The sequence below is a fragment of the Bicyclus anynana genome, chromosome 8 (genome assembly GCF_947172395.1).
Source record: "Bicyclus anynana chromosome 8, ilBicAnyn1.1, whole genome shotgun sequence".
Lineage (NCBI taxonomy): Eukaryota > Metazoa > Arthropoda > Insecta > Lepidoptera > Nymphalidae > Bicyclus > Bicyclus anynana.
Genome location: NC_069090.1, coordinates 5568826 through 5640914, shown reverse-complemented (window position 1 = coordinate 5640914; position 72089 = coordinate 5568826). Strand labels below are relative to the sequence as shown.

Here is a 72089-nt window from a genome sequence, read left to right as displayed (position 1 = left end):
GCACAAATAACAAAGATATTAGTAATTTTGTTTGAACGCACATAAAAATCTTACGATCATTACATTACCTACGACGTCATTAGTTCGTGCCATTTTGTATGGGGCGTTTTTCAGGGAGCCGCGGCAGCGTCGCAAATCTGACCCTTTAAATCCCTGTAGCTCCGAAAGTAATGATCGCAGATACCCTGTTCCTTTTACAAATTGCTTTACTATTAGCATACTCTTAATTTATATACAATTTAAAAAAACTGTCATCATCCCTATTAACAAATCAAACTGTACTGGAGGTAGGTGTGTTATCGCCGCGTTGTAACTGTCGTTGCAACGCGGCGATAACACACCTACCTCCTTTACAAAGTCGGTTAAAAAGCCACGCAACAACGGACGCGTGAAACACGCCAAATTTAATATTAATAGTGTAGCATGAAATGAAAGTACGATGATTTGGGAATTTTAATAAGCGTAAAATTGAATGAACTGTAACAATGTAGGCGCCATGTTTGCGTGTCACGTCACGGGTATCGTAGCGTGTTTGTTGTTGACGTGACGTGATAAATTCATCACGCCTGTGAGGACGTAATGTATGCTGTATTCCTCATTATCTCCATTGTAAAAACGTCTCGAGCATTATGTTATTATCTTCGCGCGAGGGTTCTTTTCTCAGAGTTAATTTGGTTGGATATTCCATTTCATAGCCCATTAAGGAGTATAGTAACTTATGTATTAAGAAATATCAATAACTAAATAACGCTAATATTATAAATGTTGTGTAAGTTTGTGTGTAAGTGTGTATGTTTTTTCTTCCTTTGCGCTGCTACTGAAGAGCAAAGGAAGAAAAAGGAAGAAAAAAGGCTGTCGGTCTGTCCTGGATCACGCTCAATAATCCAGTTTACGACAGACCAAACTGGATAAAGTTTTTCACGGCTCTAATCATCGCCAGGAGTTAAAGGACTTATTTATTTATTACTAGCGGACGCCCGCGATTTTGTCTGCGTGAAGTTCAGTTATTTACAAATCCCGTGGGAACCATAGCCTATGTGTAAATCCAGAGTAAAATCTATTTTAATTCCAAATTTCAGCCAAATCTTCAGTAGTTGCGGCGTTAGAGTAACAAACATCCAAACATCCATACAAACTTTCGCGTTTATAATATTAGTGGCATTTAAATTAACACAATAATAGGATTCGAATGAACTTGAGATACGAAATGTAATTCACAAATAAGTTAACTATAAACTAAACTAATAAGGATTTTATCGAAACATTTATCTCTACTCGTACCATATCCATATCCAGTGTTTTCCCAAACTCAAAAACAAATAATAGATTATCATGTTACGATCTTCTAATATCAAACCACATAAATATAATAAAGGAACTGATAAAATATTATTTGTAATTTATCCACTCTGATATATTCAAATTGCGATCGTAATAGCCTTCATATGGCCTCCAGGAATTTATTGATTACAAGATAGTTAGATATTGTACGACCTCTGTGGAGCAGTATGCGCGGTCCTGGGTTCGATCCCCTGCTGGAACGATTGAGGTAGATCTGGCTGGTGATAGGCTTTGGCCGTGGCAGTACCACGCAACCGACAAAGACGTACCGTCAAGCGATTTAGCGTTCCGGTATGATGTCGAGTAGAAACCGAAAGGGTGAGGTTTTTCATCTTCCTCCTAAATAGTCATCCGTCGCTTCTATCTTAGATTTTATCATCACTTACCATCAGGTGAGATTGTACTCAAAGGCTAACTTGCAAAGAATAAAAAAAAGTATATTTAGGTACATACTGACTTTTGAGGTTGCTCAAATCAATCACTGTCTCCAGTGATTGATTTGAGCAACCCATAATCGGCTCACTACTGAGCTCGAGTCTCCTCTCAGAATGAGAGGGGTTATGCCAATAGTCTACCACGCTGGCCCAATGCGGATGGGTAGACTTCACATACGCAGAGAATTATGAAAATTCTTTGGTATGCAGGTTTCATATGCAGGTTTCACGATGTTTTTTTCCTTCACCGTTAGAGACACGTGATATTTAATTTCTTAAAAAGTCCAGTGATAAGCCTATTGTTATCTTTGATTTTTGTCCTGAATAAAACATATTGAGTTTTTTCATATTTTTTCCGAAAATCCTCAGCTGCAATGCGTATAGATGTTAAATGTTCAAAACAAAGAATGGACGGACCAAGATCACCTGGTGGTAAGTGAAGCCTATACACAAAGGATAACTACGCAGGGCGTGTAGCCATGTGGCACATCAATTCTCTTTCTACAAACGCTAACGCTTCGAAAATTAAATAATGTTTTTGAATGACATTTGCTATCGTCAGGTCACGTGATCAAGTCGTCGATCGGTTCTGTCATTCCCATATATTTTTATAGTATTTAAAGCGTTAGCGTCTGCAGAAAAAGAATCGACGTGCCCCATGGCTATACCCAGGCTCAGGACATGCAAGGAACACTCCCTACAAAGTGGCGTTCTATGTTCATCAACTTGAGGCTAAGTGTTAAGCCTTATGAAACATATCTTGAAAATTATGGCTGAAATTACCAGATCAGCTCTACCATAGCTCTACTACATCCAGGAAATAGGGATGATGACAGTTTTTTTAAATTGTATATAAATTAAGGGTATGCTAATAGTAAAGCAATTTTGTAAAAGTAACAGGGTATCTGCAATCATTACTTTCGGAGCTACAGGGATTTAAAGGATCAGATTTGCGGCGCTGCCGCGGATACCTGAAAAACGGCCAATACAAAATGGCACGAACTAATGACGTAGTAGTTACATAATAATCGTTAGATTTGTATGGGCGTTCAAACCAACATTACTAATATCTTTGTAATTTGTGCGTTTATGTTTATAGTTCAAATCTTAGTGATAGAGTTAGAGAGAGTTAGAGAGTAGAGAAGTTCTTATCTCAGTGATAGAACACAAAAGGTATGCATAAATGATTCAAAGTCTCGCGGTTTTTCTAACACAATGGGCGTCCCACAGGGTTCAATTCTGGGTCCTTTTCTATTCCTAGTGTACATAAACGATTTACCACACCATGTTAGCGGCATCTGTGAGATAGTACTGTTTGCTGACGACACATCCCTAATTTTTAAGAGTGACAGAAGTAAAGATAATTCCGACGATGTAAACCGTGCCATATCGCATGTGTCGCATTGGTTCACTGTTAACAACTTACTTTTAAATGCAAAGAAAACTAAATGTATTGAGTTTTCATTACCAAATGTTACAAAATTAGATAAGTCTATAATGATCAATGGTGAAACACTAGAAATAGAGAATTCCACAGTTTTCCTGGGAGTGACCTTGGATTCTAAACTTCAGTGGGGTGCTCATATAGAAAAACTGTCAGGTAAACTCAGCTCAGCTGCTTTTGCAGTGAGAAAAATAAGACAGTTTACTGATGTTGATACAGCTAGACTTGTTTATTTTGCGTACTTTCACAGCGTAATGTCTTACGGTATTTTGTTGTGGGGCAAGGCTGCTGATATACATTCTATATTTGTACTTCAAAAAAGAGCAATTCGAGCAATATATCAACTAAAATCACGCGAGTCCCTTCGTCAAAAGTTTAAAGAAATAGGCATTTTAACAGTAGCCTGTCAGTATATATATAACAGTATAGTTTATGTGAGACAAAATATTAATTTGTACAAACGAAAAGGAGATGTAAACCCACGTCTTACTAGACACGGGCATAAGTTAGTTATTTCTGCATATCGTCTCCAAAGAGTTAAAAAATCTTTTGTGGGTTTGGGTGTACTCTTCTATAACAAGATCCCCAAGACTGTGATGGACTTGCCAATGCACAACTTTAAGCAATGTGTTAAAAAACATTTACTTAATCGAGGTTACTACACTATTGATGAGTTCCTTAACGACAAAGGTGCTTGGAGGCCATTGGATCAGCTTCCACCTTCACACAGGAAATAAAACTATAAGAAATTGTAATTTAATTGTTATCAAATGTAAATTGTAATACTGTATGACTTTTTCAAAAGAGCAACTGTTGAGTTTCTTGCCGGTATCTTCTCAGCAGAACCTGCCTTCCGAACCGGTGGTAGAATCTTTACAAATAGTCAACTGACGTGTCAAAAGTGCTTGTAAACTGAGCCTACTTGAAATAAATGAATTTTGAATTTTTGAATTTTTTGAAATATTAAAAAATGTCACATTTATTGTAAGGAAGCTAAAACTCTATGAACTTTCATCTAATTACGATAAATTTTTTTTAATAAATTTTAAATTTTATAATCTTATTTATTTTGCAAATATCCAGACAATCTTTGGTTTTTATGTATAAATTAGTTAACATTGACCTGACTTACCCGAATGTATTATTTAAATTAATATATGCGAACCTAGTCATCATCCCCATTGTGGAGTAACATTCCTGTACTTCTAATCATCTGATAATGATTTTCAAACACACTCTGCCTCTTGATAGAATTTTGAAATTTCGGATTTTAAAATACCAACTGCTCTAATACGTGTTGACGAGCTATGTTAACACATATTAGAACATTGGGTATTTTCAAATACATTTTCCTATGAACAGGCACTTCAGTGGACCATTAATAATAGGCTGATAATTATGACTATGATTGTTTGAATAATCTAAACAAATATTATAATAGAAGTAAGTTAATAGAAGAGTTAATAGAAGTAAGTTAGTTACTTAGCTGGAAGGCAACACGAGTGGAGAAAGGGAGTATTAGTATACTGTAAAAGGATTCTTTAACCTTGCTACTAGCGGTTACCAGCCCGCGATTTCACTCTTGGCTGCCTTACTGCCGTACACTAGTTTAATCTTGGTTTACATCTGATAGTATCAGCGCTATACTTGATCAAGTGTAATTAAAGGGTAGAACTGTAGTTGTAAGTTAAGTGATCGATTCGGTGATGATTGATAGTGTTACTTTGTGTATCTGCCATCCTTGACACATAAAGCTTAGAACCTGCTCTTAGACTATGGCTCCGCCGATATCAGAAGTAGTATATAGTCGATACCCCGATAAATAGGTATTTGTTTGTTATGAATCTAATCCAACTAATATTATAAATAGGCTCCAAAACAACTGGAGCGATTTTAGATATGCTTTTACCAATATAAAGCTACATTTTCAGCAAGTAACAAAGGCTATATTTTCCCCGTATTTGCACGGGAATGGGAACTAAACGCGCGAATTTCTGATTGTCTAATTATAAAACGTTTGTTTATCAATATAAGCAACTAGCCGACGCCTCGCGGTTTCACCCGCGTAAATTTCATTCCCGTAGGAATATAGGGATACTATATGGTACTCATAAATAACGTGACTTTCTAGTAGTAAAACAATTTTTAAAATCGGTTCAGTACATCCAGAGATCACTACGATACCACAAACTTTGCATCTTTATAATATTAGTATAGAAGTCTAGACTAGAGAATATATTAAGATGGACACGTGTTTTACGACCTATCCAATGCCATATCTCAATAGGAAGATATGATGGCAATCTCTTTAGGTGCTAACAAATGTGTCATCCAGATAAGGGTCGAATTCGAAGGTACATTTATTACATTTCGCTCGTTCAACCTTTTTGTCAGGTGGGGTGTGAATTCCATGATTTATATAGATTGTGTTTTGTTATTAAAAGGGATAAATAAGTACTTTTTAATAAAAAAATAAAGTTTAAAAATTATAACCCAATTATGTAGAAAAGGGTCTAAAAAGGACGGAACAAGAAAATGATTCAGATATCCAGAAATGCTTATGTACTCGTACGAAAATGGACTGAGGACCAGGGCCGGACCGTCCATACGGCGAAAGGAGCGGTCGCTCCAGGCGCCAAATCCTAGGGGGCGCCGAAATGGTAAAGACAAGATCGAAAAGAAATTTATGTGATGAATTAACGTGCGCGAAAGGCGCCATAATTGGATCTCGCTCCATTCTAAAATTTACCTCGGTCCGGCGCTGCTGAGGACCTCCATAGTCCATGAGGAGTGAGAGAACGTAGGGATATTTTGCGTTCTCTGAAGAACCAAGAAACCAAAACGTGGAACTTTTTGTTCTGCGTGGCCTTAAGCTTTCAGATACTTCCATCACCATCTTTTATATAGGTTATTTTTACAATCAAACATAAATTATCATCATTATTCTCAACCCATATTCAGCTCACTACTGAACTCGAGTCTCCTCTCAGAATGAGAGGGGTTACGCCATATAGTCCACCACTCTGGAACAGTGCGGATTGGCAGACTTCACACACGTAGATAATTAAGAAAATTCTCAGGTATGCAGGTTTCTTCACGATGTTTCTCCTTCACCGTTTGAGACACGTGATAATAATTTCTTAAAAGTTATGTGCATAACTGAAAATTTGGACTAATGATTTGCCTAAACAGGTTGCCTAATTGGATTGCCTAAACAGACAAAAACGTGAGGTTGTTGAAAAAAGCGAAAAAAGAAAAAGAAAGAGGGTAGATCGATTCTGCCCCTAACAGCTGATGTCAACTTCGCATCTCGCAAACTTCAGTCCCGTCGTAACCACGATCCATGCAACTGGGTCGAAATATCGACATTAAAAATCTCGTCGTTTTATCACCCGTTTAAATAATATTCGTAATGAAAATTTGGAGGTATTAAACATACATACCAAGCCGTAATTATCTAATGCGTAAGTATGTGCAGTTAAGCTTTAAATCATAGGACGCCTGTTCCAGCGGTTGGACATTAATTAGACGGATGATTAATGTATAAGCGCACACTCGTGTTCTGACTGGTTCTTCATTTCAGTACAATTAGTTCATGTTATTAGTTACCATCATAAGGCCGTGATAGCCCGGTGGATATGACCTCTGCCTCCGATTTCGGAGAGTATGGGTACGGGGCATGCACCTCCAACTTTTCAGTTGTGTGCATTTCATGAAATTAAATATCACGTGTCTCAAACGGTGAAGGAAAAACATCGAGAGGAAACCCGTATACAAGAGAATATCCTTAATTCTCTGGTGGGGGTGGTTCGTGGTGTATTATTGGCCTATCGCCTCTCATTGTGAGAGGAGACTCGAGCTCAGCAGTCTTCTAATTTTAATGTATTAACTGACTGTGACGTCACCCGGGTCTCAGCTGAAAATCAGCGCTGGGCATTGCTTTTCTGCGATGAACGGCTAATGCTGAGCTGCAAAAACTTTCTGTTTGGTGTCACAGACAGTCATATAATGTCTAAGATAGGATGTACTGTTTGTGACACTAAAAAATGAATAAACTTATTTTCTTTCTTTCAGTAAACCGAATATGGGTTGATAATGATGATTAGTATCATTTTCTCTCTATCCAGTCGGTTCCTCATGACTGAGGATCGTGACCACCTTGGCAAGTCATCTTTCGGTGGACAATGCTCCTCCATCGAGTACGGTCGCTGGTCATTTGGAGGGTACTGTAAAAAGTGCAGGCTTTTGTTTCCTTGAGAAGATCCAACCATCGGGTTGAAGTCTACCTCGTGGCCGTTTACCTTCCACATTTCCCACTACAATATTTTTTTCCAAGTTGTCGTTACTATTAGTTTTTTTACTAATCATTTATTCTTTAACATTCAGTTTTTCACAAATCAAAAAACCTCCTCTATCTTCCAGTGAAAGGCCTATTAAAATCTATCCAGCCGTACTAGATTAATGAGGAGAAACAGACATACAAACATGCCATATTTAAAAAAAAGCGTTTGTTCCTTTTTTAATATCGTGTAAACTTGAGAAAAGAGAGTTCTTGTAGAGTTAAACATACCTACATACATAATAGCAGAGTGGTGGTTCCAGCTTCATGTCCATTGTCCATTCATCCGACCATTCATCCAAGGAAGGTCAATAGAACTTCCTCTTTTTATGAAACACGGAAATGGAAGGTATAAAGGTACAATAACACTTGCAGTGACGTCATTAGTTATCACAAGCAAGCTTATGATAAAAGATTCTGACAAAAGTTTGTTATTGAGAATAAATGTACCAGTGTCGTTGTAAAGGTTAAATAAGTTCTTTAGAATAAATTAAAACCATTTCAATTAGCCCGGTACAACGTACCATACCCCGTACACCGATACGCGGTAATAGTTTTTGGCTATAACCGTTAACACTAAAATTTTATTTCTCCCGGGCTTAACGCTTGGTGTATTTTAAAGAAAACGGTTGGTGCCTTTTTTGCCTATTTTTATTAAAATTTAACACTGCTTGAAAGTGAAATTTTTTTTTTAATAAAAGATGTAAATGTACCGTGAATTCTTCTACGCAAAATACATTTACAAGTATCTTAGAGGCTTTCCTAAAAAATTCAATCCGTAATTTTTAAATTTTTTGTATTTTTGTGTACAATAAAGTATTTCTGCCCCTTCTTCTCATTCAGGTAAAATTCTGAGAACTCTTAAAACAGATTATTTTTTATATTTTATCGGTTGTCTATATTATCCTGTCTCGAAAAATATAACTTCAAAAATATGTAGCTGATATATAATTTCAATCTCTTGAAGGTGAATAAAAAAAAATCTTGGATTTATTAAAAGAAATATCTATATACCTAACAAATTTTTTGTTATGGTCTGACTCTAAACCTGGAGCTTATTACATAGCTTATAACAGGACCAATGAGGCAGTCAATTAATGGGATAGTTAGAATCAGTGACGTAGCGTGAATTGGAGGGACCCTGTACCAATTTTAGTTGATGGGGCCCAAATGAAGGCTAAAGATTTATCACCAAAAAAACAAAAATTCTTACTTAAAATAAATATGACAGTGACTTAACCCATGTCGGATATTCCAATTTTTGGGCGCACGCTTAACTAGGTAAAAAGAGATAACTTTTTTTGAAGCACCGAATTAATTGAGATTGTATGATATGTATGATAGGGGCCCCCGTATTTCAGGGGTATCCTATCATTGATACCACTGATATGGCGGTAGTTCCTGCTTAGAATGTAAGCCAAAAAATATTGTGCCCCAAATAATGAAAGGAAGGCAAGTTTAGTTAATCATCAATTTTAATTGTAATTTAACTATTAAAGCCAGTGGATTAACCCGTCGCATTTCGATATTCCACAGAGATTATTTCATCCCCAAGGCTATGTATAACGGGGAGGTTGTTTAATATTAAGTCATCTTACTCAATTATAACTTCAAAGTTATATTACTAATATTATATTTACTAATGAAATGATAATATTAACCTCAACTTTTTGACCTCCATCTAGGAGTCTGTAAATATAATCTACTTACTACGTAAACCCTCCCCAGTTCGAGTATATCCCAATTTTCTAATAGCATTTTGAGAAAACTAAATATTTGAAGTTCAATGTTTAATCTTGATATAACTGGTTTCTATGTTTGAGTTACAAATATACAGAAGTATTTGTCTGTGTTATCTGTTCATATTATGTATAATTAATTTTCCTTAATAAGTGTTTAAGGAATTCTTAATTCTCTAAGTGTGTGAAGTCTGCGTATTCGCATTTGGCCAGCGTGGTGGACTATTGGCCTAACCCCTCTCATTCTGAGAGGAGACTCGAGCTCAACAGTGAGATACAACAAATTTTGTATTCATGACAGTATCGTTTTACAAGTATAACTCTAACTACGCCCGCGACAACGTCTGCGAGGAATATAGTTTTTTCACAAATCCCTCGGGAACAATGGATTTTTCCGGGATAAAAAGTAACTTATGTGATAATCCAAACTATAATCTATCTTTACTTCAAATTTCAGATAATTCGGTTCAGTAGCCGAGAAGTAAAAAGAGTAACAAACATTTATGCCATCAAAACCATCAGGTTTTCGGAAATCCATGGATTTTTTCGGGATAAAAACCATGTGAGCCTATGTTTAATCTATATGTAATAATATGTAAAATCTATGTCCATTCCAAATTTTATCCAAATCGCATCAGTAGTAGCGGCATTAAAGAATAACAAACATCAACACGGGACAATTTTATTCCCGTATTCCCATGGAAAGGGAAAAACTCAATCAGCCCAGCCGGGGATCGAACGCAGGACCTTGCTTTTGTAAATCCATCGCGCATACTACTGCGCCACGGAGGCCGTCAAAAACTACAAATAACTATATCTGTACTAATATATGTATAAAGCTGAAGAGTTTGTTTGTTTGATTGAACGCGCTAATCTCAGGAACTACTGGTCCGATTTGAAAAATTCTTTCTGTGTAAGATAGCCCATTTATCGAGGAAGGCTATAGGCTATATATTATCCATTATCCTATGGGAACGGGAACCACGCACGTAAAACCGCGCGGCGTCAGCTAATAATAAGTTGAAACGCTCTGTTCGATGTTCATCTACACAATAGTGAAATTGCTGCGGTCTAGAATGTTGTCAATGACGAGGGTCCTAGACATAACGGGGACGTCTGTAATTCCTCCGCGGGTTGCCCCAATAAACCCCATTGATTTACAAATTAATTGATAGCCTTCAGCTGATTAAATTAAGTACACGAATTTACTTATCACTTTAGTAGAATTAGATATTACTGTGTAAGTAGCAATAATACCATGTTTATTTTTACCTCCAAAAAGCTTTGCAGCTTTGTGTTTTATTTTGAGGTGTATACTGCATAGTTGGCAGTGTAATTGCAAAGACACAGCGTATTGCACGTGTTCCTTGCCCGATGATGGCCGATTCCGGAGGGTGTGAGTTGTGTGTATTTTAAGAGATTAAATATCACGTGTCTCAAACGGTGAAAGAAAAACATCGTGAGGAAACCTGCATGCCAGAGAAATTTCTTAATTCTCTGCGTGTTCACAGTCTGCCAATCCGCATTGGGCTGGCGTGGTGGACTATTGGCCTAACCCCTTTCATTCTGAGAGGAGACTCGAGCTCAGCAATGAGCCGAATATGGGTTGATAATGATGAAAATGATGATGCAATTTTCTCTCTCCTAAAACTACTTTTATCAAACACAGAAGTGGATTACGAAAATAAAAAAAACCAATGTCGAACAAAGGTTCTCAACATTCGTCAGGACAATTTATTGATTAACATATCAAACTGTAACTAAAATAAGACCCTAGAATGGCAGAGGATGAAATTAATTCTTGAGTACAGTCACTCACTTGTGAACGTTGTGTGTAGGGTTAAAGGCGCCTTTGACAGTAAACTAATACTCTCCTTTTCCACTCCAGTCACTCTCCCCGCCTATCCCATAACAACCCATAAAGGATTACACACCAAGAAATGTTAACGGTTCGGACGCTACGAGAATACTGAAGCCGAGCGCACGACGAGCGCCTTATATCGCAAGTCGTTCCCGTGAACCAATCGGTACCCCTCTCTAACTCCCCACTATTTACGAAAAAAAAGTCGCGCCACCTGACACTACATTTTAATAAACACTATAATATTTCCAGAAAATATGTTTATAATACCTGAAGAAAACTTCGCATCGATTGATGTTACGACCGGTAAAGTTATTCTAAGCTTGAACTATACAAATTCGTCTATTGTTGGAATAAAAACGCCATGTCATATTTAGGAATAGGCAGGCATGGCTGACTTCGGCGTAGGTGTAATGTACCAAATAAATTACTTTTGTATTATCGATCTTATCTACAAGTTCTTAAAGTTTGTTTTCTATTAAAACTTTTAAAAGGTCAGGCGTCCTGTAAGATCCTGTTTATTGTATAGTATTAAAAGGACAATACCAACGTTTAACCCTTTTCACTATAACGGTGTTGTAATGGTTTTTTATTAGGTAATACTTAATATATTTACGTATTTTTTATATTTAACAACTTAGTAGGTATAAATGATATTTAAACGGGTACATACCACGATAAAACGACGAGATTTTTCGACGAGCGAGTGGAACCCGGTGGTAGAATTGTGCAAACCAAGAGGGCGCTGCGATACGCATAATAACAAAAGCGATGTCGTGAGTGTGGTTTGCCTAAACAGCCAAAAACGCGAGGTCGTTGAAAAAAGAAAAAGAACAAGAAAGAGGGTAGATCGATTTTGCCCCTAACAGCTGACTTCACTTCTCATCTCGCAACTTCAGTCCCGTCGTGACCACGATCCATGCAACTGGGTCGAAATATCGACAATAAAAATCTCGTCGTTTTATCGTGGTATGTACCCGTTTAAATATCATTCATAATGAACAACCACGAAATAAGTTTAAAATCATTAACTTATTAGGTATGTATAAATTCTAGAGCTCTGTAGCTTCTGGATTCGGTTCAAATTCAGAATTAATTTATGCTAGTAATTCTAATATTAGAGATAAAGTTGTAGCTCTTTATAATATTAGTATAGATAGGTAATAAACTATATTACTCGTATATATAAATATAATGTTAATTTTGACGGCCTCGTGGGAGGCTTCGGCCGTGGCTAGTTACCACCCAACCGACAAAGACGTACCGCCAAGCGATTTAGCGGCCCGAAACCGAAAGGGGTGTGGATTTTCATCCTCCTCCTATCAAGTTAGCCCGCTTCCATCTTAAACTGCATCATCACTTACCATCAGGTGAGATTGTAGTCAAGGGCTAACTTGTAAATAATAAAAAAAAAATATAATAATTACCAAAAACTCTCTAGTAATAATACCATAGATATGAATTGTTTACAAAATCCATAAAATTTAAGTAGGTATGCTAAAACTTTTTATTAATAATACTGTCAATAAAACATAGAATTAGTTAGCAGTAGAATGTTAGTACACTAACTTGCTTTCACCGTGAAAGCTTATATCGCTCGTAGTCAAGTCATTCATAATTCCCTTTTTTTAGCGATGTAGCAATAGCCTACGGCATGATAGATGACATAGTGAAGTAAATCTGGTTTACGTGGTCTGTTAAATTGAATTTTGTAAACAATTGATATGATTGATATGAGTTTCTTACAAAATTTTCAAAAACCATAAAATTGAAGTAGGTTTGGTAAATCTTTTTATTATTAGTACTCGTAGTCTGTCAATATTACATAGAATTAGTTAGCCGTAGAATGTTAGTACACTAACTTGCTTTCACCGTGAAAGCTTATATCGCTCGTAGTCAAGTCATTCCTAATTCCCTTTCGTAGCGATGTAGCAATAGCCTACGGCATGACAGATAACATAGTGAAGTAAATCTGGTTTCAGTGGATAATCTGGCAGGCAGAAACGAGGCAGTTCACTAGGTCAATGAATACCTTCAATATATGAATATGCAATTTTGAAAAGGGCACATGTCGGATATTCTGTGTTTAAACATCTTACAAATATAAACTATCTAATAACCTATTTAAATTAATGTAAAAATAATTATTTTTAAGGGTAATTAATACCAAAATGTAACACAATAGTTACCTTTAGAAGTTATTCGCTGGTTTGGAAAATAATATTTTAACTCCTAGACACTTTAAATTTTCAGACATGTGCCCTTTTTGAAATTGCATATTCAAATAAATTCTTAGTTTGGTTCCTTGTAACTTTGGACTCTATTCTTCACATGTTAGCCATTGTTAATTACAATAATAATTAGTTAGATCTGTAATTCAAATTATTTAAAACCTTAACCTTCGGGCCGTTTAAAGCGTTTTTATTAGATTTTAATCACTTCAGGTTCAAAATGGCTAGAATCCAGAGCTGCGAAGTCTGATCAAAATGTAAAAATCTCTATATTGAATTTCCCACATAAACGAGATACGTGGGAGAAACCGCGTGACGCACCTAGTATATAAATAAAATTAATTAAACAAAGACATGTCGTAAAACGTTTGTAATAAAAAGGTTCAATGTTGTTCGACATCGCGACGTATTCCAGGATTTACGGAGCGGGCTCGCGTTTATTGCGGCATATACTTGTGCCCAACGTGAATGTAATTAAGTGGGCCGTCTGTCACACTGTATCGTAACAACATATACAATTGGGTAGTTGACTCATATCGAATTTGATATAAATAACATTAATTTCGTGTAAAACATGGAATAAGGGTCCAAAATATATATCGATATGAATTATTAACAGTTAAGGATTTCTTATAGAACTTAATCTAAAAATCATGTATTTTTCGAATTTTCTAAACGTCAAAAAGGCTGCCACGCATTTGGTGACATCATAATGTTACTTGATGTACTAAACGTCATACTAATTGCTAACTAGTATTTTTGTCAAACGCTCCGTTTGTAAGGGATGTTAAAGATTTAGTGACGTCATGAAACAGTTGAAATATGGTGTTAATTGGCCGACATGCGTTTTGGCTCGTATTGTCAAAAAATATTTAGAAATTAAAATTTTCATGTACTAAATATCTAAAAAAATATGATAAATATTCAAGCAACACTGCGCTTTCTAGCAAACTCTCAAAGGTTTGTAACTAATTCACTTCCTTTGGCACAAGATCGTTTTGTTTTTGGATGTAGAAGTAAATCCACTAACACTTATGTGTGTGTAACGTCACGTCAGAAACACGTTGTTAAATTATTTAGAGAGAAAGAACCCGTTTATTAAAAAAACCTTGCTGATGACAGTCTATACTATAGTTCCTCAGAACAATTTAATTGCTAAAGCTGACGCTTAGTTCTACAGTCGAGCGCTGTACGGTGTGACTGAGGCTTAACTACGTGCCGGTAAATTGTACTCATTTGTTTCCATTTTTAGGGTTCGGGCGGTACGTTTGTATAAACACAGATTTACTTTTCCGTAGAGCCACAGCTTTGCTCTAATAATGCCACTAATGCCCACTAAATTGCGTGGCGAAAGTAGTCTTTTCTACCCGCAGTGCATGGCCAGCTTATGAGGTAATTTGTAATATGAAGGCTCGCAGTTAACCGGCACTTTGCGAAGTGCAACTAATTTTGTTGGATGAAGTTTGTAATTAGTCGCCATGTAAAATAGGGCATGTTTAATTAACTTTTGACGGAAACGTACACTTTATGCGGTTTTAATAAAGATTGGACTATAATTTTCTTCCTTTAATTATGTTCTCGTAGTAGTTTTAATTCATGACTCCGAAACAGTAATAGTACAAGACCACAGAATATATGATTAGGACATGTTGTAAGACCACAGAATACCTATATAATTAGGACAACGTCGACAACGTCGACAACGACAACGAGGGCGTTCGCTAGTTCTATATAAAACTGTCTTCCGTCGCCATTTTAGTAGGTATTCGTCTACACAAGCAAAGATGCTACTCTGTAAAAAGTAACTTAAAATGTGGATATTTCTAAAAAACATAATAACAATAATAAAAAATCTCTTCAAAGTTACCGACAGGTTATTTAGAAACAGGTTATTGAAAACGGTTGTAAGTTACAAGAAATAGGCGTGTAAGTTCCAAAGCCGGGACACAAGCAATTGGGCAAAAAGACCCACTATTTCTCTATATTTATGTTGAACATTGCATTAATGGCTGACTTTTATGTGTAGGTCTCCGCTAAACTTCAGAGATCAACACTAAAAGAAGACAGATAAAATAAAACTCTTTTTTACTACACCCGGTTGGCACTTACCAAGAAGAATAATGAATTGCTCCCGCCAACTTTACGGCCAAGTTTAGCTGTAATTCGATTTAGTTTAGTTTACTTCGCGGTTTCTGTAATTTATGCAAGTGTAAGGTACGATAGATAATTTAAGCTTTTTAGTACAATGCTATTTTTAATCCCCGATGTATTTGTCTATAGATAACGAGATGTTAACTATTAAAGTTGCATGTATCTAGACTACAAGCCCTTGAACAAAAATTACATGTGAAATAACCAACCTAAATAACGCTTAGAAGGCTGTTACTATATCAGAAAATAACTCTGAGCACTATGCCGTCATTTCTGAGCGGTACAGGTGAGTACGCGAATGACGAGTAAGGCTTGTATAAAGTAAGTAAGTATAAAGCATAACCTGATTTTAGGAATTGCAAAACACTTTTTATCCACCTTTTATTTATCTGACGTGCTGGTTTATTGTTAATTCCTCAATCAATTTCAATGGGCTAGTTGACACTTTTTTAAAAATTGTCTTAAATAGTTCATATCGTTCTACTAGACTAAATTTTATTTTTTATATTTTTGTGAGAAGTGATTACATGAAAATTTTAGTTTATAAATATGTTTTTGACAACACGAGCCAAAACGCCATGACAGTCTATATGTCAACTGTTTCATGACTATCACTATCACTATAATAAATCCTATATGACATATGGCATTTTTTATAGTGATAGTGATAGTCATGAATCCCTTAAGGCAGCGTTTAACAAAAATATTAGTCAACAATTAGTTCGACGTTTAGTACATCATGTCAAGGGTGTTAGTGACGTCACACAATGGACGTCAGCGTTTTTGACGTTTGAAAAATTTGAAAAAATACGTGATATTTAAATTAAGTTTTACAACGTCTTTGCCGGTAGGGTTGTAACTAGCCAAGGCCAAAGCCACCCCCACCAGCCAGACCTGGGCCAATTAAGATCGGCCCAGCCGGGATCGAAACCAGGGCCTCCGTCTTGTAAATCCACCACGTATACCACTGCGCCACGGAGGCCGTTAAAATGTTCAGAGTTATAAGCTGTTCAAGAAATTGTGTTTTTAAAATTTTATTCACAGTATAGATGTGTTTTACTTTTTGTGATTTCAAAGTTTTAGTTTTGAATTTCATCTTGGGTTACTTTTACCTGGAATTGAGTACATTTGGCAAGGATATCAACTCGAAATTGGATCGCATTTTCCAAACCGAATTTAAATAAATGTGTTACGCAAATGTCGGTTAGAACTAGATCGGCCGTTAATGAGGGTCTAACTGGCTCGTGGTTTTATCAGAATTTGTGCTATTCGCATTTTCACCTCGAATCAAAGGTTTACCCTCATTGCAAACGAGTTATGTCGTTATTAGGAGATTTGGGGACGCTCAATAGGTAAAATGATCGCTTATTGCGAGTTGATGTTATTATCTAATAGTTATACTCGTCAGTTGAAAAAGAAAATAACTTAATTCAATAAAAAAACCGGGGCATGCATTTCCAACTATTCAGTTGTGTGCATTTTAAGAAATTAAATATCACGTGTCTCAAACGGTGAAGGGAAAACATCGTGAGGAAACCTGCATACAAGAGAATTGTCTTAATTCTCTGCGTGTGCGAAGTCTGCAAATCCGCATTGGGTCAGCGTGATGGAATATCCATCTAACTCCTAACTCTCCTCCCTCTCATTTTCAATCAGTTCTCCGCCCTCTCATTTTCAATCAGTGAAATACGTATCAAAGAGGATACCATATACGAATATAGATCACTAAAATATGCATTTGCAGAGCTGAATCAGTGTGAAAATAATGAAATAAACACATTTTCCCTGTTGGCCAATTTGGGATAAGATTCTAATGGAGTACCTAATCTAGTAAAATATCGTTCTGAAAAGTAAGCCCAACTTCGGATGTATCTCTATGTTTGCCACAACTCATTGATTCTTATATTGGTCGTAGCGTGATGTTATAAAGCCTACAAATAATTTTATTTTCAAAAATAGTTGCTCCTGAGATTACCACGTTCTACCAAACAAACGAAATCTTCAGCTTTATTAGTATAATTCGAAAAAATAAATGATTAAAGAGAATATTTCATTTTTATCTAAATAACGATCTGATTATGCCACAATGCCAAATAGCGGTCCGGCGACAGTGTGGTTGCTCGGTTCTTACGGCGAGGTAGCTATTACGTAATACTTTAAACTTCTATTGTACAGGTCAGATTATACCCTGGACAATTCTTCCGGCGAGTTAATTGGTGGCAGTGTCCCAGTAATTGCTCCACAAATTGAACCTGACAACGAGTTGCCGAGAAATTGTCCGAGATAACATCTTTAGGGTGGATACATACTCACAGGACTAGCCATCGCTTTGCGCAAAGGTTATGCGACGTGTTGTCTTTATTTAAAACTTCATCATCATTACCATTGACAACCCATATTCGACTCACTGTTGAGCCTTCTTTCAGAATGAGAGGGCCAATGCGGATTAGCAGGCTAAAGACAAGTAGAGAATTAAGAAAACTCTCAAGTACGCAGGTTCCTCACGATGGTTTTCCTTCAACTTTTTGTACACGTAATATTTAATATCTTACGCACATAACTGAATAATTGATAGTGCATTTAAACCTCATGATCATCATCATCATCATTATCAACCCATATTCGGCTCAAGTCTCCTCTCAGAATGAGAGAGAGAGGGGTTAGGCCAATAGTCCACCACGCTGACCCAATGCGGATTGGCAGACTTCACACACATAGAGATTTAAGAAAATTCTCAAGTATGCAGGTTCCTCACGATGTTTTTCGTTCAACGTTTTGTGACACGTGATATTTAATTTCTTACATAACTGAAAAATTGGTGGTGCATGCCCCGAACCAGATTTAAACCTACGCCCTCCGAATCGAAAGCAGAGGACAAATCTTCTATCACGGATTCTCTATCCTCTATAGAGGCTATTACTGGGTTATATACGAGTAAATAGCACAAAATCTGTGAAACGTAATAAATCCGATTAGCTCGCGGTGAGAGTAAGTTTTTCTCAAGTTAATTGGCGAGAGTGCACTTCACAAATTGGGCCACAGATTGAACCGAGAGCACTGAGAAATTAGTACTTATATAAATTGGCGTGACAAATCCTTAAGCTCGAAAGAAATTTATGGGAAAGCCAGCACAAGTTTGCTCTTTCTAAGATTTTTAGTGCTGGGGATTTTATTACACTTCCTAGTGATAATGATAATGATAAATTGTAGGTCGAGGGAGTTTGTGATGCTAATTTTTTATTCGCTGAAGTATTTATTTTATTTATTTAATATCAAGCAATACCACACATTACATTATACAATATAATAATAATTATACAAGTTACATTTTATTACATAATGCAAGTTATGGATACCCAGTTTGGGCGTAGCCTTTTGTCGAGCGTGTGATAGGGAGACCGATTTTATTATTTGTTTTTTATTTTTTAGTAAGTATAATTATATTATAAATAAATTAATATTAATCGATGCCTCAAAATTATGTAATTGAAAATCCAATGGCAGACTCTTAAAGATGGCCTACCAGTTATCTAAAACACCTTTACAAATGTAAGGGTTTGAAGGGAACATAAATTAATATTAAAAAACAAGTTAAAGTTTTTTTTACCGGGCTATTGCACCAAGTTAACACAGCACAGCCCTTAGCAAAAGTGTTCATACAAAATTCGTTCGTTATTAACCCATATTCGGCTCACTGCTGAGCTCGAGTCTCCTCTCAGAATGAGAGGGGTTAGGCCAATAGTCCCTTATGCTGGCCCAATGCAGGTTGGCAGACTTAACACACGCAGAGAATTAAGAAAATTCTCTGGTATGCAGGTTTCCTTACAATGTTTTTCCATCACCGTTTGAGACGTGATATTTAATATCTTAAAATGCACACAACTGAAAAGTTGGAGGTGCATGCTCCGGACCGGATTTGAACCCACACCCTCCGGAATCGGAGGCAGAGCCATATCCACTGGGCTATCACGGCTACCTAGTAGGCTTACTTGAAATAAATTAATTTTGATTTGTGAGATTACTGTACCTATGCCGTGTGGTGGCTGGTACTAGCGATGGTGACGAATAAACCACAGAAGTACAGCGTAGTTAGAGCTCAGAGCTTAACTCAGCATCTAATACCGCGGGTTATATCACCCAGTTAGCGGCGCATTTGTATTAGCGAGCAATTTCTCGCTGTCAGATGATATTAATCTGCCGCCTTCCGTAACATCCGACTAATACAAGGGAATCATTTTGTGAGACGCACCGTTGCTATTAATTTTGAGTTTCACTGAGCTGTTATGTTGTTTTCGAAATTTGTGAAACCAAAGGAATTTTGTATTCCTCTTAACTTGGAACCCTCGTAACTTTGAGGTTAAAAGTGTAACTTTTTCACATTTAAGTTTTCGACTTTAATTGTCACCATTAACTCATGGCATAAGAAGACGTGATAGCCCAGTGGATAATATCTCTGTTTTCGATTCGGAGGGCGTAAGTTCGAATCCGGTCCAAGGCATGCACCTCCAACTTCACACACGTGATATTTAATTTCCTAAAATGCACATAGCTGAAAATTTAGAGGTGCAGGCCCCTGACCGGATTCGAACCTACGCCCTCCGAATCGAAGGCAGATGTAATATCTACTGGGATAGCCCATGTAATTTATTATTTAACAAAAAATTATGCTATAGATAATTATTATTTAAGGAATTATTTTCATTATTACACCCAAATAAAGTATATGCTTTTTATCGTTTGAAACACCAAGTAAATGATTATATTGTATAGTTTAAAACTCCAGGAACTTAACAAATATTTTATAAATGCAACCGCGATATTATAATAGCTAAAAGAAGTTAAAAGAAAAGATTTAATGACTTAAACAATAACCGCGGCATAACCAGGAAGTGGGAACCTAATTAATGAAGTAACTTTTTTAATTATCTTGCAGATTTTCTCTTTAAAGTTTTTCTTTTAGATTTCTTATATAATTTAACTGTTGAATAGTCAGTATTTTCTTTTCTTTCTTCCTTTTCTGGAACTGATAAACAAAAAAAAAATTAAAAGCAAGCAATAAAAATTGTACATCATACATTACTACATCGATTTATATTTCTCTCTTAGTGCTCATTCGCACGAGAGTTTTTTTAACGGACGTTAAAAAAGCGTTCAAACATAGTATGAAGTTAAATTAAGGTCTATTCTCACCGCCCAAAATAGAAAATGCAACACTGCCCGAAAAAAAAGCGTCATGTTTTAAAAACGCTGTCGTGTGAAAAATGTACTTGGGAATGCATTTGTTGTATTTAAACGTTTTTTTTAACGTCCGCACAGATTAATCAATAATATACAGATGTAGCGTACGGAACAAGACGGTGTCGTACTCGTCACGAATACGAAATTCAAAAAGTAATACGTTCTCTTGTCAGTACTATACGAACCGTCGCATGAGTAATTTTCAATATTTCAAGAAAAATGGCGTCATACGTTTGTAAATATTTTAAAAGCTGTTCACAAAAACTAAAGAAATAAGATAGAGTATTTTTTTATTGGTTATTATTGATTATTATATTAATTTACGTAATTGTTGTTCGTGTTAAATTTTGAAATACAAATTATGAAAAAATCTTGTACATGCGGATGTCAAGGAGACGCGTGACTTTTGTTTTTTTTTTTATGGGTTGCACCAGCTTCAGCACGCAGTTTGTAAAGACTCTCTCGGTTTACTCTATGCACAGACCGAAAAAAGCGTTTTTTTATCGTCCGTTTAAAAAACTCTCGTGCGAATGAGGGCTTAAGCAAACGACTATGGTTGATGACATCTCGTTAACCTAATTAAATGCTGCATTCAAAGAACTTGGTGTACGTAGCATTCATCCCATCTCATTTGCATATCGAGTAATACTGTAATGGTTGAGTTTTGAAGAGCGAAGTTATATTTGGTCATGATGAAATAAGAACTTATAGGAGTCTTATTAGCTAACTAACTAGTCTTCGTTATTCATTGTTCAAACCAGTCTTCGTCGTTATCAACCCATATTCGTCTCACTGCTGAGCTTGAGTCTTCTCTCAGAATGAGAGGGGTTAGTCCAATAGTCCACCACGCTGGCCCAATGCGGATTGGCAGACTTTACACACGCAGAGAATTAAGAAAATTCTTTGGTATGCAGGTTTCCTCACGATCCTTTCCTTCACCATTTGAGACACGTGATATTTAATTTCTTAAAAAGCACACAACTGATAAGTTGAAGGTGCATGCCCTGGACCGGATTCGAACCCACACCCTCCGGAATCGCAGAGCAGAGGTCATATCCATTGGTCTATCACGGCTCTTAGAAAATAGTCTTATATCTGTTAAAACATTAGCAAATCCCCTCCAGGCTATCCCTGCTAAAATTTCCTTTAATTTGGAGTTCAAAAATCATTAGCAAACAGCGACTTTTTTTTTGTAATCTAATTAACAAGATAATTCATTGTGTCTTTTACTGCCTCAAATATTTTTTTTTCAATCTAAATATATAAAAGCGAAAGGTAATTACGAAATTTCAAAACTGCTTGACGTAAAAAAATTAAATTGTGCAGGGAGGTAGTAGACGTATTTTGCAACAGGGCCGGATTAAGGAGGTCTAAGGGCGGGAAGTGGTCAATTCCGCTAATTTTATACGAGTATACAGCACATACGCTCAATTTCTGTACCCATATTATCTATACTAATATTATAAAGCTGAAGAGTTTGTTTGTTGGTTTGTTTGAACGCGCTAATCTTAGGAACTACTGGTCCGATTTGAAAAATTCTTTCAGTGTTAGATTGCCCATTTATCGAGAAAGGCTATATAATATCTTCGTATTCCTACGATAACGGGAACCACGCGGGTGAAATATAAATTTACAAGTTTTCTCACAGTCCAATACGGACGATTTCTGCAAGTACAGCTTGCTGGCCCTTCAATTTACATGTCCCCTTCTAACATTCCGTGGAAGAAGAGAAAACAAATCCGATACATACAAAAATCTGAATATTCGATCTTGGAAACCTTAAGGCGTGTTCATGAATTATTTACTCACCAAGATTTAGGACCGTAAAAGTCCGAGACGTCGGTGATGCTTGCTTTCTCCGCGAGCCCTATTTACATAGGAAATGTCCATTTCAGTAGCGGGGATAATATTATTTATTTAGTAAAAGGCAATTCAAACTTCAGAAGAGTCGACTGTCAGGTCCATTTTAAGTTTTTTTCTTTCATGTTTTTTTATTCTATGACTATCAGACGCCACGCGGTTTCACCCGCGTAGTTCCCGTTCTCGTAGGAATACAGGGATAAAATATAGCCTATAACACCCGGGGATAGTGTAGCTTCAACAATAGTAAAAAAAAAATTCAAATCAGTGCAGTAGTTTCGAAAAACGTCAATACAAACAACCAAATATTTCTTCTTTATTATGTCGTCCGCATTTCTTGTTGTGTAATTCTTTATGGGTTCTTGAGATATGCGGGGAGAGAGACTTGAGTGGAAAAGGGAAGTGTTTGTTAACTGCCAAGGGACTCTTTAACCCTCCACACAACGTTCACAAGTGCGTGACTTCACTCAAGGTCATTCTCTGCCATTCTACCCTTATTTTGGTTACAGTTTGATTTGTTAATTAAGTTGTCCTGACAAATGTTGTGAATCATAACCTTTGTTCGACAACGGTTTTCTTATTTTTGTGATCCACTTGGGAATGTTCTAAAAGTATCTAATTTTCAGTGTTGTTGAATGTTTAGAGGTGCCAGGTAAAAATAAATCACAAAGGTTTGAAGAAATTCTCGTGCTAAAGTGCAATCGGTAGCCCAATTAGAGAAGTACGCTCGCGCCAATTAAAGCTCAGAAAACATTTCCAAGACGGCCATTTAAAATGCTTTCTTAGACTTTACAACGGACAATTTTCTATCCATACTAATGTTATAAATGCGAACGTAAATCTGTTTGCATGGTAGCTTTTAACGACTTAACTACTGATCCGATTTGTATGAAATTTGGTATAGAGATAAATAGGATCTTAGAGTAGAACAAAGCCTACATTTTTCAAGAAAACAAAATTCATGGTTTCCGCCAGTGTCATATAAAACAGAACTTTACGTAAACAGATTCGGGAAGGGAAGAAGGAAGGGAAGGGAATCCCTTAGTCCAAGAGTCAAATGGAAACTTTTATATTATTCAATTTGATGATATTATGAATAAGTCACTAAGGACTTATCTGTTTTATAATCTCATTGATATTTTTTTTCACAATATTTTTTGATTTTCCTTATTGACGGTCGAATAATTCGTTGGTCGACAGCGGTATTTTTCACCTTTATTTATAAACAGATGAGTATTTACGAGTTTGTCTCACTCAATGAGAGTTCCGTTTTTCATTTATTGCTTATCGTTTATTTTTATGAAAGGAGACTCGAGCTCAAGAGTGAGCCGAGTGTGGATTGTTAATGAAGATGATGATGAATATGCAATTTATATATTTTTAATATAATTTAAAAATATGTAATGTATAAATAAGTAAATAAGATAAAATGTTGGTCCTAACCTTAAATCCTTAAAGTATGACTATTATAGAGAGTGTAATATCACCTTAATTAAGAAGTTTCTCGATTACGGAACCGAAATCGCCCATTACTCGAGTAATTATTATCGCTTAAATAACATACTCATATTTCATCCTTATTCTGGTAAATAACAATAAATGTAATTTAATTTATTGAGAAAATCTTCTATATTACTTATGTATAACAACTTTGAATTGTTACGGATATACGCAATTTAATTTTAAATTTTCTCTTTGAATCTTATTAATTGTCTCGTTAATAAGACTTCTATCTATATTATAACATAAGGCATTTTGTTTGATTTTTATATCAGGTGATATGATACATAATAACATAATTATTATATTTTCTCTCCCTTCGATCGCCAGTGCAGTTGTAAAGGTGGTTGGGCCAAACCCAACCATCTCGGAAAGCAAGTCAAGTCAGTCTAGATCCCAGATAAAAATACATAAGGACTTGTCATCATCATCATCATCATCGTCATCGTCATCGTCATCGTCATCGTCATCGTCATCGTCATCGTCATCGTCATCGTCATCGTCATCGTCATCGTCATCGTCATCGTCATCGTCATCGTCATCGTCATCGTCATCGTTATACGTCTGAAGGTAACGTCTAACAAGACAGCCCCCCTAGCCAAGTGGCACGTGGATTCTCCTTCTACGATCGCTAACGCTTCGGAAACTAGAAAGATGTATGGGAATGACATTTGCTATCGACAGGTCACGTCGTGTCATTCGCATATTTTTTCTAGTTTTCGAAGCTTTAGCGATCGTAGAAAGAGAATCGACGTGCCACTTGGCTAGGGGCCTGGAATCATCTATCATCATTAAATGAGTAATCAACAGATTAAAATATTATCATTCGGACTAGCATTAGGCGTTAGCTCCCCACCTATTATAAGTTTTTGTAATTATACCTTTTTGTTATTAACGAACCAATACCTCCTTTTTGTAGTAGTACCTACTTGTAATCAATGAACCAATTAGATGGCCGACCTGCTGGTAAGTGAAAAACCGTCGCCTACAATCAGAGTAACAATTCGCAGGGCATGCAAGAAATACGCCCTAGTAAGTACTATCTTGTGTCCATTAACCCGAGACGTAGGTATTAAGTCTTATGTAAAGTATTTTCGGATAGCATGGCTACGGTGACAATCGCCTATATGACGTTCATGATACTATTATCGTGAATCGCGGCAAGGTTTCAAAAGTGAAACGAACTGTCACTCGCACCATCCTACATGAAACGAACTGTAGGTATGAGTATTTATGAGAAAACATTAAATCATACACTCATCCGGGCTAGGAATCGAATCCAGGACCTCTCTGTTGAGAACTACAGTACTTACTACAACTGCGCCAGAGAAGTCTCCAAATAGTAGAAAATCAAAATTGTATTTATTTTATTTATTGTTTCTTAGCCGTGATAGCCCAGTGGATATGACCTCTGTCTCTTATTCCGGAGGGTGTGGGTTCGAATCCGGTCCGGGGCATGACCTCCAACTTTTCAGTTGTGTGCATTTTAAAATATTAAATATCACGTCTCAAACGGTGATGGAAAAACATCGTGAGGAAACCTGCATACCAGAGAATTTTTTTAATTCTCTGCGAGAGTAAAAACTGCCAATCCGCATTGGGCCAGCGTGGCCCAATGCGGATTGGCCTATTGGCCTAACCCCTGTCATTCTGAGAGGAGACTCGAGCTCAGCAGTGAGCCGAATATGAGTTGATAAGGAACGAAGTCTTTTTTCCTGTAATTAAATAAAATATAAATAAATAAATAAATATACTTAAACAGTACACATCACTATCTAGCCCCAAAGTAAGCATACAGAGTAGCTTGTGTTATGGGTGCTAAGATAGTTGATATTATAATATTAATATACAATTATATACTACATATAAATACTTATCTAATGTATAATACACACAGACACTGGAAAACATCCATGCTCATTACACAAATATTTTCCAGTTGTGGGAATCGAACCCGTAATTAAATCAATTAAATAGATTAAAATGTATCTATGTGTGGTTTGAAGTCTATATAATGAAAGTAAACATTTGAAACTCGTGCAAGACATTAAGCCCGCAGGCTTGCACGTAGCGTGCCCGGGATTAGCGTGACACTTTATTACGTTGAGCGTGCCGGATTATATTGAATATTGTGTTCGCATTAACAAGCTTAAGCGGATTTAATGTAGGGCGTGCATGTAGCGGTGCAATATTATGGAGAAAATTTCTGGGTTATTACCTCAAATTCAAGGTTAAACGAAAATTAAACATATAATGTTTGGTTCTTCGTTTACAAAACACTAGAAAAATCTGTTGTTGACTAGAAAAAAATTTAAAAAGAAGAAGACATAAGGTCTGATTACGTTACTCTGACTATAATCCCTATTGGTCATTACAATCCTCTACTCTGAGGTCAGATCCTCACATAAGACGCCCTTAAAATACTGTCCCTCCTTTTAACTAACTTCATGAAAAGCTTCTGCATACTCCTCAATCTCCCGGTGTCACTGCTGCTATACTCAGTTTTACTAGGGTAGTCATTTATCAAACGAATTGTACAACATGTAAAATTCCTCTCTCACTACGGTAATGAACCTCAGGGTAGGCAGTGCAATTTTGTATCTATGAAGTGGAAGCGATTATCTTTTACCTATGGAGTCTACAGATAATACAAAAGAATTAACAAGTGTGTCACTCACTATTCCCGCTACATTGTACATACTGTAACAGAGTCCTAAAGCAGCTCGGTTTCCATCCTGGACTGATATGGGTCAAGCCCTTAGTTTTTACAATGGACATTTTGAACTATTTCGTTTTTGTGATCAAGTTTTCGTTGGTGAGTTAAATTAGCGTAGAAAATTATTGATATGTTTATTATAACTAGGAAACGCATGTGACTTTGTTTGTTGGTATAGTACTTTGAAACGAATTTTGAATTTTGATAGTTTAACAACCCCGTGACCTTAACAACGCTTGAAGCCATCGTTGGTCCCGTATATTATTAATTATAAGTAAGCAGTTTTGTAGTGTTTTGGTGATAATTAGATTCCTTTATTCCAAAGTTTCTCCCGTGGTGATTAGATTACTTCTTAGTTATTAGTGCATACTTACTTGTATATTCTTCATCTCTTGGTTTATAATATATTCTTGTAAATATGCAATTTATATTAAATGAAAACTATATACAAAATAATACTAAAGTTTGTTTACTCGTTTCGTTCACACTCAATTCGTTGGAATTTGGCTGACACGCTACCGTGTGTCTCGATAAATAGCTTTATTTTTAGTTGGATAGTGAAATTCATATAATGTTTCAGTTAACACTGGAAAGGCACTTTAGTTAATTAATAATGGAATATTCATAAAAAAGTTTTATTTTATTAGTTACCTACTTAACCTAAAATTATTCAATACAATGCATTGCTGTTGCAAACATAAGGGACTGATATATTGTATATTTATGGAAATCATTAATTTATATCCGTTATTGTGACGTTTGCTGAAGGAAAACGCGAAACTTTTATTAATATTTTTTAATTTCTTTATTAATCAGCTTTTAACTTTCGCGTTGTAATACAATGCGGCTAATCGACCAGTGGCTGCGATACCCTTCCAGGTCTCCATGTTAATCTGGTCAATGTACTCAGGGGGCACTTGGAACTGGTACCCGTAGCCTGGCAGTTCTAGAGTGTAAGACATTGGTACGCCAACGACCTGCAAAAGAACACTATCTATACTAATATATAAAGCTGAAAGGTTTGTTTGTTTGAACGCGCTAATCTCAGGAACTATTGGTCCGATTAGAAAAAATCTTTCAGTGTAAGATAGCCTATTAATCGAGGAAGGCTATAGGCTATATATTATCCTCGTACTCCTACGGGAACAAGAACCACGCGGGTGCAACCGCGCGGCGTCAGCTAGTTGTAAATATTTTGTAGACTCAAATGTAGAACAAATAGCTTGGCAAGTTCGTTGGTATCACCACAGAAAGCATATGTACAAGGTATGCGGGTATGCGGGCGATGGGCGGGAAAGGACTACGCGGGTGTGAAGTATTGCAAGCGGGGCAGAGGGAAGGACTAAGCGGGTATGAAATCGTGCGCGCGGAACATCGCTACCTCCCTCCCGGCCCCCGCGGATCATCGGAGTGTTACGAATGAATTTGCCAAGCTATAAATAAGACTCAATTCGAAATCCAGTACGATGCGGAAAAGAATCATTCATCATAATCAGCCGATGGACGTCCACTGCTGAGCATAGGCCTCTTGCATGGACCTCTAAACACAACGGTCTCGAGCCGCCAGCATCCAGCGGATCCCTGCAACTTGATATCCTCGGTCTACCTAGTGAGGGGTCGACCAACACTGCGCTTTCCGGTGCGGGGTCGCCATTCCAGTACCTTGGGACCCCAACTTCCATCAGCTTGGAACAATGTGGCCTCTCTATTGCCACTTCGGCTTTGCGGCTCTTTTTTTTAATCTCTACAAGTAAGGCCTTGACATAACTTACCATCAGATGAGATACAATCTCAGAATAGTTATGATGCAATAGAAGATGGAAGCGGGCTAACTTGTTAGGAGTAAGATGAAATCCATACTCCTTTCGATTTCTACACGACATCGTACTGGAACGCTAAATCGCTTGGCGGTAAAACGTACGTAGATTTTGCCTCTTTCAATCGAATAGAGAAACACGAATCTTTTAAAAATTTTGGTAATCAAGTAATTTTTATCCCAAATACCAAGAATAGACAATTAACTTAAAGTAGATAAATTTTAATTAATTGCTATTTATGACTATGACATACTTGTAGTTAATCTAAGATTAGTTTTCAATACAATACTTAACTAATACCGTAATAAAGTGTCGGTATAGATTAGGTGATACAAGAAGTTGTCAAATATAAATTATTATTATTATCTGATGTAGATTATTAACCAAAGATCTTTGATAAAATAGTTCTGTATAAATAAAATAGTTCTGTATATATAAAATAGGTAACTCAAAATTGCACTAAAGTTATAAAATATATCTCATGACAAAACATTGTCATGTAAAGTAATGGCAAGTAAAAAAAGTTGACAAACGTCACTATTGTATAGGTATATATTATGTCAAGATAGGGACTCCGGAGTATAGCATCTATACTAATATTATAAAGCTGAAGAGTTTGTTTGTTTGTTTGATTGAACGCGCTAATCTCAGGAACTATTGGTCCGATTTGAAAAATTCTTCCAGTGTTAGATAGCCCACTTCCCGAGGAAGGCTATAGGCTATAATTTGTCCCTGTATTCTTACGAGAACGGGAACCACGCGGGTGAAACCGCGCGGCGTCAGCTAGTACTTACATAAGCATAATCTGAAGCAGCCCCAGAAGTGCCATATAACATCAAGTTAGAGTTGCCAACAGCGTAAAATGGTGCTTTCGGCAGCTTTACTGCATCTATCTGAGCACCCATTGCTGCTGCAACATAATGCTGGTGCACGACGTTATATGGCAGCGTAGCGTTGTCCATACCATATAGAACGTAGTTGCCAAAGCTGTGGATATCCATATAAATTTGTAACCGGTCAATGTACTCTGAGAGGATATCTCGGATGTTTCTCGTTTCGACCTCCGAGAAGGCTTCATGGCCGGGGTAAGTACCAAAACAAGGGTCACTAGAGACCCCGAGGGTGTTAAAGTTGACGTCGAAGTTCCGGTTGGGGTCGACGCCGATGCATGTGCGGTTATGTATTGCGTTGGTCGTTTCGTTCACTGACCGAGTACCGCGCCAAAGACGGTTCTGGAAAAGAAAGAGCTTTATTACAAACATTGTCATCAGCCTTTTTTTATTGATTCGTTTCACGCAGTCTAATACCATACTATAGAGAGAGATAGAAATAGGCAAATTCGAAACACACAGGCGCGTTGTAAAAACATCATTACCGAATAGCGTTATATGCTATCTATATATCTATACTGCACTATCTCCTTATTACAGAGGAGATAATGCGTATATCATCATGCTTTTTCTAAAGAAATGCTAGGATGATGATACTCATCATTTTAATGAAAAGAAGCGGATTGGCAGATTTCACACACACAGAGAATTTTGATTTTTTTTTGACGGCCGTGTGGCGCAGTGGGTAGTGACCCTGCTTTCTGCATCCACGGCCGTGGGTTCGATTCCCACAACTGGAAAATATTTATGTGATGAACATGGGTTTTTTCCAGTGTCTGTGTGTATTTATACATTATATAAGTATTTATATGTAGTATATAAATGTATATGAATATTATAATATCAACTATCTTAGTACCCATAATACAAGCTGCTCTGTATGCTTACTTTGGGGCTAGATAGTGATGTGTATTGTTTAAGTATATTTATTTATTATTTATTATTATGTATTATAATTAAGAAAATTCTCTGGTATGCAGGTTTCTTCATCGATCGTAGATTTATATCGATGGGTTTCTTCACAATGTTTTCCCCTTAACCGTTTGAGACACGGGATATTTAATTTCTTAAAATGCACACAACTGAAAAGTTGGTGCATGTCCCGGACCGGATTTGCACCCACACCCTCCGGAATCGGAGGCAGAGGTCATATATATTGGGCTATCACGGCTCTTCATTTCTTTCATTTCATTATTAATATGTATTTGTTGAAAGTTGAAGATTACTAAAATATATCTTACATCTGTATGACTGAATTCATATCCATCGGGATTGACGACTGGCATTATTATCCAATCGACATTCTCTAGTAGATATCTGTCTTCTTCTCTCAAATCCTCCACCAATCGGTGGATTGAGTACAGTGTTACCGTGGTCGTCACCCACTCTCTGGCGTGCATTGTCGCATCCATGAAGTAAATCGGTTTGCTTGGATTCGTGAAGTTTGTCGTTGATATCTAATAACAATAAAAGAAATATTTTGTACGCATGGATTTTGTTGACGCCACGAACTTTGAAAAATTTGCGGGCAACATTGTAGCACGCGCGCTGCCGCCGCCATTTTTTGTAGTTATGTTGTTGCGTTAAGACATGTAATTGTACGAAATTAAGCGCGTGTGAATTTAGTGGACTATATTATCTGGACATTGAAGTGCATAGTGCTCGAAGTGGATTGCTGTGGCCTGCAGACGGGTAATAGGTACATAAAACAAACCATTATCGACCTATACTAGACACATAACCTACTCTTCATAGCCCGTCAGCTGGGGTCAACCAACCTAGGTCAACACGCGACGTGAACATAAGTAGTTTATTGCCTATCTGACCAATTCTTTGAAGATTCGCGGTGCAACGCCGTTTTTCGACCACCCGTCTTCCCCGTTGGGGCACCTGATGGGCCCGTGCACCCAATTGTGGGGAAGCCGGAGGGTTTGCTCAAACAGATATAATTAGTTGATCTGCAAAAGATTTTTGCACTAAATCTATTATAAATAGATATTTATCGGTAAACGATCTATCTAATAAATCTATAGATATTATTTGCAAAAGATCTTTATAATAAATCTATCCGCATAAGTCATCATTAATGAGTCATTTGAGGTCACGATTTTCTTCTTGGTAATCATCAATTAGGTTCATCATTATCATTCGATGGCCGTCCAATGCTGGACTTGGCCTCTTGCAAAAACCTCCAAGCACAACGGTCTCGAGCCACCAAAATCCAGCGGCTCCTTGCAACCCGCTTGATGTCTTCGGTCCACCTAGTGGTGATCCACCAACACTGCGCTTTCCGGTTTCAATTTGGTTAATTTTACTTAGATAATTTTCTAAATTTCATTATCATCATATCAGCCGATGCACCTACACTGCAGGACATAGGCCTTTTGTAGCCGCTTTCTAAATTTATTATAATCGAATTAAAAAACTGTTAACATGAATACCCAATTAAAAGTTAATTGAAAAATAATAATTATTAAATGAAGGGTACCTTAAGATATTTTATGTCTCGCCCCTCAAAGCTTTTTTGCATATCTACTACTTGTGCGATGTTGGGATATTGATTTGCGATGCGTTCCATGTACTCATTTATCTAAAAAATTAAAAAAAAAAATAATAATACCGATGAAATCCATTTGAAAATTAAAAAAGTATTTGTGTAAATATGTTTCAAAGTGACGAAGATTAGTGTGAATAGATAGAAACATAGATTAACATATACTTTTCTGTAGTATTAAGCTATACAAGAATTGTAACCCCCACACAAAAACACGGTGTTAGCCCACATTCGCACGAGAGTTTTTTCTAACGGACGTTAAAAGAGCGTTCAAATACAACAAATGCATTCCCAAGTATATGTTTACATGACAGCGTTTTTAAAATACTACGCTTTTTTTCGAGCAATGTTGCATTTTAAATTTTGGGCATTAGAAATAGACCTTCATTTAACTTCTAACTATATTTTAACGCTTTTTAACGTCCGTTACTACGTGGCCTTGTATAGATAACGGATGAACCTATTTTCATTTCGTTGCTTATGTTTGAACATTTGAAAAATAGTTTTATTTAGTAGGTACGAATATTAAACAATAAAAGAATTGCCTTAATTAATGGGAGAAAGAAAATGAATCAAATGAATTCAGCGAACATTCGAGCAGGTTATGTATAAATTGACCCTTAGTGTAGGTAAGTGGTTCGATCGTCCCGATTAACTATCTATACTAATATTATAAAGCTGAAGAGTTTGTTTGATTGAACGTGCTAATCCGAGGAACTACTGGTTCGATTTGAAAAATTCTTTCAGTGTTAGATAGCCCATTTATCGAGGAAGGCTATAGGCTATATATTAGCCCCATATTCCTACAGGAACGGGAACCACGCGGGTGAAACCGCGAGGCGTCAGCTAGTTGTTTCAATACATATGAATAGAATTGAAGTATATTGCAAAATAAAATAACTGTGTTTTACCAATACAGTTATTTACAGAATATTTGGTATCCTGTAAATAACTGTATTACACTAGCAAGCTTTCTTAAATTTTTTATCCGTCTGTCTGTCTGTTTATCCAGGCTAGGTAGGCAGGTTTAGCCAGGAAAGATTTTCAGGAAGATAGAACATTCAGGTTATTTTTCATTACGAAAAAATTATTTGTTTCCGCGGAAATTGTATAAAACGAAGAAATAATTATTACCGCATCATGTCTTGCATATGTTTGAAATATCTGCAACGTCTGTCTGCTCTGCTGCCAACGAGACAATTCTGCGTCGCGTTCTTCAAGAGATCTAAAAAGGTCAATTATTATATGTTTTCGTATGTGCCAAACTTCAAGTCCGCTCTGAACACGAGGCGAGCGGCGCAGTATATGAAACATCCCAGCATTCTGTTCAGCACGTTGCAACGTTACAGTGGACTAGACGTTTGGCGAACACTACCTTCATATTTTTTTTAATGCAATATAAGCTTAAACTTGACTACAATGGGATAATGACTAGGTTTGAAAGGTTTCGGGTAAATAAGGTCAATGTTAACTATATTTAGTTATATATGTTAGTAGGGAGTATACCTTGCACGTTGTTCAGTACCACCAAGTATAAGCCCTTAGTATTGGTGGGTACGTTCAAGGCAACCATCAAAAATCTAACTTCAGAAATACTCAACCAGAACATCAGATTATGATATAGTGGGCAGGTGAGTTAATAGCTGAAAGACGTGCATTTCGAAAATCTGAAATTTTGAGAGTAACATACAGGAATGGGAAGGTTCCAAAGTTATAAATTAAATAATTTTTACTCATTATGAATGAAATAATCTCCTGAATAATCTAAAGTAATAAAAATTGTCTTTAAAGTCTGCAGTTTTTCTGGGGAAAAAGTATATAACTATTTATTTTTTCTATCATCTAATCTACCAATATTGTGGTTTAAATCCATTATGGCCATATATGTCTAGATCAGATATAAATTATGTTTGATGACTCTTTAATTACGTTAGTAATCTATATAGGTATTTATCTATCGAATCTAATCTAAAATATTTATACTAGCAATTATTGTCTATATTTATCTTGATTTCTAGAACGCGTGCGACGATTCTTTTAAAATATATATATATTTTTTTAATTTTTTTCCTTAAAAAACAGCAACAACACCGAAAAGAAGATGCTAAAAGTAGTTGGTAATTTAATATAAATCATCTTATTTCCAAAATAATATACCACCTAAGTGAGACAGACAATCCGCCCAGTGGATGACCTCTGCCTCCGATTCCGGAGGGTGTGGGTTCGAATCCGATTCGGGGCATGCACCTCCAACTTTTCGGTTGTGTGCATTTTAAGAAATTAAATATCACGTGTCTCAAAATTGAAGGAAAAACATCGTGAGGAAACCTAACTCTCTGCGTGTGTGAAGTCTACCTCTCTCATTCTGAGAAGAGACTCTACCTTAGCAGTGAGCCGAATATAGGTTGATAATGATGAAGTGAGACAGTCTCGTACACACTTTGTTATTTAATTAAATAGTCCTCATCATTATCAATCCTTTACCAACCCACATTCAGTTTGTTGATCACGAGTCTACTATAATAATGAGAGGGGTTAGGCTAAGAGTTCACCACGCTGGCCCAATACGGATTGGCAGACATGTAGAGAATTAAGAAAATTCTCAGGTATGCAGGTTTCCTCACGATGTCATTCCTTTACCGTTTGAGACACGTTTCATTTCCTAAAATGCACAAAACTGATAAGTTGTAGATGCATGCCCCAGACCGAATTCGATTCCACGCCTTCTGAATCGCAGGCAAAGGTCAAATCTACTGGGCCATCACGGGACGGCGGAAAATACCGTGTCAGTTGTGGGTTATGGGTTAGACAATAATCCAACGGGCAGGGATCGAACCTCTACCTCTCGGTCTTGAGCCGACCACTTTGTTGCAGCTATTGAGGTTTCATACTTACTTCGCAACATCTCTTATCTGTAGATAGTGTTTCATATCGTTTGCGTCCAATATTTCGAATACTTCCATAAGGTTCTCAGGAGATACCATGATAGAGGCATCGCGTTGTCCCGGCGCGCCATGTTCCCACAGATCTACGTTTAGCTCAGTCTGCAGTTCGTAGAGAACCCTTTGATCTGACCGACCACGTAACTGAACCCCATGGACGGAATATCTAAAAAAAAAAAACATTTTAGCAGTAGTGGAATTCCTTGTGAACCCGTCTTGCATTGAAGTGGCGTGGTGGGTTTAAGCTCCATATCCCCTCTCCTATAAGGAAGCCTGACCATGTAGAAGGCCGTTAAAATCGTAAGATGTGTTTCTAACGAGTAAACTACGAAGTCTTGCTCTGTTATAGGTTTTCTATTTAATATCGGGTGATTCATCTACTTTTTTCTTCAACTTTAACTGTGAAATAACTTTTGTTTTTTGTAAAATAAACAGAAAATAAAAATAAATTGGATAAATCAAAATACACGCTTCATTTAACACAATAGAATTCATTATTTGTAAAAGTTTACAATAAAAATATTTTAATATACAGTAATTTGGATGGGACATTCACTGGAAAATAAAAGAGTTTATTGAGCAACTTATTCCGAAAAAATCCACAATCCACTAGCGAACTCTCGTGACTTCGCCCGCGTGAAATTCAGTTTTTACAGATCCCGTTAGAACCTTTTTCCAGGGTAAAATGCTCAATAACCTCCTCTATGTTCAGTGAAAGTCCCATTAAAACTGGTTAACCATTAAAATTTAAATGTACAGATAGGCACTCCAATCTTATTTATATAAAAATAACGGAGTCTCCCCGTATTTATTATGTATACGTACCCAGAATAAATATCACTGCTTAAAGCGGACGCTGAATTAAATGCTATAGCCAAAAATAACAAAATTACACTCATTATTAATTGTTGATGTACCAAAGACAAATGTTATAATGATAAACAAAACTTCTTTTACTGTTTATCATATTTTTATGGAACGTAAATCAAGGAGAATCTTCTTTATCTAAGTGTTATAATTTATATCAAGGAAAAGGTATCTTGTCATAAAATCTTTAAGGTTAACCATTTTATTGTGATAAAATATTATACTGTAATAAAAATTTTAATACTAGTATAGGTAGTGGTTGTCCTACTTCAACCTTAATTATGTATTACTAGCTGATGCCGCGTGGTACCCATAAGAATACGGGGATAATATATAGCCTTCCTTGATAAGTGAGCTATCTAACGCTGAATTTTTTCCAAGTCCAAATTGGACCTGATATTAGCGCGTTTAAACAAACAAACAAACTCTTCAGCTTTATGATATTAGTATAAATTTTTCTATGAACTGAACATTTTGGCGTATGAAGTAAACCCAACAAAAGATAAACTGTAAACATATGAAGAGTTCAATCAAATGTCACCAAACCAAACTAGACCCCTAATGACAGTCACATTCCATCTACATGTAAAGTTCTCTTCTATACAAAGTTATCAAGCCCAAAAACGAAGTAGGTAACTGGTGTAAATCGTTGAGGTGTTTCTTGGTCTTTCTTTTGGCTTCAACATCAGATCAACTCCATATAATCATTAAATTTTAGTACCCTATAAGAACTGGGACTGATGGCTTAACGTGCTCTCCAAAGCACGGGGATTAAACGCCTAAGAAGAAAGGAAAGCTCAGTACTTCATGGCCTGGCATGGCATGACAGGATTCGAACCCAGAACCTCGCTGGACCAACAAATAGTCAGAACAAGCAATAAATTTGGTGGGCTCAACAGGTAGGCCTGAAAATGAACATGGCCAAAACAAAAATAATGTGTAATGCTCATGTATCGCTCCACCCAGTTAGTTATACGCTGCACTCGAAATTGTAGACGAATACATATATCTAGGACATATGATCCAGTTAAGTAGGTCAAATTTCGAGAAAGAGGTGAACCGTCGAATCCAACTCGGCTGGGCTGCATTATGGAAACTTCGCGACATCTTTTCGTCCGAAATTCCTCAGTGCCTGAAGACAAAAGTCTTCGAACAGTGCGTGTTGCCTATGGTTCCGCGACTTGGTCGCTAACTATGGGCCTCATAAAAAGGCTCAGAGTCACACAACGGGCGATGGAACGAGCAATGTTAGGAGTATCTCTGCGTGATCGAATCAGAAATGAGAAGATCCGCAGAAGAACCAAAGTCACCAACGTAGCTCAACGAGTTGCAAAGCTGAAGTGGCAATGTGCGGGGCACATAGTTCGAAGAGCCGATGGACGTTGGGGTCCTAAAGTGCTGGAATGACGACCCCGCACTAGTAAGCGCAGTGTTGGACGACCCCCCACCAGGTGGACTGACGACATCAAGCGAGTCGCAGGGATTCGCTGGATGCAGATGGCTCAGTATCATGATGTTTCGAAGTCCCTACAAAAGGCCTATGTCCTGGACGTCCATCGGCTGATATGATGATGATGATGATACAAATTAACACAACAAAAACCTGGCTTTTAATAATTTTATAGGCGCGTATGTAAAAATACACGATTGCTTGAAAAATACTTAAATCGCAGAAAAACATTGTTTACGGATTTCGTCGCCTCGTGTGCGGAGGATAACGAAATTATATGGAAGCAACTGATAAACGACGCAACACGAGTTGCATGCGGGTAGTCTCGTGTGAGAACGGCCTAACACAAATAAAAGGGGCTTAAACGCAAATAAATTGAAGCGAAATAAAAAAAAAAACGTTTATTAATATTTTGATTAATTATATTAATTCTGATTCCTGGCGCTGTAATATAAATAGGAGAGCCGTGCGGTGACTGCGATTCCCTGCCAGGTCTCGGCGTTTATTTGTTCGATGAATTCAGGAGGCACCAGGAAGCCATAGCCGTATCCAGGTAGTTCCAATGTATAGGAGAATGGTACGCCAACTGCCTGTAAGGAGCAAGAATTATCATCTTCTGATTTTTATTGAGAAAGTTTTTTTTTTTTTTTATTCTTTACAAGTTAGCCCCTGACTACAATCTCACTTACCATCAGTAAGTGATGATGCAGTCTAAGAAGGAAGCGAGCTAACTTGTTAGGAGGAGGATGAAAGTCCACACCCCTTTCGGTTTCTACATGGCATCGTACCGGAACGCTAAATCGCTTGGCGGTACGTCTTTGTCGGTAGGGTGGTAACTAGCCACGGCCGAAGCCTCCCACCAGCCAGACCTGGACAGATTAAGAAAATCTCAATCTGCCCAGCCGGGGATCGAACCCAGGACTGCGCCACGGAGGCCGTCGAGTGATGATGATGATGATGATGATGGATGTCTTTAGGTACTTTGTTGCTTATCATTTTAATAACGCATGAAGTTCCTTGATTATGATTATGGTAGATATAAATTACACATTAAAGATAGCGATAACGTGATTAGATGAAAAGATAATAATTATTTATCGTTATCGATGTCTAGTGACGGCATACATATTAATATAGACTAATGGCGTATCCTAACATAGCGCGGCAATCTTGATTGTAACGCCGCGTGAGTTGGCGCGATTATCCATCATGTATTATTTAGGGATAGGCAAGGAGAATGACTTGGGTGGAGAAGGGGAGTGTTAACTAGTTTTAAAAGAAGTCTTTAAAACTATATACGCTTTATACTAGACAGATAGAGTCTGATCTGGCTACCATAGGGTCATAATTGTAATTGGATAGTTTTTGCCAGCAAATAAAATCTTTAAAACAATGTGCATATTACTAAAATATAAAGTTGAATCAATATCTTTTAGTATGTTCTAATTTAGGAAGTAACATTTGTTGGGGAAAATGGAAAATATTGACTTTAAAATTCATTTTAGTGTATTGTATGTTGTTACAAAAGATTTTCAGTATTATCTATAGAATTTGGCCCCCATTTAGACGTCGATAACGACACACATTTTAAAATACTTTGACTTCCATTTTAACAGTTATGTTTTAATGAGATTAAAATTAACATAGGTAGGTACACGCATACACACACACAAGTGCACATTGGACGACAGACAGCCATTAATTTCCTCTATCTGGCGATATACTTCACACTCACACAAAAATTCTCGGCACCATTATGGTGCTTCAGTTGCTGGACATCGAGATACCGTCTGTCTATTTTATACGTCTACTGCAGGACAAAAACCTTTTGTAGGGACTTCCAAACATCATGATCTTGAGCCGCCTGCATCCAGCGTAAGCGAGTCGCTTGATGTTGCCAATCTACCTGGTGGGGTCGACTAACACTACGTTTTCTATTCGCATTCCAGCATCTTGGGATCCCAACGTTCACCGGCTCTTCGTACTTAGTGCCCCGCCTTATGTGCCCTATGTATGACTCGTTGATAAAATATCATACCTGGCCGTAATCTTGAGCACTTCCAGAGCTGCCATACAACACCAGATTACTGTTACCAACTTTATAAAACCCAGCCAGTGGTATCTTCAAGGCATCCATCTGAGCTCCCATCGCAGCTCCCACATGATGCAAGTGCACTGCATTTGACGGCAATGTGGCGTTACCGTAGCCGTAGAGGACATAGTTGCCGTGACTGTGAATGTTCATATATATTTGTATCCTTTCAATGTACTGTGAGAGGATATCCCGTACATAACCGGTTTCGGGCTCAGAAAAAGGCTCTTGTCCTGGGAAGTTGAGAGCGCAGGAGTTCGTGGATACGCCGAGGGTGTTAAAGTTGACGTCGAAGTTGCGATTGGCGTCGACACCGGGACAAGTGGTCGTGTTGAGTGACCTAGTCTTGCGCCACAGACGATCCTGAGATAAAAAAGGGGAAAATTCTACAAAATATTCGTACTCAAAATACAAAAGTTTGTCTACACACTAAAAATTTCATTTTTGATATAATTTTTTCTTGTTGAAGTTATATGGAATCAAATTAGTATTTTAGATGATAGGCAGTTAAATGGTCATCATGTAATCTGACATAGCATACATCTGTAAATAATAATCCTTGGCTAAGTTTGGAACCCTCGAACTTTAATTTTAAGTTTTTGACTTGAATTGCTACCAATTAATTTAATTAATCATGACATAACTTGAGGTTTCAAAAGTGGGGGTTGTAAACTAAGCGTAATTGAAATAAATAAATTTTGAATTTTTTGAATTTTATCTATTGAAAAAATTAATTTTGAATGTTTTTGGTTTTTATCTATGCCCTTACACGGGATAATGGAGAAATTATTGTTAGGGAACATGTGAAAATATCAATCATAGTGAAACAGTGGAGCACAAATATCAAGCACTTAAAAATGTATGTAAATAATGTATTTTAAAATCCGCAATTGTTTCGCCTTTATTTTTTAAATTGTTCCAGATTTTTTATTTGATTTCTGTAATAGTTGCGAAATTTTGTTTCGGTAGAGAAATAAACAATTTTCTCTCTTTTGTTAGTACAGTATCTCGCGAAAATCATACATACCTTAACTGTAGTTTTCGCGAGGGTGCATGGAGATATGTTTGCTAGCGACTACTATTGAATAAAATTGCTAGTGCAAAGTATTGCCTGATTCTTTTAAATTGATCCATATTACTCCATGTTTCTCGATATTCTTTAAAATGTTTATAAAACACAAGCTTATAGGAAAGTCTTATTATAGTGTTAATGATTATACATACATATAAATGTTGAACTGCACTATACGATTGTGTATTTAGTTCGAGATAACTTTATAAAATGGTAGTAAACAAAAATAAACTTAACTGAGTTTGTTGTGGGCTAGGACCAAGACGCTAATTGAAATAAATGAATTTTTAATTTAGAATTTTTTATGAAGAGAAATTTAAGTGTTTCTAGATCTTTATATCATTACCTCAGAGTGTGAGTACACATATCCATCAGGGTTGACAATCGGCAATACTATCCAGTCAATGTTCTCTATAAGATCAAAGTCTTCTGTTCTCAAATCTTCTACCAATCTGTGGATTGAATACAGGGTCACTGGGGTCGTCACCCATTCCCTCGCATGCATAGTAGCATCCATAAAGTAAATCGGCTTCTTTGGATCTGAGAAGTTGCTTGTTGAAATCTGGAGAAAGATAAGGGTATATTTAACTGTCTGTAACTGTTATTAAATGATTAAAGTTATACGCGACACTAAAACACAAATTTATTTGCAATTTTTGTCTTTATGTCTGCTTCTGTGTGTTTGGATTGGCTCAACTAATTTTAATGGGCTTTTCTAATTGATTGATGAATTAAATGAGTAAGTCTTTTTATTATTTTATTCTCTTAGTTAGCCCTTGACTACAATCTCACCTGATGGTACGTGATGCTGCAATCTAAGATGGAAGCGGGCTAACTTGTTAGGAGTAAGATAAATCCACACTCCTTTCGGTTTCTACATGACATCGTACCGGAACGCTAAATCGCTTGGCGGTACGTCTTTGTCGGTAACTAGCGACGGCCGAAGCCTCCCACCAGCCAGACCTGGACCAATTAAGAAAACCTCAATCGGCCCAGCCGGGGATCGAACCCAGGACCTCCGTCTTGTAATTCAACAATACAGGCTACATTTTATCCCCGAAAAATTTATGATTCCCGCGGAATTTGAAAACTGAATAACACGTAGACGAAGTCGCGAGCGTTCAATGGCAAATACTAAAATTGTGAAACAGTGGCAGAAATTAATGTAAAAATAATTTATTGAAACACTTTGTACCTTTAAGTATTTGATGTCTAGCCCTTCGGAACTTTTCCCGGCGTTCACCAATGTAACATAGTTCGGATATTCTCTTGCAATGCGTTCCAAATACTCGTTCACCTAAAATTTAACCAAACATCCATATTATATTTAATTACTTATTTAATTTATTATTGTCATTTTATATCAGATTACTTAGTATTTCCTCACTGTGCTTAGTTGTGTAAGTAACTTAGTTGGTTACAAATATTTTACTCAGAAACTTAAGAAAGAGAGTGAAATAATCTTAAGCGCGTTCGCATCTACATTACATCAGTAGGCCTAAAATCGTGAAAACAAAAAGACAAAATTGTCAACCAATAGCTCAACGGTAAAGCGGTCAGACTCATTACCGAGGGGTGGTGGTTTGACAAATATTCTTTTAAAATAAAAATAATTAAAAAAAAATGCGCGCCATTGAAAATATAGAGCAGCTGTCACTTTTTCCCATTGTAAAGAAAGACAATACGATATTATCGATTTCGCCGCTATTGGTCGACACTAGACAATAATGTCTTTTTTTCGTCACGAGATAATAATTTAACGTCGTTGACTCATTCTATCAGATGAGATTGAGATAGTGGTTATGCAAAAGAATATTTTACATAGAAAGCTTAAATATACATAGTTATTTTCATTACTTATTAGTAGTATTTACCTCATCATATGTTGGGTATTTCTGAAAAGGTACTAGGGACGTTCTTGACGACTGCCATCTAGACAAATCTCTCTCGTGTTCCTCAATTGCCCTTAAAACAAAATATTATAACAAATTATGTAGAGCAAAACATATTATTTTGAATTTTTACCTTCATCATGTGCATCATGCTGCACTAATATGGGTTGACTCTCGTAAACTAAACTAAACTCGTAAGGTTTAGTTGGGTTAAATCTGGGGCTCTAGTAATTTATTTTGAATATAGAAATGTATTATCCCTTGGTTTTAGCCGACGGATTTATATCAGTATTTCTTAATCCGACCGAGACAAACCCAGGACCGTGTGATCTACATAGGATTGGACCAAAAAGGTATTATCTAATAGTTCAAAAAATCAAAGTTGCCGTTATAAACAATAAATATATTAGACTCATTGTTGAGCTTCCTGTCAAAATAAGAGGGGTTAGGCCTTAGCCCAGCGTTTCCCAACCTTTTTCAGCCACGGACCCCTAGGAATCAAGCACAGTTTTCACGGACCCCCTTAATAAAATAAACAGTGGGTCATAGTCCGAGCACTGTCGGTACTACCTTCCTCAAACTTGTAACAAGTAATTTCATGAGTGGAATAAAGTTGTTCAATACTTCAATAAATTCAATATTAATTCACCTGTAGTGTGCGAAGGCAAAGGTAAACAAAATAAAAGACATATGCAAGCAAGTTTGCATCATTTCTAATATCTGTCAAAAAAGAAAAAAATCTGCTCGCTTTCAGTAAGATTATGAGAAGAAGGAAGATTACGAGATATTATCATTTATGTTTGGTCCAGAGATGACACCGCGGACCCCCATACACATACTCTCGGACCCCCAGGGGTTCGCGAACCACAGGTTGGGAAACGATGCCTTAGCCCACCATGCTGGTTCAATGCAGATTGACAGACTTCACACACGTAGATAATTAAGGAAATTCTCAGGTGTTCTGGTTTCCTCACGATGTTTTTCCTTCATCGTTTGAGACACGTGATATTTAATTTCTAATAATACTGAAAAATTGGAGGTTGGAGTTGGAGCCCTTCGAATCGAAGGTAGAGGTCATATCCACTGGGCTATCACGTCTCTCCCACGTTTTCCAAGTCGCCGTTGCCTATTAGATATTGTTAGAATGGTGATAAACTTACTTGGCTACGTCAGCAACGTGTAGATAGTGTTTCATATCACTTGCGTCCAGTATGTCGAAAGCTTCCACTCGGTTTTCCGGTGACAACATGATGAAGGCATCTCGAGACCCAGGCGCTCCATGCTCCCAAAGATCTACGTTCAGTTCTGTTTGTAGATTGTAGAGAACTATTTGATCTGATTGGCCACGTAACTGGACCCCGTGGACGGTATATCTAGAATAATATTACTCAGTATAAAGCTTAAATATGAACATATTTGATTTAGAATCTTTATTTATATTCATATTCCAAAGCGGTAAAGATTTACTTCCTATAGCTTTTTTGCTTTATTTGTGCTGTTATAGGGAGTGATCTGTGGATCTAATTTACCGAACAGATTTTGAAGGCTTTCACTAATTGTACCATATACACGTTATTTGTGAGTATCATTGACCATATTTTATTTTTTTCCGTATTCCCATGTGAAACTACGCAGGTGAAACGCTCTTAGACCTCTTTAATGGGACCCTATCGCAAAATCCGTTCTTAATGGAGGGCATTATATAATACTAATTAATTTCTTAATTAGTCCAGGTCTGGCTGGTGGGTGGCTTTGGCCGTGGCTAGTTACCACCCTACCGACAAAGACGTACCGTCAAGCGATTAAGCGTTCCCGTACGATGTGGTGTAAAAACCGAAAGGAGTGTGGATTTTCATTCTCCTCCTATCAAGTTAGCCCCCTGCCATCTTAGATTGCATCGTCACCTACCATCGGGTAAGATTGTAATCAAGGGATAGCTTGTTAAGAATAAAAAAAACCTACTAACTATAAACTACCTCCCTGCCAAATTCCAGCTTTGTACATCAAGTGGTTTTCGAGATTTTGTTATGTTTAACCTTTCGCATTTACATATAAAGATTCTCCTGTATCCATGCGTAGGCATATTACCTACTCGGACTGATAAACATATACGTAACTAAACATTTTGCGTTTATGAGTAAAGGTCTGCATATTGAACAGGGTTATAGAGTGATAACAATAAAATTATGAACTTGGGACCTTGCTCACGAGATTACCGCCATGTGGAATGTTGTGTCAACTATTATTGTTTCGATAGTTGTTTCAGTCAATGGTCTTATAGCGAAAAGCTTCGACCAACAAACACCTTATGAAGCTTTCGCTTAACTGTTGTATCAAGAGTCAGATACAAAAGGCAGTTATTCTTGAGACGGCGCGTATTGTGAGGAGGTTCCTCTCTCTGGAGCCCTGACTGGCACTCAATTGTCCCGCAGCGGGGCTGTTGATATTTTTTTATAAACTTTTAATAGTGGTTTGTACTTTATTTTTATATCAACATTGTTAAAAATTAAAAAAGGGCTAATAAATAAATGAGAGAAAAATATTTTTGTATCAAATAGTTCATACGAAACTTACCCATTATAAATATCACTTCTAGTTGCTATTACTGAAATAAACAATGTATTCACGACGAAAACCAATAAGACACTCATTCTATACCAATTTATCCGTTATTAATGTTATAAGGATAGGCACTATAAAATAAAATAATAAATGAACGATTATTATCTTATTTATTATTATCTAAAAAACCGTTGTAATTTTTCATTATCTTTATTCGCGTCGAAATGCCGACTTTGTAAAACAGTTAAAATAATATTGAGGAATCTCAAGGCGTGGCAGTTACATGCTTCATAATAAATAATAATTAATCCGTGGTAGGCCAAGATTTTATATTTTAGACATGTTACGTGCCTACAAAATCATCACAAAAAGATCTGAACTCTTTGATTAACAAGCTATTTTAACAGTGCCAGGCTTCCCTTTTCATAAGATATTTAGCTTAGAGCTTAGACATTGCTTTATATAATGATTTTTTTATCACCATCAAATAAAAGATAACTTACATAAGTAAGTAATGTAAGTTAACACAAAATTGGGCATGTGTACGCTCAGTAGAGTAGTTTAAATCGGATCACCTTTTACAGTGATTTTGTAGGCACGTACCGTAACATATTATCTAATAGTATAAAATCTTTGCAAATAATACTACGACCTATTTGATGCGATGCTCCGATACGTACGATGCGGATCTGTGGACGCCTACCATTATAAGAAGGGATGCTTTTTTTTTTTTTTCTTTACAAGTTAGCCCTTGACTACAATCTCACCTGATGGTAAGTGATGATGCAGTCTAAGATGGAAGCGGACTAACTTGTGGACTAACTAGGAGGAGGATGAAAATCCACACCCCTTTCGGTTTCTACACGGCATCGTACCGGAACGCTAAATCGCTTGGCGGTACGTCTTTGCCGGTAGGGTGGTAACTAGCCACGGCCGAAGCCTCCCACCAGCCAGACCTGGACAAATTAAGAAAATCTCAATCTGCCCAGCCGGGGATCGAACCCAGGACCTCCGTTTTGTACATCCACCGGGCACACCACTGCGCCACGGAGGCCGTCAAAAAATGCCTAGCCCTGAAGTAAACCGTTAAAATAATATGATAATGATGACGACGAACTCACATTCCACTGTAAATTGCTGTGAAAATTCACCTATTGGTGGAAATTGCGCACTCGTATCTCTTCACGCATTATCTGCGACAATAAACAAATACTGGTATAAACCGGTTTACACTCGTAACTCCCAAGGGTGTCACAACTCAGCAGCTTTCCATTTGCAATAAAAACGGTTTAGACCTAAGCTTAAAGAGTAACAACCTTCATCAAGGTTCGACTTTTAGAGGTAAAAGTACGGCTGAAAAGTCGTAAAAAACTAACTTGCAAAGTTTGAACATTTCGCCCGAAGCTTTTGTCTCATCGTACGAAGCCTTTGAACCATTCCGGAAATGAAGCAGACGTTTTCACAATTTGCCGTTGAGGTATTACGATTTTTCACTATGGAATCGGAAGTTTTATTTTTAATCATATACGTATTGAAGTATTGTTATCAATTGGATGATAATAATCACACTCTCACATTAATATCATAAAGACAAAAGTTTGTGTGTGTGTAAGTATGTTTGTCCTTTCTTTACACTGCTTAAACGATTTGGCTGAAATTTGGAAATAGATTTTACTTTTTAGGGAAATTTTGGAATTTGTGATAAACAGAAATTTACGCGAACGGAGTCGCGGGTGTCCTCTAGTGAATTATAATTGTTGATATTTACTTACTGTATCTTTTTTTTCTTTCATCCAAATGGGTTCCCTTTCTATGAAAATATCGAAAGCTAAAGTAGTGTGTCTGTAGAATTAAATCTGTCCCTGTGCCTTTAATTCAGATCATTCAGCCGTTCTCGGGTTATAATTGATGTGACTTTGGTTTATAATTTACTAGCACACGCTCTACGGTTTATCCCGCACTGTTCACGTTCCTGTGAGAATATATATTCCTAGCCTATATATTCTCACAGGAACGTGAACGGCGGATAAAATATAGCCTATGCAACTAACAAATAACGTGGCTATGTAAAAGAATTTTTAAAATCGGTTTAGCAGATCTATAGGTATATCAACAACACGATTTTATCGAAAAGCCCGTCTGCGTTGAAGACGCCGACAGTCAGGGAATGCGGTTTTAATCTACCGTTGTGAGCCATTTAAAAAATCCTTATATTCCTCTATCGCGCGGAGCATGATACTGTGCTCACCTATTGCCCTTAGTTTACTTTTTATTTTTTTACATGTCACATAACGGATACGATGGGCGAGCCGTCGTCCATTTAGGAGTCAAGTGAATAATATTATCTAATTTTATCTATAATACATTGAGCTCTCTATAGTGCTCTTAACAATTATTAATAATTATTTTTATTGTTCAAAATGTTTCGTGTACGATAATAATATGCATTCTGTGGCATAGGTACATAGGTAAAATATGTTGTCTTTCTTTCTTGTCTTCCTTTCTTTTTTGTCGGGGGAAATCCTCATTCCTTTTCACCACGGGGAGGCAAGAAGCTTATGCCGAGTTCATAGATTTTCGTTATCATTTTACCCAATGGTATAAATATTTATAGTTAATACATATAATTTTAAGCCCAAGCATTCATATTAGTCAAGCTTCCAAGGGCAAAACGAAGAAATGTTCTAATAAATTAAGCAAATAATTTCTTTTCGAGAGTTCACAGTAAATTCTTAACTTAACAAACTTTTCGCTCGGCAATTTGCGTACAGTTATTTTGTTGGTTTCCCGTGGGTCAGTAAAAAAAAATACTCTTAATTTTTTAAATTTTAACCTACTTAAAAATCATTATTTATCCGAGTCGACACAGAACCCTTATATCCTACTACTAAAATCTTTCATCATTCACTTCCCAATCTTCATCATGTTTTATTTTTTTTATTGTTTTACAAGTTAGCCTTTTGATTACAATATCAGCTGATAGTAAGTGATGATGCAATCTAAGTTGGAAGCGGGGTAATTTGTAAGGAGGAGGATGAAAATCCACACCCCTTATGGTTACTACACGATATCGTGCTGGAACACTGAATCACTTGGCGGTACGTCTTTGCCGGTAGGGTGGTAACTAGCCACGACCAAAGCCTCCCACCAACCAATTAAGAAAACCTCAATCAGCCCACCTGGGGATCGAACCCAGGACCTCCGTCTTGTAAATCCACCGCGCATACCACTGCGCCACGGAGGCCGTCAAAATCCTACTAATATTATAAATGCGAAAGTTTGTATGGATGTTTTAAATTTATGTTTGCTTGGATGTCTGTTACTCTTTAACGTCGCTACTACTAAACCGAAGATAGCTTGGATTAACACATAGGCTACCTTTTATCCCGGAAAAATCAATGGTTCCCGAGGGATTTGTGAAAAACTAAATTCCACGCGGATGAAGTCGCGGGCGTCCGCTAGTAAAGTGTAATGTTGATAGTAAAACGTCGATGTATGGATACTTGACCAGATTTATTGACACAGGGTGTAATAGGGTTAGTCCGAGCAGTTTTGAACACATCCAGAGTCAATAATTAATGAACCCGTTACACTCCGTGCCGCAAAGAGAACAACCTAACCCTATCGTTTAGTTACTCTACTGTAAGTTTAGCGTAGTATCTACTACATTGGGGTTGGTCCCAAGTATGTAGTAGATATGTGATACCCGAATTTTAATCGGGATCATGGATAGTTGCTGTCGATAGCGTGGAATCCGCTATTTCTTTCATTGTCACAAATACTTGAAACAAGATAGCGTTAGTTCGGTTTGCTTACAAGAAGACGAGTCTAATGAAAATGACATTAATGAACCGTCGCGTCGGAGAGTGTAACGGAACCTTCACTCCCCACCAATCAACCCATCTCCCAGCGCGCGATGCGAGCAGCTGCGCGCCGCGCCGCCGCTTCGCAGTTTGAATCGTGTCGTGTATTGTTCGCTGCGTGCATGACGGCTTGCCTTATGAAATGTCTTCGCTGCCGTTTGCGCAGCAGAAACGTAAGAATAATTGACCGTCAATGGCTGACTTAATACAGTGTTCCAAAACTATTAGTAGGTACATATTTGTAGGTATAGCATCTGGTCACTTTGGTAGAATGGTAATGCCTTCTGGCCTTTACGGATTGGACGTAAATTCCAAGACGTTAATATGCCTGCCGTGTTATTTGTCGTGGCTAAGTTGTCCCGCGCTTATAAGCCTTGATTTATTGCAGGGATTTATTAGAACAGGAGCTATTTACTTGGATATTGTTCATGGCCACTTTCAATTTGGCCAACTGTCGCCTACGGATTCAATATTCGAAGGATTTGCCATCTGTAACAAAGTGGTAAAACAATATTTAGTCAAAAAACAAAAACTGAAAAGTTAAACTACTAATTAGTTATATCCGTCTGTTGAAAAAGAAAATAAGTTAATTCAATAAAAATACAGTTAAGTGTAAATATTAATAAGGATATTAGTTTGGCCAGCTGGCCTATTCACTAATTTGGTCTTTACATCAAATCAACTGACTACAAGACACCGGGTAGGTTTCTATCCCTACGTCATTGACATTCCCAGAACTCGTACGAAGCGATTTGCTTCTTCGTTTCTTATACGCATGGCTAGGGTATGGAACTATTTCCCGAAGCCAGTATTTCCTATTCTTAAAACTTGGGCATCTTTGAGTTGCGAGTAAATAGGCATCTTCTAGGCAAGCGCGTATCACCTTAGGCCACATCTACACTTACCACCAGGTGAGATCGTGGTCAAGCGCGAGCTTATCTACTATATAAAAATAAGTCGGATTTTCCTTCCTGACGCTATAACTCCAGAACGCACTAACCATTTTCCACGGTTTTGCATTCGTTGGAAAGGTCTCGGGCTCCGTGAGGTTTATAGCAAAGAAAATTCAGGAAAAATTTCAACAGAAAAGCGGGAAAGGGGTAGAGAAGGGGTAGGGGGTAAGGGAATGGAAGAAGTGCACTAAAGTCAAAGCGAAGCTTGACCGGGTCCGCTAGTTCTTAATAAAAAAAACCGAGAAATATCACCTTTTCTATAATATACTGTTCCCTATATACTATTAAACTCTTTGACCTACTGTATGATATCCACGAAGTATTGCCAGTAGGCACGGGAAGACATTTGTTACTTAAAATTTCAATTACAATAAGTAAATGCGAAAGGTTAGGTTGCATTAATAACGATATCTCTAAAATCGCTTGACGTACAAAGTTGAAATTTGGCAGGGAGGTACTTTATAGGTAGTAGACGTCCACTAGGAACGGATTTTGCGAGAGGGCCGGATTAAGGAGGTCTAAGGGCGGTAGAAGTCGCGGGTGTTCGTTAGTTTCGTATATACGTCAACTAACAAACGTCATAGCTAGTGAATTACCCTACTGAAGTTGTTTGATTTGTTTGCATGATACGAGTATAAATGACTTTTTATCCACTAAACAGATGGGTGACGATCATTAGTAATTCGGGTCTTAGACTACTTGATATTTCTTATAACACTATACATCTATACTAATATTATAAAGTTGAAGAGCTTGTTTGTTTGATTGAACGCGCTAATCTCAGGAAAAATGGTCCGATTTTAAAAATTATTTCAGCATTAGATAGCCCATTTATCGAGGAAAGCTATAGGCGATATATTATCTCCGTACTCCTGCGGGAACGGGGACCACGCGGGTGAAACCGCGCGGCGTCAGCTTGTTTTATATAAACTTGTGAATTTTCTTCTAAAACCTTTAGTGGCTTCACAAAATTTCATCCATCAATCCACAATAGATTTTCTAGAAATCTCCATTTTTAAAGTCACACATGTTTTAAATTGTAAATCGAACAGTTTTCCATTAATAAACCCGAGTTGAAGATTATAAATTCACTTAATTTTAAAACAAGTTTTTACGAAAGTGCAGTGTATCAGAGTGGTTGATAGAAAAGTACGAGTAGGTATTATATTAGTTTCTACGCTTAAAATAACTGTTTTAATTACCTGAAATTACGGGTGTCTACTTATCGAGTATATAATAAACCAGTAAACATAGATTTCCTACCCTCTAATTATATATTTTACATAGTGGAAACTGTTATGCCTGGGTCAGTTAATCTTTATAAATTTCATTATGACGTATTCTTTGCAAGGCTTCTGTCAACTTTGTTCTTTTTCTTATTTTATAAAGTACAAAACAATTGAACAAGCAGATTATGCAAAAATAACAACGAAAAAAAAATAGATATATAAATTAGAATTGTTCATGAAATATTTTTCGTGAATCGTTATTGTAACGAGCTTCCTATTTTCCGAGTAAATAATTTTGTTTATTAATACGAAATTGAGTTTGTGCTTCAATAATACTTCGTCGACGTATTGGTGAAAGTTTCCTGCAACTCTTAGAATAACAACATTTCTCAGCAAGTTCACAAACATAGGTCTTGAAAGTTAAATAGATTCCGATGGAATTTCTCTCGTTCAGCAGACATCCCATAAATATCTCGTGGGGGTGCCTTTTACAACCATACGACACGACTGCTGTATAAAATAAGTACGATCTATACGTAACTTCAAGCCACTGGATGAAAACTCAAAACCTTGGTGTTTGGAAGGCTTTACAGGAAACCTATGTCCAGTGATGTCCAATGTCCATTGGCTGATCATGATGATAATTATTCTTGATTTAGTGGTAATTCTCGTTTAGTTGGTATTTAACTCTAATTTAGTAAAACTTTTATGTATGGTTTTTTGATGATGTCTGACTTCACCGATCTGTTCAGGCCCTACATTCCCGATACCTCAGTCGTGTCCATTACTTAGGGAATGGTCTTATAAGGAGTAGGTAGCTCTGTGTCGCTCTTATATATCCTGTACCCGCCTTCCCTTCTAATATAAGGCAGTATATCTGTACCACCCACCCTTGTTCCATCTCTCTTTACTAGCCAGTATGTATAAGACAAATTATTTATTTGAGAAAGGTTCGCGTGCCTTGTTCCTTGAGTATTGAAACTCGGTGCTCCTTCGTCTTCTACGTTAGCTAAATATTTAATATTACTTACATATAAAGTAAGGCAATTATCAAAAATCAATAACAAATTTTTGTGAAATGGTATGCAATTTGTTAACAGATCATTCTAATGTGTCAGATGAAATAATCGGAAGTTATTGCCAATAAAGAGATTTATTACAGCAGACAAAGCTTTAACCATTCAAAAGCGCTATTGTAACAACTGCTGTTTCAATAAATCATATAATAATTTGGATTTGTTTGTTACGGTGACTATTATATACGATGCTTATACAGGGAATGTGTTACTATGTAATGATGACATTATCCTTTATCTGTCCATAATATTATGTATAAAAATACAAAACTCTTACGTTCGCGTTATGCCGCTGGGTGCTGGCGGCTTGAGACCTTTTGTTTGGAAGTCTAGGCGAGAAGCCTATGTCCAGCAGTGGACGGCCATCGGCTCTTAATGATGATGATAAATTGTGTCGTTTTAATTGTACAATTATATGATTTATTGAGTCAATGAATATTGACAACGAGAATTTAAGAGGTCCTGGGGTAAGACACCCCAGGACCTCTTAAATTCTCGTAAAGCTTAATTGATGTACTTAGTAAAATTTAATATTCATTGACTCAATAAAAATTCTCAGCCCGGAGTTACGAAGTTGGTGGTGTTATACCACTTTATCTTAGAGAGTACGTTCAGTCAGTAGTAGTCATTATTATTAACATCTGTTAGTGATCGTAAAGAGTTAAATATTATCATCCTAATTGAAACCTCAATAGCTTTACAATAAAGGACTGACTTACGCCGAGACGTTATTGCTCCTATCCCCGCAGGACTACTGTCGTACCCACTCCTAACACAGTATTTTCCGACTAATTAGAGGGGAACTGGAAGTTCGTAGTCGGATAGGTCGCAGTCGTGTCGCATCGTGTAAAAGCTCTAAACTAAGTTGGAAGTGATAAGAATACATTAGTCGTCAACCGCGACAGATAATAATGTCTTTTTCAATTTTATGTTCGGGTAACTTCGCCCGAGTTATCTGACTCGGTTCCGCTCGCTTGTATTTATTAGGTATTTTTAAAAAGATCTGGAAATCAAAATTTATTGCGTTTTTAAATGGACTAAGAGCTTGCTCTAGCCAGACTTGCCTTATTTTATGGGGGTTGAAAGTTTGTTGCTCCTACCATACTCGTAGGTAAATAGCAGTAGCGAAGGTTGGAGTTTTGATGAAGGTAATCCAATGAAAAGGTAATTCATACCGCGTGATTTGGTTCATGTATCCTTACATAAATCATATTCATTGCAATAATGAATACTGTAACCCGACTGTACCTGATAAACAGGTACGGTAACCAATTAAGGAGTTAGTCCGGTGGTGGCATCATTTCCCCAGACGCCAGTCATTTAACCATCATCATCATCATAGCAGCCGATGGACGTCCGCTGCAGGACATAGGCCTTTTGTAAGGACTTTCGAACATCAAGATCTTGAGCCGCCTGTAGCCAGCGTATTCCTGCGACTCGCTTGATGTCATCAGTCCACCTGGTGGGGGGTCGACCAACTCTACGTTTTCTAGTCACCTTGGGACTCCAACGGTCATCGGCTCTTCGAACTATTTGCCCTACCCATTACCAGTTACTTAGCTTCGCGAAAATTCACCGAAAAACATAAAGATAAAAACATTAAGGGTCTCTAGAAAAGTTACCATGAAGCTAAGGGATTGGTGACTGGAGACATGAATCATGATATGATGTACAAAATATCAAAATATAAATATAAAGTATAAAACGTACGGTGTAATTTTATGAACGGAGACAATTTAGGATCTGAAAATCTGCTACCTTCACCATCAGCCTGTATCCGTCCACTGTTGGATATAGGGTTACCAGATGGCCGCGAATCGTCGGGGTTCTCCCGACATTTTCGGTAATTTCCAGGCACATCGCGACAAATCTTAAAATCTCCAGAAAAAAAATAGATTGTGGCATGTGACACAGACACGGCCGAATTTTTGTACGTGAATACGTAGTTGGTACAAAACGTATATGTAAGTGAAATACCCTGCCAAAGCTGGAGGACAGGTACATATTATGCACTTAGGTAAAATGTCAAAAGTCATTACCGGAGATGCGATCACAAAACACCGGTCGGTTTTTATGATTATTCTCATTAATATTTTATTACTCCCGACAACAACCCCAAAATCCCGATTTTTTGAAATTTTTGCCAGATATTTTGAATTCCAGATCTGGAAACTCTTTCAAAGTTATTAATTTAAAATTTAAATTAAAAAAAAAAGATCAGACTGCGTTTTCCGAGTCAGATTCTTCTGATAATTCTAAAATACATATCTTCCTTATTTTGATAGAGTAATATTTTATTACTCTATCAAAATACCCACCACACTGCTCCAATTCGGGTTTGCGGGCTTAGGCTGATAATGTTTCTTTAACGACCTCTATCAGATGTTGATGACGTAACACCGGGTAATACCACCAACTTCCCATCTCCGGGATGAAAGTTTGCACTGAACTGAATATGAATGAAGAAAAGCTTCATAGCCCAACCCAGGAGTCGAACCCAGAACCTCGTGATCCAAAGCCACGTAGTCTACCACTGGTCCACCAAGGCATTTAGTAGCTAGAAAACGATCATTAAAAAATCATATTCGGCTCACTGTATAGAAAGTCATTTAGGATAGTGCGTCCACTGATTCGCGCCTTACGTATCTATCTATCTATTGTCTTGTACTCTATAAAGGAACATAATTTAATTTGAAACAACAATCCATCAGTTACCGGCGAGTTAGTGATTTTCTCATAGTGCAAGTAGTTTGTTCGTGTTAGTTCGCAGAGCCGCACTAGATGGCGCTGGTAGTACGATAAAACACGCTCGTGATCTTCTTTCGGAGGAACCGTATATTCTAGCGTGACTCAAACTCTTTACTATCAAAATAACACGTGAAACTTACACGCAGGTGGTCAATCACAGCGTTGACAATTTTTGAAACTGCTTTCACTTGTGCATTTTGCATAGTTTTGAGAGCAGGTAAAAAGGTAAACAACATTCTTAGTAAAATCTTAGAATTTAATTTTAAGTTTAATTATTTGTATTAATAAACTAGCTTTATTATTAAACTACTAATTAGCATATGTCAAAAATCAGCTTATCTTTGATTTAATTTAAAAATCCATTCATAATTATGATAAAATAAAAAAGAAATTCTCTAAAACTTTCGAAGATTTTTTTAAATGAGGTATATGTCAGGCTCTCGGTCCAGTAATCCAGTTATTACAATTTTATACAGGGTGCTCGGGAGTAATTCCCATAACTTCAAGGTATTGACTTGTCCCCTTATAAGAGCGAACGAACTACATAACGAATATATTTTGAACTAAAAAAAATTGGTTGTGAGCGCATAACGTGAGCGGAGCGTAACGCAGTTTCTTGAAGTGTCACCCGGCAAACCAATTTATAAGACGTTGTCACGTCAAAATTTTTATGTTTTCACACAAAGTAATTCAATTTTTTTTTTTTATTCTTTACAAGTTAGCCCTTAACTACAATTTCACCTGATGGTAAGTGATGATGCAGAGCTAATCTAAGAGATCTAAGATGGAAGCGGACTAACTTGTTAGGAGGAGAATGAAAATCCACACCCCTTTTGGTTTCTAAGCGGCATCGTACCGGAACGCTAAATCACTTGGCGGTACGCCTTTGCCGGTAGGGTGGTAACTAGCCACGGCCGAAGCCTCCCACCAGCCAGACCTGGACAAATTAAGAAAATCTCAATCTGCCCAGCCGGGGATCGAACCCAGGACCTCCGTTTTGTAAATCCACCGCGCATACCACTGCGCCACGGAGGCCGTCAAAAATTCCGACTATCCTTAAAACACACGCCTATATCTATCCTTGCATTAAAAAATCATTAAATCAAATTAAAAAAATTAAGAGTCGTGATAGCCCAGTGGATATGACCTCTGCCTCCGATTCCGGAGGGTGTGGGTTCGAATCCGGTACGGGGCATGCACTTCCAACTTTTTATTTGTGTGCATTTTAAGAAATTAAATATCACGTGTCTCAAACGGTGAAGGAAAACACCGTGAGGAAACCTGCATACCAGAGAATTTCTTAATTCTCTGCGTGTGTGAAGTCTGCCAATCCGCATTGGGCCAGCGTGGTGGACTATTGGCCTAACCCCTCTCATTCTGAGAGGAGACTCGAGCTCAGCAGTGAGCCGTATATGGGTTGATAACGTAACGTACGTAAATTAAAAAAATACGTAAAACTTGGCTACGTCATAATTATAAGGATGCCTATAAGGGATACATTTTATGATCAACATACAAAATAAATATTGTACAATTTAAATTAATTTTTGTCAAAGAATATAACCCTAGAGTTATGGGAAATACTCACGAGCATCCTGTATAATGTAAAAGAAAAATTAAATACATCATGGAAAAGACAGACTGATAATCACGCATCGATATGCGACTGCGCATTCAATTCAAGATCAAATGACGCATATTAGCGACGTTGCCCCTCCGTGCTTACGCGACTTGATTTCCAATAGGTGTAGCAGCTACTTGCACCTGTTTGACATTATCACACAATTTGACACTGTATACAGACGTTGCCGCTCCGCACAAGTTAATGTCAACATTGTCAAGTCAACCTTTCCAACTGCGAGTAAACCATCGCACTGTGCCCGAATACGTATGAATATAAGGTTAATTTCATTGTGTACTTTGTCACACTGTCTCACGTGTCTTCCGTTTAAGCTTTAGTGACTGGCTGTGTATTAGTGTTTTGTGTTTTTCCGCGTTTAGCAAGCCTCGTTGACTGTGCATTATTTATTTATGTTTTTTCTATAAATAAATTAAAAATGTTTCTGTCATATGAAGTGGTGACAACGTTTGGCGTGTCGGCGGTGAGTTGAAATAGTTCTGTTTAATAATAAAACCGTTAAACTAGGTCAGTGGAAGTCGGTAATGGAATATCAAAACATTGGAATTAACTATTATGGAAATATCACCTACCTGACAAGGACGTTTAGTTTAATGATTGAGATGAATGAGTTATGTGTTCGAATAATTACTTACCATGTAATACAGAATTCTGTATTCATAGTTACGTATCTACCTGTCATATGTTACATAGAAATAGTTTCAAATAATATTGTATCTTCTATACTAATATATAAAGCTGAAGAGATTGATTGTTTGATTGAACGCGCTAATCTCAGGAAGTACTGGTCCAATTTGAAAAATTCTTTCAGTGTTAGATAGCCCATTTATCGAGGAAGGCTAAGGCTAAAGGCTATATGTTATCCCCATTTTCCTACGGGAACGGAAACCACGCGGGTAAAAACGCGCGGCATCAGCTAGTACATACTATATTACATATTTAAAGCTAGCGGACGCCCGCGACTTCGTATGCGTGGAAATCAGTTTTCTCAACGCTTGCGGAAACCATGGACTTTTCCAGGAAAAAGTAGCCTTTCAGTTGTTCAATGACCACCACCTCTTTTAGCCTGATTGTGTTCTAGTATCGGGAAGAGCTATAAGCACTTGAAAAAACAGTTATTTTTAAATCACAGACAGACACTTAAATTTTATTTATATGTACCTATTGATGATTGATGATGATTAAAAAAATTAATGATATAATTAAGTGACCTTGCGAAAAGAACCAAAAAGTTCTCGGACCAAACACTTAAACTCATGGAAGAGAGGCAAGAAATGAGATTACAGTCTTCAGCAGATGCGTCAAAATACCGACAAATCAGTAGACAGATCTCTAAGTCGCAAACCAGCGACTTGCGAAATTTCAATACCGAGCGTATTAAAAATGCGATTGAAAATAATCGAGGCTCGAAAGTTTTCGCCAGAGATCTGTCTATTGGACAGAGGCAGCTGACGCGTTTGAAGACCGAACACGGTAATCTAATTTCTTCCAAGCCCGAGTTATTAAGTGAGGTCGAGAAGTTCTATGGACAGCTATACACGACTACTCAGCAGCCTGTTGCCAATTTGGCTAAAGACCCCAGAGCCAAGTTGACCCGACACTATACCGAAGATATCCCGGACGTCAGCCTATACGAGATTAGTGTGGCTCTCAAACACCTGAAGAACAATAAGGCGCCAGGTGAGGACGGAATCACAGCAGAACTCCTGAAAGCGGGTGGAAAACCGATACTTAAAGTCCTTCAGCGATTGTTCAATTCCGTCATTCACGAGGGCACGACGCCTGAGGCGTGGCATAGGAGCGTGGTGGTTCTGTTCTTCAAAAAAGGTGACAACACCTTGCTGAAGAATTACAGACCCATCTCGCTGCTAAGCCATGTTTACAAATTGTTCTCGAGAGTCATTACGAATCGTCTCGCTAATAGGTTTGACGACTTCCAGCCTCCCGAACAAGCCGGTTTCCGAAAAGGCTTTAGTACCATAGACCACATCCATACGCTGCGGCAGGTTATACAGAAGACTCACGAGTATAACCAGCCACTTTGCTTAGCGTTTGTGGACTATGAGAAAGCCTTCGATTCGGTGGAAACCTGGGCTGTGCTAAGGTCATTGCAGAGATGCCGAATTGATTACAGGTATATCCAAGCGTTGAAGTGCTTGTACGAAAACGCCACTATGTCAGTCCGTATTCAGGATCAGACTACGAGGCCAATCCAGTTGCAGCGAGGAGTGCGTCAGGGAGATGTGATCTCTCCGAAGCTATTTACCGCCGCACTGGAAGACGTCTTTAAGCTTCTGGACTGGAGCGGACTTGGCATCAACATCAATGGCGAGTACATCACTCAACTGCGGTTCGCGGATGATGTAGTCATCATGGCACAGACTCTGGATGACCTTAGTACCATGCTCAATGACCTCAGCAGCGTTTCTCAACAGGTGGGCCTGAAAATGAACATGGGCAAAACAAAAATAATGTGTAATGCTCATGTATCGCTCCACCCAGTTATAGTTGAGAACGCTGCACTCGAAATTGTAGACGAATACATATACCTAGGACATATGATCCAGTTAGGTAGGTCCAATTTCGAGAAAGAGGTGAACCGTCGAATCCAACTCGGCTGGGCTGCATTCGGGAAGCTTCGCGACATCTTTTCGTCCGAAATTCCTCAGTGCCTGAAGACAAAAGTCTTCGAACAGTGCGTGTTGCCAGTGATGACCTATGGTTCCGAGACTTGGTCGCTAACTATGGGCCTCATAAGAAGGCTTAGAGTCACACAGAGGGCGATGGAACGAGCTATGTTAGGAGTATCTCTGCGTGATCGAATCAGAAATGAGGAGATCCGCAGAAGAACCAAAGTCACCGACATAGCTCAACGAGTTGCGAAGCTGAAGTGGCAATGGGCGGGGCACATAGTTCGAAGAGCCGATGGACGTTGGGGTCCCAAAGTGCTGGAATGGCGACCCCGCACTAGTAAGCGCAGTGTTGGCCGACCCCCCACCAGGTGGACTGACGACATCAAGCGAGTCGCAGGGATTCGCTGGATGCAGGCGGCTCAGTATCGTGATGTTTGGAAGTCCCTACAAAAGGCCTATGTCCTGCAGTGGACGTCCATCGGCTGATATGATGATGATGATAAGTGACCTTATTAATTTATTATGCAACACAGCTCAAACGCACGTGAAACAACGTGGTCTAGTTTCGAACCCAAACGGGGTCCTTGCCGTGACTCGTTGCAAGAACCAGCTCATGACTAAGGACCCCGTATGGATTCGAAACCAACCGAACATACTACGACGTTGTATCATTATGCATTTTAACCGTGTTTCATAATAAATGAATATGAATACGTATAGTTTAATTTTTTTTTTTAAGGTTGACCTTTTCTAATTTCTATTTTCAGTTCCTATCATTCTTCGTGTCAGTGACTATTTTGCTCACCGTGGTATCAAAACGAGGACTATTACGACCACCTCCCGCAGAGAAGCCTTTGATACCTCAATGTAAAGAGAAACCTCCACCGTCAGCTCCTGAGTTGGCTGCATTGGCCGAATCTATGTAAAACTATGTAGCGTATTAATAAGTTTGCTAAGTATATTAAAAATACAATAAACGGGATGTCGTAGTTTCAAATCAATGATGTTAAAAGAAAAAAGCGGTAGATAGGTTATACACGCTGCAAGTGGCACGTTAAAACTATGCTAATTAGCAAACCTGAGCTCAGTCGCCGCACTGTCATCGCGCCGTTGATTGGCAGCTGAAATAATTTTTGTGTGCCAGTTCTAAACATCGAAATGTGGTTTATGTTTTTTATTATTCTTTACAAGTTAGCCCTTGATTACAATCTCACCTGATGTGTGATGCAATCTAACATGGAAGCGGGTTAACTTGTTCGGAGGAGGATGAAAATCAAACCCTTTTCGGTTTCTACACGACATCGTACCGGAACACTAACGGTGACGGTACGTGTTTGCCAGTAGGGTGGTAGCTAGGCACGACCGAAGCCTATCTAGCTCTTTTTTCTTCTAACATCATTGTTTCAAGCCATGTTGGCTGGCTAGCCATCGTGTCATTGTACTAGTAGCACTATTCTGTTTTCTGTAAAGGTGTTTTGTGACTCGATAGTGTGAATTCTAAGAATTCATATTGTCTCTCTCTCTATCTCGTGTTACTCAGTCTCTCTATGCTCCTTATACTGGGGTTCGATTCCGCTATTTTATACTCGTCGATGTAATATTCGCTTATAACACATATTATTCGAATTTGAACTTTATTTCTATGGTAAATTAAAATGACACTAACAACGAAGTTTCCGTGGAAACCAACTATGCCACAGCATTTTACTATATAGACCGCGGGGACTGTTCGTCGCGATGTTGCCCTTACTTGCCCTTACACTTGCGTGAAAATATTTTGGGAAAATTCGTGGCAAGACCAGTTAATGTGGCCACCTCGCGCTGCCGTGTAATTGCCCAGCCTGGCCAGTCAACTTCCCTGCTCGCTTTTCTCGTTACTTCCCACGCCACTAATGCAGTGTGGCTTTAGAGAAGGAGAGATAGATAAGAATTTGATACTCAGACTGTCGAGTTATAAAACATCGTTACAGAATAACACTACAAATCATTAGTGTTTTAAGAATCATCCACCATCCATAAGGTCACAACCTTCATAAGCCATGTGGAATAGGTCCAAGTAGGTATCATAAGTTTTAAACTTTTTAACTGGACAGGCTAAAGGTCAAAACTCATTATTAAGCCTCAGACACCCAACGGGAACGTCTCGCCTATACCAACCGCGCGGTCACCTCGCCGGCCGCTTGCCAATACGAGCGTACATTAACTTTGAATGTCCGAGAGCTGGAGGACATTTTTGGATATTTGCGGTTGTAAGCTCTTGGTCCAATATAAATTATACTTGACATTGGTACATTCATCATCATCAGCTTAGGACCTGCTGGATATTGGCCTCTTGCATGGACTTCCAACCACCTTCCACCAGCATCAGCGGTTCTCTGCAATGTCTCTGTCCGCTTTATGTCCTAAGTCCTCATAGTGGGATAGTGGGGGGTCGACCAACATTGCTTTGCGACCACCTCTTATAAGAACAATATGGTACCTACATTATCAGTATCTTATAATGTTATTTATATATAATAGGTACACCCAACAATTAATACAATTTCGTGTTTGAATTGTACATTAGTAGTTACCTTAAATATTTTTGTTAGTGGGTGCTTATTTTTATTTTTTCTTACCGTCGTCTGTGTTTCACTAAATCATTTTTGATCATATTTTTACTTTTTAAATAAAAAATAATTTTAGGATATTTGTTTTTTATTTCAAAGACTTTTGAAACTAAAATATAATTTTAGCGAAAATACCTTTTCTTATTAATTTTAAATTTTAAATTTTTAAATTATTCTGAAACCCTAAGTTAATTAATTATATAGATTTAATAATTCTTATCACCTTATCAGCATCGTTTAACGGCCCACTACAGGGCCAGGCCTCCCACATTAGAGGGAGGGGATATGGAGCCAAGCCCCACCATGCCAATGCGGATTGGCAGGCTTAGGGTTGACAATGTTAATTTTCAGCCACTCAGATGTTAATGTTAGTGACCGGGCCAACGGCTTGACGTGTTCTCTGAGGCATGGGGTAGTCACCACCAACTTCCCAACTCCAGGTTGAGATTTTTTATTAAAAATTAACCCAGGACCTCGTGATCCTTAGCCACATAACCACTGGACCAACGAGGCAGTTTAAGCTATCTATCTATCTATACTTATAAAAAGACTGTAGCAGGTCCAATTATGTACACCTAGTCCACCATGCTGGCTCAATGCGGATTGGCAGACTTCACACACGCTGAGAATTAAGAAAATTATCTGGTATGCAGGTTTTCTCACGATATTTTCCTTTACCGTTTGAGACACGTGATATTTTAATTTCTTAAAATGCACACATATGAAAAGTTGGAGGTGCATGCCCCGGACCGGAATCGAACCTACGCCCTCCGGAATCGTAGGCAGAGGTCTTATCCACTGGGCTATCACGATTCATCTATGTGTGTTACTTAATGTCAATGTAGGTATTTTGTACTATAACACAAAGCTTTCTTGTTAGCAATCCGAGAATGTCTAGATACGTAACACTTTGAATCCATCAGACTTCAAAGCCATAAAGCATTTAAGCTGGGGCAAAATAAAGAAATAAAAACGGCGGCGGAGGAGCGAAAGCAACATTTTCCAACGCAAAGTGGCTTAAGAGTAGCGGTAATAAAATCAATCGGACCGGAAAACGATCGGGAATCGAATTCTGAACCGTCGCTTTTAGAGGAAATTAGGCGAGAAACGTCAAATGGAGACTTGCGGCACAGTAATGGAAGTAGACTGATTCCTAAATGCAATCAATATCCGATAAAGGAGCGGCCATTTTGTTTTAAGAACGCTTTCAAAGGCAAAGATAGATAGTGGGGAGGTTTTGTTGGTCAATTCTGTATTTTTAGGATCAAAGTCAAAGTCAAAATTCATTTATTTCAATTAGGCTTATTTTACAAGCACTTTTAAAAGGTCAATTATGTCATAATTTAATTTAATCTTATGGTAATAATAGTCGAAAACTTAAAACTAAAGTTACGAGGTTTCCAAACGCGCCTTGGTCCGAGAAGAGCCCACAACAAACTCAGCCAAGGTTTTTTTTGTTTACCACCATTTTACAAACCTATTTAAAACTAAGCACACAGTCGTATATTACACTTTAACACCAAGCTTTTTTATAATTAATATAATCATTAACACTATAATAAGCCTTTCCCAAAAGCTTGCGTTTAAAAAACACTTTGAGCTTTTTGAGAGGCATTTCAGTAGCTTTGTGTGGTAGTTATCGATAGGTGTGATAGTTATAGGTACATACTCACAATCATCTTGAGAAAATCTCTGAGATTGCACACCTCACGATTATGGAGGTGTGAAGTCTCAGAGATCATTTTCTCAAGATGAATGTGAGTATGTACCAGGATGTCGTTGCAGTGGACAAGGGTCTTACCACGCTATCCCTAGGCAAAGAGAACTGGCGCAAGCCTATAGTAATTAGTAACATAGATTGTGTGGCAATATGGAAGAGCAAGGAGTTGCATGGACGATTCTACAAGGCCCTTACTTACCGGATGTAGATCAAATAACATCTTTTGTTTTTTTTTTATTCTTTACAAGTTAGTTCTTGACTACAATCTCACCTGATGGTAAGTGATGATGCAGTCTAAGATGGAAACGGGCTAACTTGTTAGGAGGAGGATGAAAATCCACACCTCGTTCGGTTTCTACACGACATCGTACCGGAACGCTAAATCGCTTGGCGGTACGTCTTTGCCGGTAGGGTGGTAACTAGCCACGGCTGAAGCCTCCCACCAGCCAGACCTGGAAAAATTAAGAAAATCTCAATCTGCCCAGCCGGGGATCGAACCCAGGACCTCCGTTTTGTAAATCCACCGCGCATACCACTGCGCCACGGAGGCCGTCCGATTTGTATCTTGGTTGCAATTCGGTGACGTTTTTGGGGAAACCGAGGGTTTTATGTGTGCAATTACGGACGAAGTTATTATACAGGTGAAAAACTACCGGAAACATACTAGTAACAAAATCGAAAGGAATTAACATAATAATATTCAATTAATTTAAACGTAAATAATTGTAAACTTCTGATATAATTTATAACTTGTAATTTCATGTAAAATAATTGTTTACTCAAGTGTATTTTTAATAATTATAAACGCAAGTGAATTTTTAATTATGCTATACAAACAAACTTTTTTAAAATTCTACTTCTATTCTACGCGTCAGATTGAAAAGCATGGAATTTTTACAACGGTAAAAAGGATAGCGAATGGTCATTGAATACAAGATATCCGTAAGCCATATTGCCGTATTGAGCTTATTCAAAATACGTAGCAAGGATTCCAATACAATATTTCCCTTTGAAACTCTTTTATATCGACATAATAATTCGCTTTCACGGTTCTAGGCTTTCGAGTTTCGCAATAAGACTGAAGGACTAAACCTATATAAGTATATTCAATATTAGTAGTCCAAGAGAGGGCTGTTGCTTTTCTTAACCAATGAAGACGACAAAAGCTGACTAAGTCGACGTAATATTATGACTTTTAAGAAGACTTAAAATTTTGTAGGTTTGGGTGTACTCTTCTATAACAAGATCCCCAAGACTGTGATGAACCTGCCAATGCATAGCTTTAAGCAATGCGTTAAAAAACATTTGCTTAGTCGAGGTTACTACACCATCGATGAGTTACTTAATGATAAAGATGCTTGGAGGCCGTTGGATCAGCTTCCACCTTCACACAGGAAGTAAAACTATAAGAAATTGTAATGTTGTCATCAATTGTATATTATAATATTGTATGATTTTTTTAAAAAAAGAGCAACTGTTGAGTTTCTTGTCGGTTTCTTCTCAGCAGAATCTGCCTTCCGAACAGGTGGTAGAATCTTTACAAATAGTCAACTGACGTATCAAAAGTGCTTGTAAACTGAGCCTACTTGAAATAAATGAATTTTGAATTTGAATTTGAAGAATTAGGTGAAATACTATCTTCTATTGTAGTTTACAAAAAAAAGGTAGCCCATTACAGCAAACATACAACATACATGAATGTAACATCAACATGATTTATATTATCATGTGACTTTTATCATAGATTGGACATCTATTTCTCCCAAAATAATAATTAAATTATTAAGTACTTATTAACGTATGACTGCAATTTAGTATATTAAGTGGGTTACGGTTTTTTGAGATGCTGGGGTAAATCTTTAACTTCTGGGAAAAAAGGGTTTTCAGGACACAAAATATTTCCGCGTAAAATAAATCAAAACAGGTACTTACAAACAGACATGCTCCATTTGGAGTTTATAATTTTATTTAAATATAAACTAATATTATAAGAGGTAAGAAGAAGATAATATTCTAAAGAGGTTTTGTTTGTATGTTACGAATAGGGCCCAAAACTTGACCGATTTTAAAAGTGAATTTCACCTTTCAATAGCTTTCAATGGAAAGCTAGAATAATATCAGCGAGTCGTCGTTATCAACCCATATACGGCTCACTGCTGAGCTCGAGTCTCCTCTCAGAATGAGTGGAGTTAGGCCATTAGTCCACCACGCTGGCCCAATGCGGATTGGCAGACTTCACACACGCAGAGAATTAAGAAATTCTCTGCTATGCAGGTTTCCTCACGATGTTTTCCGTCACCGATTGAGACACGTGATATAAATTTTTCTTAAAATGCACACAACTGAAAAGTTGGAGGTGCATGCCCCGGACCGGATTCGAACCCACACCCTCCGGAATCGGAGGCAGAGGTCATATCCACTGGGCTATCACGGCTCATAGCTATTAGCTATATTTTGTCCCCATTTTTGCATGAATATGATATAATAAAGACTTACCCAATATTATTTAATATAATAAAGACTTACCCAACTCAACATCTGCTTTTATTTAATACTCAACAAACTTAAATAAAGGAGATGGTGCATTTCAGGTCCATTCTTGTACCACGTATAATTAAAATTTAAAAAATACAAGGATTTTATTAAAATCTAAATGAGTGAATGAGTGAATATATGTAACTAAATAAAAAGAAATAAATAAAAATAATACCCAAGTTTATGAATTTTACAAGATGGCGCCCCTAAAGCAATTATGACATGACAATTAACAGCAAACGTCAAATCGACTACTGCTTTGAAAACGTCATCAATCCGCCAATATTACCCTTAGATATTAGTGTTGCATTTCTTGGGAGAGAAAGAATATTATTTCGAAAGAATTAAAGTTAAGTCGTAGATTTGTATAATTAAAAATAGTTATAAAATATAAAATTTTCTTTTATTTCCGCCAAAATACAACGACTGACCCTAGACTCCATACAATTTTGGACCATGTCCTTTACGTTAATGTGATCATTCAATAATCTAACAGTTGGCTCTTACACTATAGGTACAGTAACTCAAGTACGGTCGAGACTAAACGAATGAGGACCAGTGTTAGGCGTGACCTTGATAGTAATTCGGTACTTCTGTGGAAGTTTATTACGTCATCCGAAGTATCTACCTACTATCTGCATTTTAATTACTTATGGAGCTCCACGACTTATTATAGACTAGCGGACGCCCGCGACTTCATCCGCGTGGAAACCAATGTAAACTTTGAAGCTCTATTTCACCACTTTAGGGGTTTACATCACATTATATTTCGTATTTTTTATGATTTATGAACAAATTTTTAAAACTGTAACCCTAAAAATGAAGGACTTTCCATACAAACTTTCAACCCCTAATTCACCCACTTCTCATTTTATTTTAGCAATAAAAAGTATCCTATAACCTTTTCCGTATTATGGTCTTAACCCGTGCCAAGTTTCATTTGAATTCATTCAGTATTTTCAGCGTGATGCCCCAATAACAAAAAAACACGGACAGACAGACAGAAAAAAATCGAAAAAAAAAATATTTTTAGCTTCAGTATCGATTATAATTTTCCAACAAAAATTTTCAAAATATCTTCAATGTACAGAATTCGTATTATAAGTATTGATTCTAGATGGCGCTGGCGTCCGTTATGCCACGGTAACGGTTGGAGTTACAAATGGTATAAGTAAAATCTCAAATTGTGAATAAATGTATAGAATTCGACCACTTTTATTATAAGTAAAGATATAGATTATAAAAAAGCAGGTTCCAATTTTTTTTTATTTAAGGTTTTTAAGCTCTATATTTCATGTTCTTTTAAAATAAAAATAATTTGATCTGCTTAGTGGACACTCGGAATAAATGCCCATACAAAATTGGGACATGTCCTTTGATATGAGTCAACTACCCTATACAATCACATAAAAAAGATGGACGATGGCCTCCGTGGCGCAGTGGTATGCGCGGTGGATTTAATGATGGAGGTCCTGGGTTCGATCCCCGGTTGGGCCGATTGAGGTTTTCTTAATTGGTCCAGGTCTAGCTGGTGGAAGGCAGCCGTGGCTAGTTACCACCCTACCGACAAAGACGTACCGCCAAGCGATTTAATCCTCCTCCTAAAAAGTAATCTCAGATTACATCATCACTTACCATCAGGTGAGATTGTAGTCAAGGGCTAACTCGTAAAGAATAAAATAAAATGAAAAAAAAAAAAAAAAAAAAGACCGAGCCAAATGAAACCTGTAGCGCACCTAAAGTACAACTTTCATTTCATCGTTACCAACAGACGTCTATTAGAAAGTCAATTGTTCTTCACTTTACATATGGTATAATGTGACACGGTTCACGCGGTACGATGCGAAACCTTTGACGCCCTTATGAGTTAGAGGCTAAGGTTGAAAATTGAGTCTATGGACGCCAGGTAAATCTGCTTTACAAATTGAATAACCGGTTACAAAGTCGCCTCTAATTTTCGCTTAGCTTTTAAAGGATTACATAATGGTAATCCAACGTTGAGATAGAGTAAATTCTAAGCTATATTATTTAGCGATGTTTTAACAATATTTTTTGGAGTTATAGAAGTTGTGGGATTTGATTTTATTGTATGAGCTCAATCAGGGCCCTGTCGTTCTACAAACGCAAACGCTTCGAAAACTAGAAAAATGTACGGGAAAGACAGATCCGATTAATAACTCGATCACGTGACGTGTCGATAGCGTGTATTATTCGCAATCACATTTCAATTTTCAATTTGGCGTTTGCGATTGGAGAAAGAGAATCGACGTGACATACGTCAATACAGACCCAAGTGTGGTTGGTGGTGGCTAGTGGCAGCTTTTAAAAATAATATTTTTTTCCACATTTTTAGGGTCCCGTACCCAATTGGTAAAACGCCCGCCTGTCACCTGCTTATTCACTATTTTGGTTTTTATTGTCAACCTATTAAAATAAACATCGAATCAATTGACAAAATGTCATCTACATACTGTATGATATCCACCTGTAGGTACCGGATGACATTTGTTACATAGAATCTCAATTTCGTACATCTCAACTAGCTTAAGTCAAAGATGGTGAATTCATGCAGGACTCCAAGTCGTGACAGTTAGAGAGTTAAGGTTTTCACAGTTGATGTATTAATGTTGCCACAGTTGTATCTATTTGTTGTTATAACAACAAATACTAAAAAAACGAAACAAAATCAATATTTACGGGGGTTTCTATGTAACAAACTAGATTTTTGACGTTTTTATATATGATGGTACGAAACCCACCGTACGCGAGTTTGTCTCGCACTTCGCCGGCTTTATTTTATATTGTTGCACCGTTTCTATTGGTCGTAATGTGATGTAGCCTATAAGTATTTCCCGATAAATGGACTATTTAAAACTAAAATAATTTTTCAATTCTAACGAAAATATTTCATGAGATTAGCATATTCAACCAAACAAATTCTTCAGTTTTATAATTTTAATTGTTTAGTTATTAATAACACCCCTCTTTTGCATTGGTAGTACGAGTATAAACATCTCCAGCAATGGTTAAATACAGATTCAAAGTTAAAGTACAGATAAGATAATAGCTACTTGGTTCAAGGCACTTCCTATTCATCAGCCAAAAGTTCCTTATTGGCCCATTCATTAAAAGTTTCTAATCATCGAACTGAATGGAGTTATTAGGCTGTCAAATTAAGAAGTTGTTTTGAATTTGAACTTGTTATCAAATTATTTTGGAAGAGTATTTATGCACGACCTCTCTGGCGCATTGGTAATGCTGTTGTTCTCAACAGAGAGGTCCTGGTTTTGAATCCCAGCACGGATCAATTGAGAATTTAATAAAAATAAAAATATAAAAAAAATAAAAATAGCTTTATTTCCTTACAATTACTGACATTTTTTTGAAAATTATTATTATGGTTTACAAGTTTTATAGATTGTTAGTAGGTTAGTTGATATTATCTAATTTTTTCATTTTATTATTCTTTTTTGTAAGGACTGCGCATAAAGCAGTGAAAGCCTCCTCCAATTGTAGCCATTGTATTCTGTCTCTGGCTGTTCGTTGCCATGTTTTACCTGCAACCCTGACTATATCACGTCACTCCACCTTTTTAATGGTCTACCCCGATTGAGAATTTAGCATTGTCTAAATTGGCTTTCCGGAGTGGTGTTGCTGCGTCGTCTCATAGAAATATCTGTGGCATGTCACACGATGCCCACATGGGGTGAATGCGTTGCGACGACGGAGCGGCACCGCTCAGTTGTACAAGCGTCCCAAGGATTTACAGACATAACAACGTTGCGGCGCCGCACCGCTCGTGTGCCCACTGATACAGTGAAATTTTTGCTATGTGGCGCCGTAACGCTCTTAACACCTTATTGTAGGCTCCTTCAAATCAATAAATAAATAAATCATTGCATGAAAACGAAAAAACTCAGACCAATTATTGTATAGGACATGGCCTCGCTAGACGTTACTTTTCTGTCAAAGTATATGATCAACGATCTAATGCGATAATAAAAACTGTCTCTATAGAAACGATGTTAAATAGTTGTAATCGTGTTCGTCGATTAAAGAGCTCCGTAAAAATATCTTTTTGTGTAATGGAATTGTGTAAAAAACGGATAAAAACTTCTAGTTTAGTATAATATATATACCAAATCAGAGCTCGTTTTCCTCAGAAAATGACAGACAATTTTGTTCGTGACTATGAGTACGATACAGGTCCTTCTATAATTGGTCTGAGCTAAAAAACAATGACATAAAAATCGCTTCCGCAGCACCAACAAATAGTAAATTTCCAACTATCAACAGGTAAACGGTTACAACGACCACTTTAGATTACAAAAAGCAAACTGTAATGTACATGTTTATGGATACAATTAAAATTTATCGAACGCTGGCAGTGAATTGAACGGGTAATTGGAGTTGGTGCTGGAATTGCATTTTTAAAGCGCAATTCGGCTTTTGGGCTATTATTTAAAAGTAGCAGACGCCGCGCGGTTTCACCCGCATAGTCCCCATTTCCGTGGGAATAGGGGAATAAAATACAGCCTTTGTCACTCACTTAGATGACGTGGATTTCTAGTGGTAAGTGCAAAATCCAGTGATTTGCCCAAATATTATAATGTAGTGTCTATTTCAAAACATCTTGTGGAGCTCGTCTCTTGAGCCTTTTGAAAGTTGTACCAGGTTTCTTCATCATTAGGTTCCTTGCAAGTTGATTTGGATGTTTACGAATAAACTTTTGGTATGTTTTCATTGAGTGTGCAAATTCTGTCTGTAAAGTCTTAATTTTTAGTTCACGATGCAGGCGATCATTTTTGATGTACCAAGGAGTATTGGTAATCATGCCGCAGGGCTAATTTGGAAGAATAAAAAAAAAGAAATAAAAAGAGGGCTGCTACAATAGAGATAGAGTATTTATTAATAAAACTAGCGGACTCCCGCGACTTAGTTCGCGTGGAATTTAGTTTTTACAAATTCCTCAGAATTTTCCTGGATAAAAAGTAGTCAATTTCAAATTTGAATTAATTCGGTTTGAATCTGAATTTCAAATTTGAATTAATTCGGTTCAGTAGTCGCGGCGTGAATGAGTCACAAACTATCAAAATCATCAGTTTTTAGCAAATCTCGGGAAACCATTGATTTTGTCGGGACAAAGTAGTCTATGTGGTAATCAAGAGTAAAACCTATTTCCACTTCAAATTTCAGTCAAATCGGTTCAGTAGTTGCGACGTTAAAGAGTAACAAACATCCAAACATACAAACTTTCGCGTTTATAATATTAGTAGGAATTTGGATTACATTCTGTAATAATTGCTAGCAAAATGTTAATAAGATTAGATAAGGTTTAACATGTTGTCCCTCCAACATCCTACAACACTGAATTTCACGCGAACGAAGTCGCATACTTCCGCTAGTTTTAAATACAGCCTTCCACTCACATTAAATCAACAATTACAAACAAAATATATTTACTTTGCAGTGTTTGAATACCGTTTTTCACCAATAATATACTTTCATTCTGTTAACTGTATTTAATTTAATTTAATTTGGGATTGTTATTTATTTACACATTAATTTTATTAACTTAACCGTAATAAAGCATGTTCATATTTAAGCTTATAACAAGGATGGCACATATTAATTTTCCGTGAGATAATCCCTTTTCCAATTTCACATTGTAGAGATTCTGCATTCCGAGATCTCTTTTATGAGTTTTAATATGATTACTTCACCTGAGTATGAATGAATTGCTTTTACAAAAAAAAAAATGTTTTACATATTTATAACCACGACGGTACGATGTAGTACGATAAGGGATGAAGTATGATTTTGAAAAAGCAAGATAGACAAAAGAGCACATTAATTAACACTAAAAACGATTATAACATCGTAAATTAGAGAGGAGACCAGCACGGCTATTCTTTGACGTTGTTTTGTATAACTCGCAAGTGCGAGTTTTGAATTCTCCGCTATCTTTCTCATTCTATAGTATAGTGTTAAACAGAGAGAGATAGAGGTGAATTCGAAACTCGAATTTCGAAATTCAAAACAGAGTTATAAAAATATCGTTACAGAATAGCCTAGTAGTATTTCACTTAAAG

At 37.3% G+C, this 72089-nt stretch overlaps 1 protein-coding gene and 1 long non-coding RNA gene across 2 annotated transcripts; one reads left to right on the top strand and one right to left on the bottom strand.

Moving 5' to 3' along the window:
- Positions 1 to 27638: 27638 nt before the first annotated feature.
- On the bottom strand, positions 27639 to 43778 carry LOC112056819 (carboxypeptidase B-like). Its single transcript, XM_052883155.1, has 9 exons — positions 43591 to 43778; positions 42413 to 42503; positions 41786 to 41835; positions 35011 to 35223; positions 33250 to 33340; positions 32050 to 32151; positions 30803 to 31018; positions 29466 to 29903; positions 27639 to 27831 (listed from the first exon to the last, which is right to left on the bottom strand). The coding sequence occupies exons 1-9, from the start codon at positions 43677 to 43679 to the stop codon at positions 27667 to 27669; spliced, it is 1455 nt and encodes a 484-aa protein (XP_052739115.1). The 5' UTR covers positions 43680 to 43778; the 3' UTR covers positions 27639 to 27666.
- A 12806-nt stretch (positions 43779 to 56584) lies between these two features.
- On the top strand, positions 56585 to 61820 carry LOC128198323 (uncharacterized). Its single transcript, XR_008251040.1, has 2 exons — positions 56585 to 56963; positions 59901 to 61820. It is a non-coding gene; the product is annotated as an uncharacterized LOC128198323 (long non-coding RNA).
- The last annotated feature ends 10269 nt before the right edge of the window (positions 61821 to 72089 follow it).

Bases quoted from the DNA above. Each gene is read 5' to 3' on its own strand.
- LOC112056819 (XM_052883155.1), bottom strand. From the start codon at position 43,679: ATGTTGTCACCGGAAAACCGAGTGGAAGCTTTCGACATACTGGACGCA. The intron at 31,019-32,049 runs GTACCCTTCATT...TATTGTTATTAG, and splicing joins GAGACATAAAATATCTTAAG to ATATCAACGACAAACTTCAC. The intron at 29,904-30,802 runs GTAAGATATATT...TTTCTTTTCCAG, and splicing joins ATGAATTCAGTCATACAGAT to AACCGTCTTTGGCGCGGTAC.